Genomic DNA, 72,089 nt, shown 5'->3' with positions numbered 1-72,089 from the left:
AGTGACCAGTGCTGCAATTTATGTACATGCTCAGTAATGACAAGTGCTGCACTTTATGTACACGCTCAGTAGTGACCAGTGCTGCACTTTATGTACATGCTCAGTAGTGAACAGTGCTGCACTTTATGTACACGCTCAGTAGTGACCAGTGCTGCACTTTATGTACACGCTCAGTAGTGAATAGTGCTGCACTTTATGTACATGCTCAGTAGTGACCAGTGCTGCACTTTATGTACATGCTCAGTAGTGACCAGTGCTGCACTTTATGTACATGCTCAGTAGTGACCAGTGCTGCACTTTATGTACATGCTCAGTAGTGACAAGTGCTGCACATTATGTACACGCTCAGTAGTGACCAGTGCTGCACTTTATGTACATGCTCAGTAGTGACCAGTGCTGCACTTTATGTACGTGCTCAGTAGTGACCAGTGCTGCACTTTATGTACATGCTCAGTAGTGACCAGAGCTGCACTTTATGTACACGCTCAGTAGTGACCAGTGCTGCACTTTATGTACACGCTCAGTAGTGACCAGTGCTGCACTTTATGTACACGCTCAGTAGTGACCAGTGCTGCACTTTATGTACACGCTCAGTAGTGACCAGTGCTGCACTTTATGTACACGCTCAGTAGTGACCAGTGCTGCACTTTATGTACACGCTCAGCAGTGACCAGTGCTGCACTTTATGTACATGCTCAGTAAGTGACCAGTGCTGCACTTTATGTACATGCTCAGTAGTGACCAGTGCTGCACTTTATGTACATGCTCGGTAGTGACCAGTGCTGCACTTTATGTACATGCTCAGTAGTGACCAGTGCTGCACTTTATGTACGTGCTCAGTAGTGACCAGTGCTGCACTTTATGTACATGCTCAGTAGTGACCAGTGCTGCACTTTATGTACATGCTCAGTAGTGACCAGAGCTGCACTTTATGTACATGCTCAGTAGTGACCAGTGCTGCACTTTATGTACACGCTCAGTAGTGACCAGTGCTGCACTTTATGTACACACTCAGTAGTGACCAGTGCTGCACTTTATGTACATGCTCAGTAGTGACAAGTGCTGCACATTATGTACACGCTCAGTAGTGACCAGTGCTGCACTTTATGTACACGCTCAGTAGTGACCAGTGCTGCACTTTATGTACGTGCTCAGTAGTGACCAGTGCTGCACTTTATGTACACGCTCAGTAGTGACCAGAGCTGCACTTTATGTACACGCTCAGTAGTGACCAGTGCTGCACTTTATGTACACGCTCAGTAGTGACCAGTGCTGCACTTTATGTACACGCTCAGTAGTGACCAGTGCTGCACTTTATGTACACGCTCAGTAGTGACCAGTGCTGCACTTTATGTACACGCTCAGTAGTGACCAGTGCTGCACTTTATGTACACGCTCAGCAGTGACCAGTGCTGCACTTTATGTACATGCTCAGTAAGTGACCAGTGCTGCACTTTATGTACATGCTCAGTAGTGACCAGTGCTGCACTTTATGTACATGCTCGGTAGTGACCAGTGCTGCACTTTATGTACATGCTCAGTAGTGACCAGTGCTGCACTTTATGTACGTGCTCAGTAGTGACCAGTGCTGCACTTTATGTACATGCTCAGTAGTGACCAGTGCTGCACTTTATGTACATGCTCAGTAGTGACAAGTGCTGCACTTTATGTACATGCTCAGTAGTGACCAGTGCTGCACTTTATGTACGTGCTCAGTAGTGACCAGTGCTGCACTTTATGTACATGCTCAGTAGTGACCAGAGCTGCACTTTATGTACACGCTCAGTAGTGACCAGTGCTGCACTTTATGTACACGCTCAGTAGTGACCAGTGCTGCACTTTATGTACACGCTCAGTAGTGACCAGTGCTGCACTTTATGTACACGCTCAGTAGTGACCAGTGCTGCACTTTATGTACACGCTCAGTAGTGACCAGTGCTGCACTTTATGTACACGCTCAGCAGTGACCAGTGCTGCACTTTATGTACATGCTCAGTAAGTGACCAGTGCTGCACTTTATGTACATGCTCAGTAGTGACCAGTGCTGCACTTTATGTACATGCTCGGTAGTGACCAGTGCTGCACTTTATGTACATGCTCAGTAGTGACCAGTGCTGCACTTTATGTACGTGCTCAGTAGTGACCAGTGCTGCACTTTATGTACATGCTCAGTAGTGACCAGTGCTGCACTTTATGTACATGCTCAGTAGTGACCAGAGCTGCACTTTATGTACATGCTCAGTAGTGACCAGTGCTGCACTTTATGTACACGCTCAGTAGTGACCAGTGCTGCACTTTATGTACACACTCAGTAGTGACCAGTGCTGCACTTTATGTACATGCTCAGTAGTGACAAGTGCTGCACATTATGTACACGCTCAGTAGTGACCAGTGCTGCACTTTATGTACACGCTCAGTAGTGACCAGTGCTGCACTTTATGTACGTGCTCAGTAGTGACCAGTGCTGCACTTTATGTACATGCTCAGTAGTGACCAGAGCTGCACTTTATGTACACGCTCAGTAGTGACCAGTGCTGCACTTTATGTACACGCTCAGTAGTGACCAGTGCTGCACTTTATGTACACGCTCAGTAGTGACCAGTGCTGCACTTTATGTACACGCTCAGTAGTGACCAGTGCTGCACTTTATGTACACGCTCAGTAGTGACCAGTGCTGCACTTTATGTACACGCTCAGCAGTGACCAGTGCTGCACTTTATGTACATGCTCAGTAAGTGACCAGTGCTGCACTTTATGTACATGCTCAGTAGTGACCAGTGCTGCACTTTATGTACATGCTCGGTAGTGACCAGTGCTGCACTTTATGTACATGCTCAGTAGTGACCAGTGCTGCACTTTATGTACGTGCTCAGTAGTGACCAGTGCTGCACTTTATGTACATGCTCAGTAGTGACCAGTGCTGCACTTTATGTACATGCTCAGTAGTGACAAGTGCTGCACTTTATGTACATGCTCAGTAGTGACCAGTGCTGCACTTTATGTACATGCTCAGTAGTGACAAGTGCTGCACTTTATGTACATGCTCAGTAGTGACCAGTTCTGCAGTTTATATACTCACTCAGTAGTGACCAGAGCTGCACTTTATGTACGTGCTCAGTAGTGACCAGTGCTGCACTTTATGTACACACTCAGTAGTGACCGGTGCTGCAATTTATGTACACGCTCAGTAGTGACCAGTTCTGCAGTTTATGTACAAGCTCAGTTGTGACCAGTGTTGCACTTTATGTACATGCTCAGTAGTGATCAGTGCTGCACTTTATGTACATGCTCAGTAGTGACCAGTGCTGCACTTTATGTACACGCTCAGTAGTGTCCAGTGCTGCACTTTATGTACACGCTCAGTAGTGATCAGTGCTGCACTTTATGTACATGCTCAGTAGTGACCAGTGCTGCACTTTTTGTACACGCTCAGTAGTGACCAGAGCTGCACTTTATGTACACGCTCAGTAGTGACCAGTGCCGCGCTTTATGTACACGCTCGGTAGTGACCAGTGCTGCACTTTATGTACATGCTCAGTAGTGACCAGTGCTGCACTTTATGTACATGCTCAGTAGTGACCAGTGCTGCACTTTATGTACATGCTCAGTAGTGACCAGTGCTGCACTTTATGTACATGCTCAGTAGTGACAAGTGCTGCACTTTATGTACATGCTCAGTAGTGACCAGTGCTGCACTTTATGTACATGCTCAGTAGTGACCAGTGCTGCACTTTATGTACATGCTCAGTAGTGACAAGTGCTGCACTTTATGTACATGCTCAGTAGTGACCAGTTCTGCAGTTTATATACTCACTCAGTAGTGACCAGAGCTGCACTTTATGTACGTGCTCAGTAGTGACCAGTGCTGCACTTTATGTACACACTCAGTAGTGACCGGTGCTGCAATTTATGTACACGCTCAGTAGTGACCAGTTCTGCAGTTTATATACACACTCAGTAGTGACCAGAGCTGCACTTTATGTACAAGCTCAGTTGTGACCAGTGTTGCACTTTATGTACGTGCTCAGTAGTGACCAGTGCTGCACTTTATGTACACGCTCAGTAGTGACCAGCGCTGCACTTTATATACATGCTCAATAGTGACCAGTGCTGCACTTTATGTACGTGCTCAGTAGTGACCAGTGCTGCACTTTATGAACAAGCTCAGTAGTGACCAGTGCTGCACTTTATGTACACGCTCAGTAGTGACCAGTGCTACTCTTTATGTACACGCTCAGTAGTGACCAGAGCTGCACTTTATGTACACGCTCAGTAGTGACCAGTGCTGCACTTTATGTACACGCTCAGTAGTGACGAGTGCTGCACTTTATGTACGTGCTCAGTAGTGACCAGTGCTGCACTTTATGTACACGCTCAGTAGTGACCAGTGCTGCACTTTATGTACACGCTCAGTAGTGACCAGTGCTGCACTGTATGTACACGCTCAGTAGTGAGTGACCAGTGCTGCACTTTATGTACATGCTCAGTAGTGACCAGAGCTGCACTTTATGTACATGCTCAGTAGTGACCAGTGCTGCACTTTATGTACACGCTCAGTAGTGACCAGTGCTGCACTTTATGTACACGCTCAGTAGTGACCAGTGCTGCACTGTATGTACATGCTCAGTAGTGACCAATGCTGCACTTTATGTACATGCTCAGTAGTGACCAGTGCTGCACTTTATGTACACGCTCAGTAGTGACCAGTGCTGCACTGTATGTACATGCTCAGTAGTGAGTGACCCGTGCTGCACTTTATGTACACGCTCAGTAGTGACCAGTGCTGCACTTTATGTACACGCTCAGTAGTGACCAGTGCTGCACTTTATGTTCATTCTCAGTGGTGACCAGTGCTTCACTTTATGTACACGCTCAGTAGTGACGAGTGCTGCACTTTATGTACGTGCTCAGTAGTGACCAGTGCTGCACTTTATGTACACGCTCAGTAGTGACCAGTGCTGCACTTTATGTACACGCTCAGTAGTGACCAGTGCTGCACTGTATGTACACGCTCAGTAGTGAGTGACCAGTGCTGCACTTTATGTACATGCTCAGTAGTGACCAGAGCTGCACTTTATGTACATGCTCAGTAGTGACCAGTGCTGCACTTTATGTACACGCTCAGTAGTGACCAGTGCTGCACTTTATGTACACGCTCAGTAGTGACCAGTGCTGCACTTTATGTACACGCTCAGTAGTGACCAGAGCTGCACTTTATGTACACGCTCAGTAGTGACCAGTGCTGCACTTTATGTACACGCTCAGTAGTGACCAGTGCTGCACTTTATGTACACGCTCAGTAGTGACCAGTGCTGCTCTTTATGTACGTGCTCAGTAGTGACAAGTGCTGCAATTTATGTACACGCTCAGTAGTGACCAGTGCTGCTCTTTATGTACGTGCTCAGTAGTGACCAGTTCTGCAGTTTATATACACACTCAGTAGTGACCAGTGCTACTCTTTATGTACACGCTCAGTAGTGACCAGAGCTGCACTTTATGTACACGCTCAGTAGTGACCAGAGCTGCACTTTATGTACACTCTCAGCAGTGACCAGTGCTGCACTTTATGTACACGCTCAGTAGTGACCAGTGCTACTCTTTATGTACATGCTCAGTAGTGACCAGTGCTGCACTTTATGTACATACTCAGTAGTGACCAGTGCTGCACTTTATGTACACGCTCAGTAGTGACCAGTGCTGCACTTTATGTACACGCTCAGTAGTGACCAGTGCTGCACTTTATGTACATGCTCAGTAGTGACCAGTGCTGCACTTTATGTACATGCTCAGTAGTGACCAGTGCTGCACTTTATGTACATGCTCAGTAGTGACCAGTGCTGCACTTTATGTACATGCTCAGTAGTGACCAGTGCTGCACTTTATGTACATGCTCAGTAGTGACCAGTGCTGCACTTTATGTACATGCTCAGTAGTGACCAGTGCTGCACTTTATGTACATGCTCAGCAGTGTCCAGTGCTGCACTTTATGTACACGCTCAGTAGTGACAAGTGCTGCAATTTATGTACATGCTCAGTAGTGACCAGTTCTGCAGTTTATATACACACTCAGTAGTGACAAGTGCTGCACTTTATGTACACGCTCAGTAGTGACCAGTGCTGTAATTTATGTACAAGCTTAGTAGTGACCAGTTCTGCAGTTTATATACACGCTCAGCAGTGACCAGTGCTGCACTTTATGTACACGCTCAGTAGTGACCAGTGCTGCACTTTATGTACATACTCAGTAGTGACCAGTTCTGCACTTTATGTACACGCTCAGTAGTGACCAGTGCTGCACTTTATGTACACGCTCAGTAGTGACCAGTGCTGCACTTTATGTACACGCTCAGTAGTGACCAGTGCTGCACTTTATGTTCACTCTCAGTAGTGACCAGTTCTGCAGTTTATGTACATGCTCAGTAGTGACCAGTGCTGCACTTTATGTACATGCTCAGTAGTGACCAGTGCTGCACTTTATCTACATGCTCAGTAGTGACCAGTGCTGCACTTTATGTACATGCTCAGTAGTGAGTGACCAGTGCTGCACTTTATGTACATGCTCAGTAGTGACCAGTGCTGCACTTTATGTACACGCTCAGTAGTGACCAGTGCTGCACTTTATGTACACGCTCAGTAGTGACCAGTGCTGCACTTTATGTACACGCTCAGTAGTGACCAGTGCTGCACTTTATGTACACGCTCAGTAGTGACCAGTGCTGCACTTTATGTACGTGCTCAGTAGTGACCAGTCCTGCACTTTATGTACATGCTCAGTAGTGACCAGTGCTGCACTTTATGTACATGCTCAGTAGTGACCAGTTCTGCACTTTATGTACACGCTCAGTAGTGACCAGTGCTGCACTTTATGTACATGCTCAGTAGTGACCAGTGCTGCACTTTATGTACATGCTCAGTAGTGACCAGTTCTGCACTTTATGTACACGCTCAGTAGTGACCAGTGCTGCACTTTATGTACATGCTCAGTAGTGACCAGTTCTGCACTTTATGTACACGCTCAGTAGTGACAAGTGCTGCACTTTATGTACATGCTCAGTAGTGACCAGTGCTGCACTTTATGTACATACTCAGTAGTGACCAGTGCTGCACTTTATGTACGTGCTCAGTAGTGACCAGTGCTGCACTTTATGTACATGCTCAGTAGTGACCAGTGCTGCACTTTATGTACAAACTCAGTAGTGACCAGTGCTGCACTTTATGTACATGCTCAGTAGTGACCAGTGCTGCACTTTATGTACATACTCAGTAGTGACCAGTGCTGCACTTTATGTACGTGCTCAGTAGTGACCAGTGCTGCACTTTATGTACGTGCTCAGTAGTGACCAGTGCTGCACTTTATGTACGTGCTCAGTAGTGACCAGTGCTGCACTTTATGTACATGCTCAGTAGTGACCAGTGCTGCACTTTATGCACACGCTCAGTAGTGACCAGTGCTGCACTTTATGTACATACTCAGTAGTGACCAGTGCTGCACTTTATGTACATGCTCAGTAGTGACCGGGGCTGCACTTTATGTACATGCTCAGTAGTGACCAGTGCTGCACTTTATGTACACGCTCAGCAGTGACCAATGCTGCACTTTATGTACATGCTCAGTAGTGACCGGGGCTGCACTTTATGTACATGCTCAGTAGTGACTAGTGCTGCACTTTATGTACACGCTCAGTAGTGACCAGTGCTGCACTTTATGTACGTGCTCAGTAGTGACCAGTGCTGCACTTTATGTACATGCTCAGTAGTGACCAGTGCTGCACTTTATGTACACGCTCAGTAGTGACCAGTGCCGCACTTTATGTACACGCTCGGTAGTGACCAGTGCCGCGCTTTATGTACACGGTGAGTAGTGACCAGAGCTGCACTTTATGTACACGCTCAGTAGTGACCAGTGCCGCGCTTTAGGTACACGCTCGGTAGTGACCAGTGCCGCGCTTTATGTACACGCTCAGTAGTGACCAGAGCTGCACTTTATGTACACGCTCAGTAGTGACCAGTGCTGCACTTTATGTACATGCTCAGTAGTGACCAGTGCTGCACTTTATGTACACGCTCAGTAGTGACCAGTGCTGCACTTTATGTACATGCTCAGTAGAGACCAGTGCTGCACTTTATGTACACGCTCAGTAGTGACCAGTGCTGCACTGTATGTACACGCTCAGTAGTGACCAGTGCTGCACTTTATGTACACGCTCAGTAGTGACCAGTGCTGCACTTTATGTACACGCTCAGTAGTGACCAGTGCTGCACTTTATGTACACGCTCAGTAGTGACCAGTGCTGCACTTTATGTACATGCTCAGTAGTGACCAGTGCTGCACTTTATGTACACGCTCAGTAGTGACCAGTGCTGCACTTTATGTACATGCTCAGTAGTGAGCAGTGCTGCACTTTATGTACATGCTCAGTAGTGACCAGTGCTGCACTTTATGTACACGCTCAGTAGTGACCAGTGCTGCACTTTATGTACACGCTCAGTAGTGACCAGTGCTGCACTTTATGTACACGCTCAGTAGTGACCAGTGCTGCACTTTATGTACATGCTCAGTAGTGACCAGTGCTGCACTTTATGTACACGCTCAGTAGTGACCAGTTCTGCAGTTTATATACACACTCAGTAGTGACCAGTGCTGCACTTTATGTACATGCTCAGTATTGACCAGTGCTGCACTTTATGTACATGCTCAGTAGTGACCAGTGCTGCACTTTATGTACACGCTCAGTAGTGACCAGTGCTGCACTTTATGTACACGCTCAGTAGTGACCAGTGCTGCACTTTATGTACACGCTCAGTAGTGACCAGTGCTGCACTTTATGTACACGCTCAGTAGTGACCAGTGCTGCACTTTATGTACGTGCTCAGTAGTGACCAGTGCTGCACTTTATGTACATGCTCAGTATTGACCAGTGCTGCACTTTATGTACACGCTCAGTAGTGACCAGTTCTGCAGTTTATATACACACTCAGTAGTGACCAGAGCTGCACTTTATGTACGTGCTCAGTAGTGACCAGTGCTGCACTTTATGTACATGCTCAGTAGTGACCAGTGCTGCACTTTATGTACACGCTCAGTAGTGACCAGCGCTGCACTTTATGTACATGCTCAGTAGTGACCAGTGCTGCACTTTATGTACACGCTCAGTAGTGACCAGTGCTGTACTTTATGTACACGCTCAGTAGTGACCAGTGCTGCACTTTATGTACACGCTCAGTACTGACCAGTGCTGCACTTTATGTACATGCTCAGTAGTGAACAGTGCTGCACTTTATGTACACGCTCAGTAGTGACCAGTGCTGCACTTTATGTACATGCTCAGTAGTGAATAGTGCTGCACTTTATGTACATGCTCAGTAGTGATCAGTGCTGCACTTTATATACATACTCAGTAGTGACCAGTGCTGCACTTTATGTACACGCTCAGTAGTGAGCAGTGCTGCATTTATGTACGTGCTCAGTAGTGACCAGTGCTGCACTTTATGTACACGCTCAGTAGTGATCAGTGCTGCACTTTATGTACATGCTCAGTAGTGACCGGTGCTGCACTTTATGTACATGCTCAGTAGTGACCAGTGCTTCACTTTATGTACGTGCTCAGTAGTGACCAGTGCTGCACTTTATGTACATGCTCAGTAGTGACCAGTGCTGCACTTTATGTACGTGCTCAGTAGTGACCAGTGCTGCACTTTATGTACATGCTCAGCAGTGACCAGTGCTGCACTTTATGTACACTCTCAGTAGTGACCAGTGCTGCACTTTATGTACACGCTCAGTAGTGACCAGTGCTGCACTTTATGTACACGCTCAGTAGTGACCAGTGCTGCACTTTATGTACATGCCCAGTAGTGACCAGTGCTGCACTTTATGTACATGCTCAGTAGTGACCAGTGCTGCACTTTATGTACATGCCCAGTAGTGACCAGTGCTGCACTTTATGTACATGCTCAGTAGTGACCAGTACTGCACTTTATTTACACGCTCGGTAGTGACCAGTGCCGCGCTTTATGTACATGCTCAGTAGTGAGTGACCAGTGCTGCACTTTATGTACACGCTCAGTAGTGACCAGTGCTGCACTTTATGTACACGCTCAGTAGTGTCCAGAGCTGCACTTTATGTACACGCTCAGTAGTGACCAGAGCTGCACTTTATGTACACGCTCAGTAGTGACCAGTGCTGCACTTTATGTACACGCTCAGTAGTGACCAGTGCTGCACTTTATGTACACGCTCAGTAGTGACCAGTGCTGCTCTTTATGTACGTGCTCAGTAGTGACAAGTGCTGCAATTTATGTACACGCTCAGTAGTGACCAGTGCTGCTCTTTATGTACGTGCTCAGTAGTGACCAGTTCTGCAGTTTATATACACACTCAGTAGTGACCAGTGCTACTCTTTATGTACACGCTCAGTAGTGACCAGAGCTGCACTTTATGTACACGCTCAGTAGTGACCAGAGCTGCACTTTATGTACACTCTCAGCAGTGACCAGTGCTGCACTTTATGTACACGCTCAGTAGTGACCAGTGCTACTCTTTATGTACATGCTCAGTAGTGACCAGTGCTGCACTTTATGTACATACTCAGTAGTGACCAGTGCTGCACTTTATGTACACGCTCAGTAGTGACCAGTGCTGCACTTTATGTACACGCTCAGTAGTGACCAGTGCTGCACTTTATGTACATGCTCAGTAGTGACCAGTGCTGCACTTTATGTACATGCTCAGTAGTGACCAGTGCTGCACTTTATGTACATGCTCAGTAGTGACCAGTGCTGCACTTTATGTACATGCTCAGTAGTGACCAGTGCTGCACTTTATGTACATGCTCAGTAGTGACCAGTGCTGCACTTTATGTACATGCTCAGTAGTGACCAGTGCTGCACTTTATGTACATGCTCAGCAGTGTCCAGTGCTGCACTTTATGTACACGCTCAGTAGTGACAAGTGCTGCAATTTATGTACATGCTCAGTAGTGACCAGTTCTGCAGTTTATATACACACTCAGTAGTGACAAGTGCTGCACTTTATGTACACGCTCAGTAGTGACCAGTGCTGCAATTTATGTACAAGCTTAGTAGTGACCAGATCTGCAGTTTATATACACGCTCAGCAGTGACCAGTGCTGCACTTTATGTACACGCTCAGTAGTGACCAGTGCTGCACTTTATGTACATACTCAGTAGTGACCAGTTCTGCACTTTATGTACACGCTCAGTAGTGACCAGTGCTGCACTTTATGTACACGCTAAGTAGTGACCAGTGCTGCACTTTATGTACACGCTCAGTAGTGACCAGTGCTGCACTTTATGTTCACTCTCAGTAGTGACCAGTTCTGCAGTTTATGTACATGCTCAGTAGTGACCAGTGCTGCACTTTATGTACATGCTCAGTAGTGACCAGTGCTGCACTTTATCTACATGCTCAGTAGTGACCAGTGCTGCACTTTATGTACATGCTCAGTAGTGAGTGACCAGTGCTGCACTTTATGTATATGCTCAGTAGTGACCAGTGCTGCACTTTATGTACACGCTCAGTAGTGACCAGTGCTGCACTTTATGTACACGCTCAGTAGTGACCAGTGCTGCACTTTATGTACACGCTCAGTAGTGACCAGTGCTGCACTTTATGTACACGCTCAGTAGTGACCAGTGCTGCACTTTATGTACGTGCTCAGTAGTGACCAGTCCTGCACTTTATGTACATGCTCAGTAGTGACCAGTGCTGCACTTTATGTACACGCTCAGTAGTGACCAGTGCTGCACTTTATGTACATGCTCAGTAGTGACCAGTGCTGCACTTTATGTACATACTCAGTAGTGACCAGTGCTGCACTTTATGTACGTGCTCAGTAGTGACCAGTGCTGCACTTTATGTACGTGCTCAGTAGTGACCAGTGCTGCACTTTATGTACATGCTCAGTAGTGACCAGTGCTGCACTTTATGTACAAACTCAGTAGTGACCAGTGCTGCACTTTATGTACATGCTCAGTAGTGACCAGTGCTGCACTTTATGTACATACTCAGTAGTGACCAGTGCTGCACTTTATGTACGTGCTCAGTAGTGACCAGTGCTGCACTTTATGTACGTGCTCAGAAGTGACCAGTGCTGCACTTTATGTACGTGCTCAGTAGTGACCAGTGCTGCACTTTATGTACATGCTCAGTAGTGACCAGTGCTGCACTTTATGCACACGCTCAGTAGTGACCAGTGCTGCACTTTATGTACATACTCAGTAGTGACCAGTGCTGCACTTTATGTACATGCTCAGTAGTGACCGGGGCTGCACTTTATGTACATGCTCAGTAGTGACCAGTGCTGCACTTTATGTACACGCTCAGCAGTGACCAATGCTGCACTTTATGTACATGCTCAGTAGTGACCGGGGCTGCACTTTATGTACATGCTCAGTAGTGACTAGTGCTGCACTTTATGTACACGCTCAGTAGTGACCAGTGCTGCACTTTATGTACGTGCTCAGTAGTGACCAGTGCTGCACTTTATGTACATGCTCAGTAGTGACCAGTGCTGCACTTTATGTACGTGCTCAGTAGTGACCAGTGCTGCACTTTATGTACATGCTCAGTAGTGACCAGTGCTGCACTTTATGTACATGCTCAGTAGTGACCAGTGCTGCACTTTATGTACATGCTTAGTAGTGACCAGTGCTGCACTTTATGTACATGCTCAGTAGTAACCAGTGCTGCACTTTATGTACACGCTCAGTAGTGACCAGTGCTGCACTTTATGTACACGCTCAGTAGTGACCAGTGCTGCACTTTATGTACATGCTCAGTAGTGACCAGTGCTGCACTTTAAGTACATGCTCAGCAGTGACCAGTGCTGCACTTTATGTACACGCTCAGTAGTGACCAGAGCTGCACTTTATGTACATGCTCAGTAGTGACCACTGCTGCACTTTATGTACATGCTCAGTAGTGACCACTGCTGCACTTTATGTACACGCTCAGTAGTGACCAGTGCTGCACTTTATGTACATGCTCAGTAGTGACCAGTGCTGCACTTTATGTACATGCTCAGTGGTGACCAGTGCTGCACTTTATGTACATGCTCAGTAGTGACCAGTGCTGCACTTTATGTACACGCTCAGTAGTGACCAGTGCTGCACTTTATGTACACGCTCAGTAGTGACCTGTGCTGCACTTTATGTACATGCTCAGTAGTGACCAGTGCTGCACTTTATGTACATGCTCAGTAGTGACCAGTGCTGCACTTTATGTACACGCTCAGTAGTGACCAGTGCTGCACTTTATGTACACGCTCAGTTGTGACCAGTGCTGCACTTTATGTACACGCTCAGTAGTGACCAGTGCTGCACTTTATGTACACGCTCAGTAGTGACCAGTGCTGCACTTTATGTACACGCTCAGTAGTGACCAGTGCTGCACTTTATGTACACGCTCAGTAGTGACCAGTGCTGCACTTTATGTGCACGCTCAGTAGTGACCAGTGCTGCACTTTATGTACATGCTCAGTAGTGACCAGTGCTGCACTTTATGTACATGCTCAGTAGTGACCAGTGCTGCACTTTATGTACACGCTCAGTAGTGTCCAGTGCTGCACTTCATGTACACGCTAAGTAGTGACCAGTGCTGCACTTTATGTACGTGCTCAGTAGTGACCAGTGCTGCACTTTATGTACATGCTCAGTAGTGACCAGTGCTGCACTTTATGTACATGCTCAGTAGTGACCAGTGCTGCACTTTATGTACAAGCTCAGTAGTGACCAGTGCTGCACTTTATGTACATGCTCAGTAGTGACCAGTGCTGCACTTTATGTACATGCTCAGTAGTGACCAGTGCTGCACTTTATGTACGTGCTCAGTAGTGACCAGTGCTGCACTTTATGTACATGCTCAGTAGTGACCAGTGCTGCACTTTATGTACACGCTCAGTAGTGACGAGTGCTGCACTTTATGTACACGCTCAGTAGTGACCAGTGCTGCACTTTATGTACACGCTCGGTAGTGACCAGTGCCGCGCTTTATGTACATGCTCAGTAGTGACCAGTGCTGCACTTTATGTACGTGCTCAGTAGTGACCAGAGCTGCACTTTATGTACACGCTCAGTAGTGACCAGAGCTGCACTTTATGTACACGCTCAGCAGTGACCGGGGCTGCACTTTATGTACACGCTCAGTAGTGACCAGTGCTGCACTTTATGTACACGCTCAGCAGTGACCGGGGCTGCACTTTATGTACACGCTCAGTAGTGACCAGAGCTGCACTTTATGTACACGCTCAGCAGTGACCGGGGCTGCACTTTATGTACATGCTCAGTAGTGACCAGAGCTGCACTTTATGTACACGCTCAGTAGTGACCAGTGCTGCACTTTATGTACACGCTCAGTAGTGACCAGTGCTGCACTTTATGTACATGCTCAGTAGTGACCAGTGCTGCACTTTATGTACACTCTCAGTAGTGACCAGTGCTGCACTTTATGTACACGCTCAGTAGTGACCAGTGCTGCACTTTATGTACATGCTCAGTAGTGACCAGTGCTGCACTTTATGTACACGTTCAGTAGTGACCAGTGCTGCACTTTATGTACACGCTCAGTAGTGACCAGTGCTGCACTTTATGTACACGCTCAGTAGTGACCAGTGCTGCACTTTATGTACATGCTCAGTAGTGACCAGTGCTGCACTTTATGTACATGCTCAGTAGTGACCAGTGCTGCAGTTTATATACACACTCAGTAGTGACCAGAGCTGCACTTTATGTACAAGCTCAGTAGTGACCAGTGTTGCACTTTATGTACGTGCTCAGTAGTGACCAGCGCTGCACTTTATGTACATGCTCAGTAGTGACCAGTGCTGCACTTTATGTACGTGCTCAGTAGTGACCAGTGCTGCACTTTATGTACAAGCTCAGTAGTGACCAGTGCTGCACTTTATGTACACGCTCAGTAGTGACCAGTGCTGCACTTTATGTACACGCTCAGTAGTGACCAGTGCTGCACTTTATGTACACGCTCAGTAGTGACCAGTGCTGCACTTTATGTTCGTGCTCAGTAGTGACCAGTGCTGCACTTTATGTACACGCTCAGTAGTGACCAGTGCTGCACTGTATGTACACGCTCAGTAGTGAGTGACCAGTGCTGCACTTTATGTACACGCTCAGTAGTGACCAGTGCTGCACTTTATGTACACGCTCAGTAGTGACCAGTGCTGCACTGTATGTACATGCTCAGTAGTGACCAGTGCTGCACTTTATGTACATGCTCAGTAGTGACCCGTGCTGCACTTTATGTACACGCTCAGTAGTGACCAGTGCTGCACTTTATGTACACGCTCAGTAGTGACCAGTGCTGCACTGTATGTACATGCTCAGTAGTGACCAGTGCTGCACTTTATGTACATGCTCAGTAGTGGAGAGTGCTGCAATTTATGTACACGCTCAGTAGTGACCAGTTCTGCAGTTTATGTACATGCTCAGTAGTGACCAGTGCTGCACTTTATGTACATGCTCAGTAGTGACCAGTGCTGCACTTTATGTACACGCTCAGTAGTGAGTGACCAGTGCTGCACTTTATGTACACGCTCAGTAGTGACCAGTGCTGCACTTTATGTACATGCTTAGTAGTGACCAGTGCTTCACTTTATGTACACTCTCAGTAGTGACCAGTGCTGCACTTTATGTACACGCTCAGTAGTGACCAGTGCTTCACTTTATGTACGTGCTCAGTAGTGACCAGTGCTGCACTTTATGTACACGCTCAGTAGTGACCAGAGCTGCACTTTATGTACATGCTTAGTAGTGACCAGTGCTACACTTTATGTACATGCTCAGTAGTGACGAGTGCTGCACTTTATGTACATGCTCAGTAGTGACCAGTGCTGCATTTTATGTACATGCTTAGTAGTCACCAGTGCTGCACTTTATGTACATGCTCAGTAGTGACCAGTGCTGCACTTTATGTACATGCTCAGTAATGACAAGTGCTGCACTTTATGTACATGCTCAGTAGTGACCAGTGCTTCACTTTATGTACACGCTCAGTAGTGACCAGTGCTTCACTTTATGTACACGCTTAGTAGTGACCAGTGCTTCACTTTATGTACACTCTCAGTAGTGACCAGTGCTGCACTTTATGTACATGCTCAGTAGTGACCAGTGCTGCACTTTATGTACACGCTCAGTAGTGACCAGTGCTTCACTTTATGTACATGCTCAGTAGTGACCAGTGCTGCACTTTATGTACACTCTCAGTAGTGACCAGTGCTGCACTTTATGTACATGCTCAGTAGTGACCAGTGCTGCACTTTATGTACACGCTCAGTAGTGACCAGTGCTTCACTTTATGTACACGCTCAGTAGTGACCAGTGCTTCACTTTATGTTCATTCTCAGTAGTGACCAGTGCTGCACTTTATGTACGTGCTCAGTAGTGACCAGTGTTGCACTTTATGTACACGCTCAGTAGTGACCAGTGCTTCACTTTATGTACGTGCTCAGTAGTGACCAGTGTTGCACTTTATGTACACGCTTAGTAGTGACCAGTGCTTCACTTTATGTACGTGCTCAGTAGTGACCAGTGTTGCACTTTATGTACACGCTTAGTAGTGACCAGTGCTTCACTTTATGTTCATTCTCAGTAGTGACCAGTGCTGCACTTTATGTACAAGCTCAGTAGTGACCAGTGCTGCATTTTATGTACATGCTCAGTAGTGACCAGTGCTACACTTTATGTTCATTCTCAGCAGTGACCAGTGCTGCACTTTATGTACACGCTCAGTAGTGACCAGTGCTGCACTTTATGTACACGCTCAGTAGTGACCAGTGCTGCACTTTATGTACATGCTCAGTAGTGACCAGTGCTGCTCTTTATGTACACGCTCAGTAGTGACCAGTGCTGCACTTTATGTACACGCTCAGTAGCGACCAGTGCTGCACTTTATGTACATGCTCAGTAGTGACCAGTGCTGCTCTTTATGTACACGCTCAGTAGTGACCAGTGCTGCACTTTATGTACACGCTCAGAAGTGACCAGTGCTGCACTTTATGTACACACTCAGTGGTGACCAGTGCTGCACTTTATGTACATGCTCAGTAGTGACCAGTGCTGCACTTTATGTACATGCTCAGTAGTGACCAGTGCTGCACTTTATGTACATGCTCAGTAGTGACCAGTGCTGCACTTTATGTACACGCTCAGTAGTGACCAGTGCTGCTCTTTATGTACACGCTCAGTAGTGACCAGTGCTGCACTTTATGTACACGCTCAGAAGTGACCAGTGCTGCACTTTATGTACACACTCAGTAGTGACCAGTGCTGCACTTTATGTACATGCTCAGTAGTGACCAGTGCTGCACTTTATGTACATGCTCAGTAGTGACCAGTGCTGCACTTTATGTACATGCTCAGTAGTGACCAGTGCTGCACTTTATGTACACGCTCAGTAGTGACCAGTGCTGCACTTTATGTACATGCTCAGTAGTGACCAGTGCTGCAATTTATGTACATGCTCAGTAATGACAAGTGCTGCACTTTATGTACACGCTCAGTAGTGACCAGTGCTGCACTTTATGTACATGCTCAGTAGTAACCAGTGCTGCACTTTATGTACGTGCTCAGTAGTGACCAGTGCTGCACTTTATGTACATGCTCAGTAGTGACCAGTGCTGCACTTTATGTACATGCTCAGTAGTGACCAGTGCTGCACTTTATGCACGTGCTCAGTAGTGACCAGTGCTGCACTTTATGTACATGCTCAGTAGTGACCAGTGCTGCACTTTATGTACATGCTCAGTAGTGACCAGAGCTGCACTTTATGTACACGCTCAGTAGTGACCAGTGCTGCACTTTATGTACACGCTCAGTAGTGACCAGTGCTGCACTTTATGTACACGCTCAGTAGTGACCAGTGCTGCACTTTATGTACACGCTCAGTAGTGACCAGTGCTGCACTTTATGTACACGCTCAGTAGTGACCAGTGCTGCACTTTATGTACACGCTCAGCAGTGACCAGTGCTGCACTTTATGTACATGCTCAGTAAGTGACCAGTGCTGCACTTTATGTACATGCTCAGTAGTGACCAGTGCTGCACTTTATGTACATGCTCGGTAGTGACCAGTGCTGCACTTTATGTACATGCTCAGTAGTGACCAGTGCTGCACTTTATGTACATGCTCAGTAGTGACCAGAGCTGCACTTTATGTACATGCTCAGTAGTGACCAGTGCTGCACTTTATGTACACGCTCGGTAGTGACCAGTGCCGCGCTTTATGTACACGCTCAGTAGTGACCAGTGCTGCACTTTATGTACACGCTCAGTAGTGACCAGTGCTGCACTTTATGTGCACGCTCAGTAGTGACCAGTGCTGCACTTTATGTACATGCTCAGTAGTGACCAGTGCTGCACTTTATGTACATGCTCAGTAGTGACCAGTGCTGCACTTTATGTACACGCTCAGTAGTGTCCAGTGCTGCACTTCATGTACGTGCTCAGTAGTGACCAGTGCTGCACTTTATGTACATGCTCAGTAGTGACCAGTGCTGCACTTTATGTACGTGCTCAGTAGTGACCAGTGCTGCACTTTATGTACATGCTCAGTAGTGACCAGTGCTGCACTTTATGTACACGCTCAGTAGTGACCAGTGCTGCACTTTATGTACACGCTCAGTAGTGACCAGTGCTGCACTTTATGTACACGCTCGGTAGTGACCAGTGCCGCGCTTTATGTACATGCTCAGTAGTGACCAGTGCTGCACTTTATGTACACGCTCAGTAGTGACCAGTGCTGCACTTTATGTACATGCTCAGTAGTGACCAGTGCTGCACTTTATGTACGTGCTCAGTAGTGACCAGAGCTGCACTTTATGTACACGCTCAGTAGTGACCAGTGCTGCACTTTATGTACACGCTCAGCAGTGACCGGGGCTGCACTTTATGTACACGCTCAGTAGTGACCAGAGCTGCACTTTATGTACACGCTCAGCAGTGACCGGGGCTGCACTTTATGTACATGCTCAGTAGTGACCAGAGCTGCACTTTATGTACACGCTCAGTAGTGACCAGTGCTGCACTTTATGTACACGCTCGGTAGTGACCAGTGCCGCGCTTTATGTACATACTCAGTAGTGACCAGTGCTGCACTTTATGTACGTGCTCAGTAGTGACCAGAGCTGCACTTCATGTACACGCTCAGTAGTGACCAGAGCTGCACTTTATGTACACTCTCAGCAGTGACCAGTGCTGCACTTTATGTACATGCTCAGTAGTGGAAAGTGCTGCAATTTATGTACACGCTCAGTAGTGACCAGTTCTGCAGTTTATGTACATGCTCAGTAGTGACCAGTGCTGCACTTTATGTACATGCTCAGTAGTGACCAGTGCTGCACTTTATGTACATGCTCAGTAGTGACCAGTGCTGCACTTTATGTACATGCTCAGTAGTGACCAGTGCTGCACTTTATGTACACGCTCAGTAGTGACCAGTGCTGCACTTTATGTACACGCTCAGTAGTGACCAGTGCTGCACTTTATGTACACGTTCAGTAGTGACCAGTGCTGCACTTTATGTACACGCTCAGTAGTGACCAGTGCTGCACTTTATGTACATGCTCAGTAGTGACCAGTGCTGCACTTTATGTACATGCTCAGTAGTGACCAGTGCTGCAGTTTATATACACGCTCAGTAGTGACCAGAGCTGCACTTTATGTACAAGCTCAGTAGTGACCAGTGTTGCACTTTATGTACGTGCTCAGTAGTGACCAGTGCTGCACTTTATGTACACGCTCAGTAGTGACCAGCGCTGCACTTTATGTACATGCTCAGTAGTGACCAGTGCTGCACTTTATGTACGTGCTCAGTAGTGACCAGTGCTGCACTTTATGTACAAGCTCAGTAGTGACCAGTGCTGCACTTTATGTACACGCTCAGTAGTGACCAGTGCTGCACTTTATGTACACGCTCAGTAGTGACCAGAGCTGCACTTTATGTACACGCTCAGTAGTGACCAGTGCTGCACTTTATGTACACGCTCAGTAGTGACCAGTGCTGCACTTTATGTACATGCTCAGTAGTGACAAGTGCTGCACATTATGTACACGCTCAGTAGTGACCAGTGCTGCACTTTATGTACATGCTCAGTCGTGACCAGTGCTGCACTTTATGTACGTGCTCAGTAGTGACCAGTGCTGCACTTTATGTACATGCTCAGTAGTGACCAGAGCTGCACTTTATGTACACGCTCAGTAGTGACCAGTGCTGCACTTTATGTACACGCTCAGTAGTGACCAGTGCTGCACTTTATGTACACGCTCAGTAGTGACCAGTGCTGCACTTTATGTACACGCTCAGTAGTGACCAGTGCTGCACTTTATGTACACGCTCAGTAGTGACCAGTGCTGCACTTTATGTACACGCTCAGCAGTGACCAGTGCTGCACTTTATGTACATGCTCAGTAAGTGACCAGTGCTGCACTTTATGTACATGCTCAGTAGTGACCAGTGCTGCACTTTATGTACATGCTCAGTAGTGACCAGTGCTGCACTTTATGTACGTGCTCAGTAGTGACCAGTGCTGCACTTTATGTACACACTCAGTAGTGACCAGAGCTGCACTTTATGTACACGCTCAGTAGTGACCAGTGCTGCACTTTATGTACACGCTCAGTAGTGACCAGTGCTGCACTTTATGTACACGCTCAGTAGTGACCAGTGCTGCACTTTATGTACACGCTCAGTAGTGACCAGTGCTGCACTTTATGTACACGCTCAGTAGTGACCAGTGCTGCACTTTATGTACACGCTCAGCAGTGACCAGTGCTGCACTTTATGTACATGCTCAGTAAGTGACCAGTGCTGCACTTTATGTACATGCTCAGTAGTGACCAGTGCTGCACTTTATGTACATGCTCGGTAGTGACCAGTGCTGCACTTTATGTACATGCTCAGTAGTGACCAGTGCTGCACTTTATGTACATGCTCAGTAGTGACCAGAGCTGCACTTTATGTACATGCTCAGTAGTGACCAGTGCTGCACTTTATGTACACGCTCGGTAGTGACCAGTGCCGCGCTTTATGTACACGCTCAGTAGTGACCAGTGCTGCCCTTTATGTACATGCTCAGTAGTGACCAGTGCTGCACTTTATGTACACGCTCAGTAGTGACCAGTGCTGCACTTTATGTACACGCTCAGTAGTGACCAGTGCTGCACTTTATGTGCACGCTCAGTAGTGACCAGTGCTGCACTTTATGTACATGCTCAGTAGTGACCAGTGCTGCACTTTATGTACACGCTCAGTAGTGTCCAGTGCTGCACTTCATGTACACGCTAAGTAGTGACCAGTGCTGCACTTTATGTACGTGCTCAGTAGTGACCAGTGCTGCACTTTATGTACATGCTCAGTAGTGACCAGTGCTGCACTTTATGTACATGCTCAGTAGTGACCAGTGCTGCACTTTATGTACAAGCTCAGTAGTGACCAGTGCTGCACTTTATGTACATGCTCAGTAGTGACCAGTGCTGCACTTTATGTACATGCTCAGTAGTGACCAGTGCTGCACTTTATGTACGTGCTCAGTAGTGACCAGTGCTGCACTTTATGTACATGCTCAGTAGTGACCAGTGCTGCACTTTATGTACACGCTCAGTAGTGACCAGTGCTGCACTTTATGTACACGCTCAGTAGTGACCAGTGCTGCACTTTATGTACACGCTCGGTAGTGACCAGTGCCGCGCTTTATGTACATGCTCAGTAGTGACCAGTGCTGCACTTTATGTACACGCTCAGTAGTGACCAGTGCTGCACTTTATGTACATGCTCAGTAGTGACCAGTGCTGCACTTTATGTACACGCTCAGTAGTGTCCAGTGCTGCACTTCATGTACACGCTAAGTAGTGACCAGTGCTGCACTTTATGTACGTGCTCAGTAGTGACCAGTGCTGCACTTTATGTACATGCTCAGTAGTGACCAGTGCTGCACTTTATGTACACGCTCGGTAGTGACCAGTGCCGCGCTTTATGTACACGCTCAGTAGTGACCAGTGCTGCACTTTATGTACACGCTCAGTAGTGACCAGTGCTGCACTTTATGTGCACGCTCAGTAGTGACCAGTGCTGCACTTTATGTACATGCTCAGTAGTGACCAGTGCTGCACTTTATGTACATGCTCAGTAGTGACCAGTGCTGCACTTTATGTACACGCTCAGTAGTGTCCAGTGCTGCACTTCATGTACGTGCTCAGTAGTGACCAGTGCTGCACTTTATGTACATGCTCAGTAGTGACCAGTGCTGCACTTTATGTACGTGCTCAGTAGTGACCAGTGCTGCACTTTATGTACATGCTCAGTAGTGACCAGTGCTGCACTTTATGTACACGCTCAGTAGTGACCAGTGCTGCACTTTATGTACACGCTCAGTAGTGACCAGTGCTGCACTTTATGTACACGCTCGGTAGTGACCAGTGCCGCGCTTTATGTACATGCTCAGTAGTGACCAGTGCTGCACTTTATGTACACGCTCAGTAGTGACCAGTGCTGCACTTTATGTACATGCTCAGTAGTGACCAGTGCTGCACTTTATGTACGTGCTCAGTAGTGACCAGAGCTGCACTTTATGTACACGCTCAGTAGTGACCAGTGCTGCACTTTATGTACACGCTCAGCAGTGACCGGGGCTGCACTTTATGTACACGCTCAGTAGTGACCAGAGCTGCACTTTATGTACACGCTCAGCAGTGACCGGGGCTGCACTTTATGTACATGCTCAGTAGTGACCAGAGCTGCACTTTATGTACACGCTCAGTAGTGACCAGTGCTGCACTTTATGTACACGCTCGGTAGTGACCAGTGCCGCGCTTTATGTACATACTCAGTAGTGACCAGTGCTGCACTTTATGTACGTGCTCAGTAGTGACCAGAGCTGCACTTCATGTACACGCTCAGTAGTGACCAGAGCTGCACTTTATGTACACTCTCAGCAGTGACCAGTGCTGCACTTTATGTACATGCTCAGTAGTGGAAAGTGCTGCAATTTATGTACACGCTCAGTAGTGACCAGTTCTGCAGTTTATGTACATGCTCAGTAGTGACCAGTGCTGCACTTTATGTACATGCTCAGTAGTGACCAGTGCTGCACTTTATGTACATGCTCAGTAGTGACCAGTGCTGCACTTTATGTACATGCTCAGTAGTGACCAGTGCTGCACTTTATGTACACGCTCAGTAGTGACCAGTGCTGCACTTTATGTACACGCTCAGTAGTGACCAGTGCTGCACTTTATGTACACGTTCAGTAGTGACCAGTGCTGCACTTTATGTACACGCTCAGTAGTGACCAGTGCTGCACTTTATGTACATGCTCAGTAGTGACCAGTGCTGCACTTTATGTACATGCTCAGTAGTGACCAGTGCTGCAGTTTATATACACGCTCAGTAGTGACCAGAGCTGCACTTTATGTACAAGCTCAGTAGTGACCAGTGTTGCACTTTATGTACGTGCTCAGTAGTGACCAGTGCTGCACTTTATGTACACGCTCAGTAGTGACCAGCGCTGCACTTTATGTACATGCTCAGTAGTGACCAGTGCTGCACTTTATGTACGTGCTCAGTAGTGACCAGTGCTGCACTTTATGTACAAGCTCAGTAGTGACCAGTGCTGCACTTTATGTACACGCTCAGTAGTGACCAGTGCTGCACTTTATGTACACGCTCAGTAGTGACCAGAGCTGCACTTTATGTACACGCTCAGTAGTGACCAGTGCTGCACTTTATGTACACGCTCAGTAGTGACCAGTGCTGCACTTTATGTACATGCTCAGTAGTGACAAGTGCTGCACATTATGTACACGCTCAGTAGTGACCAGTGCTGCACTTTATGTACATGCTCAGTCGTGACCAGTGCTGCACTTTATGTACGTGCTCAGTAGTGACCAGTGCTGCACTTTATGTACATGCTCAGTAGTGACCAGAGCTGCACTTTATGTACACGCTCAGTAGTGACCAGTGCTGCACTTTATGTACACGCTCAGTAGTGACCAGTGCTGCACTTTATGTACACGCTCAGTAGTGACCAGTGCTGCACTTTATGTACACGCTCAGTAGTGACCAGTGCTGCACTTTATGTACACGCTCAGTAGTGACCAGTGCTGCACTTTATGTACACGCTCAGCAGTGACCAGTGCTGCACTTTATGTACATGCTCAGTAAGTGACCAGTGCTGCACTTTATGTACATGCTCAGTAGTGACCAGTGCTGCACTTTATGTACATGCTCAGTAGTGACCAGTGCTGCACTTTATGTACGTGCTCAGTAGTGACCAGTGCTGCACTTTATGTACACACTCAGTAGTGACCAGAGCTGCACTTTATGTACACGCTCAGTAGTGACCAGTGCTGCACTTTATGTACACGCTCAGTAGTGACCAGTGCTGCACTTTATGTACACGCTCAGTAGTGACCAGTGCTGCACTTTATGTACACGCTCAGTAGTGACCAGTGCTGCACTTTATGTACACGCTCAGTAGTGACCAGTGCTGCACTTTATGTACACGCTCAGCAGTGACCAGTGCTGCACTTTATGTACATGCTCAGTAAGTGACCAGTGCTGCACTTTATGTACATGCTCAGTAGTGACCAGTGCTGCACTTTATGTACATGCTCGGTAGTGACCAGTGCTGCACTTTATGTACATGCTCAGTAGTGACCAGTGCTGCACTTTATGTACATGCTCAGTAGTGACCAGAGCTGCACTTTATGTACATGCTCAGTAGTGACCAGTGCTGCACTTTATGTACACGCTCGGTAGTGACCAGTGCCGCGCTTTATGTACACGCTCAGTAGTGACCAGTGCTGCCCTTTATGTACATGCTCAGTAGTGACCAGTGCTGCACTTTATGTACACGCTCAGTAGTGACCAGTGCTGCACTTTATGTACACGCTCAGTAGTGACCAGTGCTGCACTTTATGTGCACGCTCAGTAGTGACCAGTGCTGCACTTTATGTACATGCTCAGTAGTGACCAGTGCTGCACTTTATGTACACGCTCAGTAGTGTCCAGTGCTGCACTTCATGTACACGCTAAGTAGTGACCAGTGCTGCACTTTATGTACGTGCTCAGTAGTGACCAGTGCTGCACTTTATGTACATGCTCAGTAGTGACCAGTGCTGCACTTTATGTACATGCTCAGTAGTGACCAGTGCTGCACTTTATGTACAAGCTCAGTAGTGACCAGTGCTGCACTTTATGTACATGCTCAGTAGTGACCAGTGCTGCACTTTATGTACATGCTCAGTAGTGACCAGTGCTGCACTTTATGTACGTGCTCAGTAGTGACCAGTGCTGCACTTTATGTACATGCTCAGTAGTGACCAGTGCTGCACTTTATGTACACGCTCAGTAGTGACCAGTGCTGCACTTTATGTACACGCTCAGTAGTGACCAGTGCTGCACTTTATGTACACGCTCGGTAGTGACCAGTGCCGCGCTTTATGTACATGCTCAGTAGTGACCAGTGCTGCACTTTATGTACACGCTCAGTAGTGACCAGTGCTGCACTTTATGTACATGCTCAGTAGTGACCAGTGCTGCACTTTATGTACACGCTCAGTAGTGTCCAGTGCTGCACTTCATGTACACGCTAAGTAGTGACCAGTGCTGCACTTTATGTACGTGCTCAGTAGTGACCAGTGCTGCACTTTATGTACATGCTCAGTAGTGACCAGTGCTGCACTTTATGTACATGCTCAGTAGTGACCAGTGCTGCACTTTATGTACAAGCTCAGTAGTGACCAGTGCTGCACTTTATGTACATGCTCAGTAGTGACCAGTGCTGCACTTTATGTACATGCTCAGTAGTGACCAGTGCTGCACTTTATGTACGTGCTCAGTAGTGACCAGTGCTGCACTTTATGTACATGCTCAGTAGTGACCAGTGCTGCACTTTATGTACACGCTCAGTAGTGACCAGTGCTGCACTTTATGTACACGCTCAGTAGTGACCAGTGCTGCACTTTATGTACACGCTCGGTAGTGACCAGTGCCGCGCTTTATGTACATGCTCAGTAGTGACCAGTGCTGCACTTTATGTACACGCTCAGTAGTGACCAGTGCTGCACTTTATGTACATGCTCAGTAGTGACCAGTGCTGCACTTTATGTACGTGCTCAGTAGTGACCAGTGCTGCACTTTATGTACATGCTCAGTAGTGACCAGTGCTGCACTTTATGTACACGCTCAGTAGTGACCAGTGCTGCACTTTATGTACACGCTCAGTAGTGACCAGTGCTGCACTTTATGTACACGCTCGGTAGTGACCAGTGCCGCGCTTTATGTACATGCTCAGTAGTGACCAGTGCTGCACTTTATGTACACGCTCAGTAGTGACCAGTGCTGCACTTTATGTACGTGCTCAGTAGTGACCAGTGCTGCACTTTATGTACACGCTCAGTAGTGACCAGTGCTGCACTTTATGTACATGCTCAGTAGTGACCAGTGCTGCACTTTATGTACACGCTCAGCAGTGACCGGGGCTGCACTTTATGTACACGCTCAGTAGTGACCAGAGCTGCACTTTATGTACACGCTCAGCAGTGACCGGGGCTGCACTTTATGTACATGCTCAGTAGTGACCAGAGCTGCACTTTATGTACACGCTCAGTAGTGACCAGTGCTGCACTTTATGTACACGCTCGGTAGTGACCAGTGCCGCGCTTTATGTACATGCTCAGTAGTGACCAGTGCTGCACTTTATGTACATACTCAGTAGTGACCAGTGCTGCACTTTATGTACGTGCTCAGTAGTGACCAGAGCTGCACTTCATGTACACGCTCAGTAGTGACCAGAGCTGCACTTTATGTACACTCTCAGCAGTGACCAGTGCTGCACTTTATGTACATGCTCAGTAGTGGAAAGTGCTGCAATTTATGTACACGCTCAGTAGTGACCAGTTCTGCAGTTTATGTACATGCTCAGTAGTGACCAGTGCTGCACTTTATGTACATGCTCAGTAGTGACCAGTGCTGCACTTTATGTACATGCTCAGTAGTGACCAGTGCTGCACTTTATGTACATGCTCAGTAGTGACCAGTGCTGCACTTTATGTACACGCTCAGTAGTGACCAGTGCTGCACTTTATGTACACGCTCAGTAGTGACCAGTGCTGCACTTTATGTACACGTTCAGTAGTGACCAGTGCTGCACTTTATGTACACGCTCAGTAGTGACCAGTGCTGCACTTTATGTACATGCTCAGTAGTGACCAGTGCTGCACTTTATGTACATGCTCAGTAGTGACCAGTGCTGCAGTTTATATACACGCTCAGTAGTGACCAGAGCTGCACTTTATGTACAAGCTCAGTAGTGACCAGTGTTGCACTTTATGTACGTGCTCAGTAGTGACCAGTGCTGCACTTTATGTATACGCTCAGTAGTGACCAGCGCTGCACTTTATGTACATGCTCAGTAGTGACCAGTGCTGCACTTTATGTACGTGCTCAGTAGTGACCAGTGCTGCACTTTATGTACAAGCTCAGTAGTGACCAGTGCTGCACTTTATGTACACGCTCGGTAGTGACCAGTGCCGCGCTTTATGTACATGCTCAGTAGTGACCAGTGCTGCACTTTATGTACACGCTCAGTAGTGACCAGTGCTGCACTTTATGTACATGCTCAGTAGTGACCAGTGCTGCACTTTATGTACGTGCTCAGTAGTGACCAGTGCTGCACTTTATGTACACGCTCAGTAGTGACCAGTGCTGCACTTTATGTACATGCTCAGTAGTGACCAGTGCTGCACTTTATGTACACGCTCAGCAGTGACCGGGGCTGCACTTTATGTACACGCTCAGTAGTGACCAGAGCTGCACTTTATGTACACGCTCAGCAGTGACCGGGGCTGCACTTTATGTACATGCTCAGTAGTGACCAGAGCTGCACTTTATGTACACGCTCAGTAGTGACCAGTGCTGCACTTTATGTACACGCTCGGTAGTGACCAGTGCCGCGCTTTATGTACATGCTCAGTAGTGACCAGTGCTGCACTTTATGTACATACTCAGTAGTGACCAGTGCTGCACTTTATGTACGTGCTCAGTAGTGACCAGAGCTGCACTTCATGTACACGCTCAGTAGTGACCAGAGCTGCACTTTATGTACACTCTCAGCAGTGACCAGTGCTGCACTTTATGTACATGCTCAGTAGTGGAAAGTGCTGCAATTTATGTACACTCTCAGTAGTGACCAGTTCTGCAGTTTATGTACATGCTCAGTAGTGACCAGTGCTGCACTTTATGTACATGCTCAGTAGTGACCAGTGCTGCACTTTATGTACATGCTCAGTAGTGACCAGTGCTGCACTTTATGTACATGCTCAGTAGTGACCAGTGCTGCACTTTATGTACACGCTCAGTAGTGACCAGTGCTGCACTTTATGTACACGCTCAGTAGTGACCAGTGCTGCACTTTATGTACACGTTCAGTAGTGACCAGTGCTGCACTTTATGTACACGCTCAGTAGTGACCAGTGCTGCACTTTATGTACATGCTCAGTAGTGACCAGTGCTGCACTTTATGTACATGCTCAGTAGTGACCAGTGCTGCAGTTTATATACACGCTCAGTAGTGACCAGAGCTGCACTTTATGTACAAGCTCAGTAGTGACCAGTGTTGCACTTTATGTACGTGCTCAGTAGTGATCAGTGCTGCACTTTATGTACACGCTCAGTAGTGACCAGCGCTGCACTTTATGTACATGCTCAGTAGTGACCAGTGCTGCACTTTATGTACGTGCTCAGTAGTGACCAGTGCTGCACTTTATGTACAAGCTCAGTAGTGACCAGTGCTGCACTTTATGTACACGCTCAGTAGTGACCAGTGCTGCACTTTATGTACACGCTCAGTAGTGACCAGAGCTGCACTTTATGTACACGCTCAGTAGTGACCAGTGCTGCACTTTATGTACACGCTCAGTAGTGACCAGTGCTGCACTTTATGTACGTGCTCAGTAGTGACCAGTGCTGCACTTTATGTACACGCTCAGTAGTGACCAGTGCTGCACTGTATGTACATGCTCAGTAGTGACCAGTGCTGCACTTTATGTACATGCTCAGTAGTGACCCGTGCTGCACTTTATGTACACGCTCAGTAGTGAGTGACCAGTGCTGCACTTTATGTACACGCTCAGTAGTGACCAGTGCTGCACTTTATGTACACGCTCAGTAGTGACCAGTGCTGCACTGTATGTACATGCTCAGTAGTGACCAGTGCTGCACTTTATGTACATGCTCAGTAGTGACCCGTGCTGCACTTTATGTACACGCTCAGTAGTGACCAGTGCTGCACTTTATGTACACGCTCAGTAGTGACCAGTGCTGCACTGTATGTACATGCTCAGTAGTGACCAGTGCTGCACTTTATGTACATGCTCAGTAGTGACCAGTGCTGCAATTTATGTACACGCTCAGTAGTGACCAGTTCTGCAGTTTATGTACATGCTCAGTAGTGACCAGTGCTGCACTTTATGTACATGCTCAGTAGTGACCAGTGCTGCACTTTATGTACACGCTCAGTAGTGAGTGACCAGTGCTGCACTTTATGTACACGCTCAGTAGTGACCAGTGCTGCACTTTATGTACATGCTTAGTAGTGACCAGTGCTTCACTTTATGTACACTCTCAGTAGTGACCAGTGCTGCACTTTATGTACACGCTCAGTAGTGACCAGTGCTTCACTTTATGTACGTGCTCAGTAGTGACCAGTGCTGCACTTTATGTACACGCTCAGTAGTGACCAGAGCTGCCCTTTATGTACATGCTTAGTAGTGACCAGTGCTACACTTTATGTACACTCTCAGTAGTGACCAGTGCTGCACTTTATGTACACGCTCAGTAGTGACCAGTGCTTCACTTTATGTACGTGCTCAGTAGTGACCAGTGCTGCACTTTATGTACACGCTCAGTAGTGACCAGAGCTGCCCTTTATGTACATGCTTAGTAGTGACCAGTGCTTCACTTTATGTACACTCTCAGTAGTGACCAGTGCTGCACTTTATGTACACGCTCAGTAGTGACCAGTGCTTCACTTTATGTACGTGCTCAGTAGTGACCAGTGCTGCACTTTATGTACACGCTCAGTAGTGACCAGAGCTGCCCTTTATGTACATGCTCAGTAGTGACCAGTGCTGCACTTTATGTACATGCTCATTAGTGACCAGTGCTGCACTTTATGTACATGCTTAGTAGTCACCAGTGCTGCACTTTATGTACATGCTCAGTAGTGACCAGTGCTGCACTTTATGTACATGCTCAGTAATGACAAGTGCTGCACTTTATGTACACGCTCAGTAGTGACCAGAGCTTCACTTTATGTACGTGCTCAGTAGTGACCAGTGCTGCACTTTATGTACACGCTCAGTAGTGACCAGAGCTGCACTTTATGTACATGCTTAGTAGTGACCAGTGCTACACTTTATGTACATGCTCAGTAGTGACCAGTGCTGCACTTTATGTACATGCTCAGTAGTGACCAGTGCTGCACTTTATGTACATGCTTAGTAGTCACCAGTGCTGCACTTTATGTACATGCTCAGTAGTGACCAGTGCTGCACTTTATGTACATGCTCAGTAATGACAAGTGCTGCACTTTATGTACATGCTCAGTAGTGACCAGTGCTTCACTTTATGTACACGCTCAGTAGTGACCAGTGCTTCACTTTATGTACACGCTTAGTAGTGACCAGTGCTTCACTTTATGTACACTCTCAGTAGTGACCAGTGCTGCACTTTATGTACATGCTCAGTAGTGACCAGTGCTGCACTTTATGTACACGCTCAGTAGTGACCAGTGCTTCACTTTATGTACATGCTCAGTAGTGACCAGTGCTGCACTTTATGTACATGCTCAGTAGTGACCAGTGCTGCACTTTATGTACATGCTCAGTAGTGACCAGTGCTTCACTTTATGTACACGCTCAGTAGTGACCAGTGCTTCACTTTATGTTCATTCTCAGTAGTGACCAGTGCTGCACTTTATGTACATGCTCAGTAGTGACCAGTGCTTCACTTTATGTACGTGCTCAGTAGTGACCAGTGTTGCACTTTATGTACACGCTTAGTAGTGACCAGTGCTTCACTTTATGTTCATTCTCAGTAGTGACCAGTGCTGCACTTTATGTACAAGCTCAGTAGTGACCAGTGCTGCATTTTATGTACATGCTCAGTAGTGACCAGTGCTACACTTTATGTTCATTCTCAGCAGTGACCAGTGCTGCACTTTATGTACACGCTCAGTAGTGACCAGTGCTGCACTTTATGTACACGCTCAGTAGTGACCAGTGCTGCACTTTATGTACATGCTCAGTAGTGACCAGTGCTGCTCTTTATGTACACGCTCAGTAGTGACCAGTGCTGCACTTTATGTACATGCTCAGTAGTGACCAGTGCTGCACTTTATGTACACACTCAGTAGCGACCAGTGCTGCACTTTATGTACATGCTCAGTAGTGACCAGTGCTGCTCTTTATGTACACGCTCAGTAGTGACCAGTGCTGCACTTTATGTACACGCTCAGAAGTGACCAGTGCTGCACTTTATGTACACACTCAGTAGTGACCAGTGCTGCACTTTATGTACATGCTCAGTAGTGACCAGTGCTGCACTTTATGTACATGCTCAGTAGTGACCAGTGCTGCACTCTATGTACATGCTCAGTAGTGACCAGTGCTGCACTTTATGTACATGCTCAGTAGTGACCAGTGCTGCACTTTATGTACACGCTCAGTAGTGACCAGTGCTGCACTTTATGTACATGCTCAGTAGTGACCAGTGCTGCAATTTATGTACATGCTCAGTAATGACAAGTGCTGCACTTTATGTACACGCTCAGTAGTGACCAGTGCTGCACTTTATGTACATGCTCAGTAGTGAACAGTGCTGCACTTTATGTACACGCTCAGTAGTGACCAGTGCTGCACTGTATGTACATGCTCAGTAGTGAATAGTGCTGCACTTTATGTACATGCTCAGTAGTGACCAGTGCTGCACTTTATGTACACGCTCAGTAGTGACCAGTGCTGCACTTTATGTACATGCTCAGTAGTGACCAGTGCTGCAATTTATGTACATGCTCAGTAATGACAAGTGCTGCACTTTTTGTACACGCTCAGTAGTGACCAGTGCTGCACTTTATGTACATGCTCAGTAGTGAACAGTGCTGCACTTTATGTACACGCTCAGTAGTGACCAGTGCTGCACTGTATGTACATGCTCAGTAGTGAATAGTGCTGCACTTTATGTACATGCTCAGTAGTGACTAGTGCTGCACTTTATGTACATGCTCAGTAGTGACCAGTGCTGCACTTTATGTACATGCTCAGTAGTGACAAGTGCTGCACATTATGTACACGCTCAGTAGTGACCAGTGCTGCACTTTATGTACATGCTCAGTAGTGACCAGTGCTGCACTTTATGTACGTGCTCAGTAGTGACCAGTGCTGCACTTTATGTACATGCTCAGTAGTGACCAGAGCTGCACTTTATGTACACGCTCAGTAGTGACCAGTGCTGCACTTTATGTACACGCTCAGTACTGACCAGTGCTGCACTTTATGTACACGCTCAGTAGTGACCAGTGCTGCACTTTATGTACACGCTCAGTAGTGACCAGTGCTGCACTTTATGTACACGCTCGGTAGTGACCAGTGCTGCACTTTATGTACACGCTCAGCAGTGACCAGTGCTGCACTTTATGTACATGCTCAGTAAGTGACCAGTGCTGCACTTTATGTACATGCTCAGTAGTGACCAGTGCTGCACTTTATGTACATGCTCGGTAGTGACCAGTGCTGCACTTTATGTACATGCTCAGTAGTGACCAGTGCTGCACTTTATGTACGTGCTCAGTAGTGACCAGTGCTGCACTTTATGTACATGCTCAGTAGTGACCAGTGCTGCACTTTATGTACATGCTCAGTAGTGACCAGAGCTGCACTTTATGTACATGCTCAGTAGTGACCAGTGCTGCACTTTATGTACACGCTCAGTAGTGACCAGTGCTGCACTTTATGTACACACTCAGTAGTGACCAGTGCTGCACTTTATGTACATGCTCAGTAGTGACAAGTGCTGCACATTATGTACACGCTCAGTAGTGACCAGTGCTGCACTTTATGTACATGCTCAGTAGTGACCAGTGCTGCACTTTATGCACGTGCTCAGTAGTGACCAGTGCTGCACTTTATGTACATGCTCAGTAGTGACCAGAGCTGCACTTTATGTACACGCTCAGTAGTGACCAGTGCTGCACTTTATGTACACGCTCAGTAGTGACCAGTGCTGCACTTTATGTACACGCTCAGTAGTGACCAGTGCTGCACTTTATGTACACGCTCAGTAGTGACCAGTGCTTCACTTTATGTACACGCTCAGTAGTGACCAGTGCTGCACTTTATGTACACGCTCAGCAGTGACCAGTGCTGCACTTTATGTACATGCTCAGTAAGTGACCAGTGCTGCACTTTATGTACATGCTCAGTAGTGACCAGTGCTGCACTTTATGTACATGCTCGGTAGTGTCCAGTGCTGCACTTTATGTACATGCTCAGTAGTGACCAGTGCTGCACTTTATGTACATGCTCAGTAGTGACCAGAGCTGCACTTTATGTACATGCTCAGTAGTGACCAGTGCTGCACTTTATGTACACGCTCAGTAGTGACCAGTGCTGCACTTTATGTACACGCTCAGTAGTGACCAGTGCTGCACTTTATGTACATGCTCAGTAGTGACCAGTGCTGCACTTTATGTACACGCTCAGTAGTGACCAGTGCTGCACTTTATGTACACGCTCAGTAGTGACCAGTGCTGCACTTTATGTGCACGCTCAGTAGTGACCAGTGCTGCACTTTATGTACATGCTCAGTAGTGACCAGTGCTGCACTTTATGTACATGCTCAGTAGTGACCAGTGCTGCACTTTATGTACACGCTCAGTAGTGTCCAGTGCTGCACTTCATGTACACGCTAAGTAGTGACCAGTGCTGCACTTTATGTACGTGCTCAGTAGTGACCAGTGCTGCACTTTATGTACATGCTCAGTAGTGACCAGTGCTGCACTTTATGTACATGCTCAGTAGTGACCAGTGCTGCACTTTATGTACACGCTCAGTAGTGACCAGTGCTGCACTTTATGTACACGCTCAGTAGTGACCAGTGCTGCACTTTATGTACACGCTCGGTAGTGACCAGTGCCGCGCTTTATGTACATGCTCAGTAGTGACCAGTGCTGCACTTTATGTACACGCTCAGTAGTGACCAGTGCTGCACTTTATGTACATGCTCAGTAGTGACCAGTGCTGCACTTTATGTACGTTCTCAGTAGTGACCAGAGCTGCACTTTATGTACACGCTCAGTAGTGACCAGAGCTGCACTTTATGTACACGCTCAGCAGTGACCGGGGCTGCACTTTATGTACACGCTCAGTAGTGACCAGTGCTGCACTTTATGTACACGCTCAGCAGTGACCGGGGCTGCACTTTATGTACACGCTCAGTAGTGACCAGAGCTGCACTTTATGTACACGCTCAGCAGTGACCGGGGCTGCACTTTATGTACATGCTCAGTAGTGACCAGAGCTGCACTTTATGTACACGCTCAGTAGTGACCAGTGCTGCACTTTATGTACACGCTCGGTAGTGACCAGTGCCGCGCTTTATGTACATGCTCAGTAGTGACCAGTGCTGCACTTTATGTACATACTCAGTAGTGACCAGTGCTGCACTTTATGTACATGCTCAGTAGTGACCAGTGCTGCACTTTATGTACACGTTCAGTAGTGACCAGTGCTGCACTTTATGTACACGCTCAGTAGTGACCAGTGCTGCACTTTATGTACACGCTCAGTAGTGACCAGTGCTGCACTTTATGTACATGCTCAGTAGTGACCAGTGCTGCACTTTATGTACATGCTCAGTAGTGACCAGTGCTGCAGTTTATATACACGCTCAGTAGTGACCAGAGCTGCACTTTATGTACAAGCTCAGTAGTGACCAGTGTTGCACTTTATGTACGTGCTCAGTAGTGACCAGTGCTGCACTTTATGTACACGCTCAGTAGTGACCAGCGCTGCACTTTATGTACATGCTCAGTAGTGACCAGTGCTGCACTTTATGTACGTGCTCAGTAGTGACCAGTGCTGCACTTTATGTACAAGCTCAGTAGTGACCAGTGCTGCACTTTATGTACACGCTCAGTAGTGACCAGTGCTGCACTTTATGTACACGCTCAGTAGTGACCAGAGCTGCACTTTATGTACACGCTCAGTAGTGACCAGTGCTGCACTTTATGTACACGCTCAGTAGTGACCAGTGCTGCACTTTATGTACGTGCTCAGTAGTGACCAGTGCTGCACTTTATGTACACGCTCAGTAGTGACCAGTGCTGCACTGTATGTACACGCTCAGTAGTGAGTGACCAGTGCTGCACTTTATGTACACGCTCAGTAGTGACCAGTGCTGCACTTTATGTACACGCTCAGTAGTGACCAGTGCTGCACTTTATGTACACGCTCAGTAGTGACCAGTGCTGCACTGTATGTACATGCTCAGTAGTGACCAGTGCTGCACTTTATGTACATGCTCAGTAGTGACCCGTGCTGCACTTTATGTACATGCTCAGTAGTGACCCGTGCTGCACTTTATGTACATGCTCAGTAGTGACCAGTGCTGCACTTTATGTACATGCTCAGTAGTGACCAGTGCTGCACTTTATGTACATGCTCAGTAGTGACCAGTGCTGCACTTTATGTACATGCTCAGTAGTGACCAGTGCTGCACTTTATGTACATGCTCAGTAGTGAACAGTGCTGCACTTTATGTACATGCTCAGTAGTGACCAGTGCTGCACTTTATGTACATGCTCAGTAGTGACCAGTGCTGCACTTTATGTACATGCTCAGTAGTGAACAGTGCTGCACTTTATGTACATGCTCAGTAGTGACCAGTGCTGCACTTTATGTACATGCTCAGTAGTGACCAGTGCTGCACTTTATGTACACACTCAGTAGTGACCAGTGCTGCACTGTATGTACATGCTCAGTAGTGACCAGTGCTGCACTTTATGTACATGCTCAGTAGTGACCCGTGCTGCACTTTATGTACACGCTCAGTAGTGACCAGTGCTGCACTTTATGTACACGCTCAGTAGTGACCAGTGCTGCACTGTATGTACATGCTCAGTAGTGACCAGTGCTGCACTTTATGTACATGCTCAGTAGTGGAGAGTGCTGCAATTTATGTACACGCTCAGTAGTGACCAGTTCTGCAGTTTATGTACATGCTCAGTAGTGACCAGTGCTGCACTTTATGTACATGCTCAGTAGTGACCAGTGCTGCACCTTATGTACACGCTCAGTAGTGAGTGACCAGTGCTGCACTTTATGTACACGCTCAGTAGTGACCAGTGCTGCACTTTATGTACATGCTTAGTAGTGACCAGTGCTTCACTTTATGTACACTCTCAGTAGTGACCAGTGCTGCACTTTATGTACACGCTCAGTAGTGACCAGTGCTTCACTTTATGTACGTGCTCAGTAGTGACCAGTGCTGCACTTTATGTACACGCTCAGTAGTGACCAGAGCTGCACTTTATGTACATGCTTAGTAGTGACCAGTGCTACACTTTATGTACATGCTCAGTAGTGACCAGTGCTGCACTTTATGTACATGCTCATTAGTGACCAGTGCTGCACTTTATGTACATGCTTAGTAGTCACCAGTGCTGCACTTTATGTACATGCTCAGTAGTGACCAGTGCTGCACTTTATGTACATGCTCAGTAATGACAAGTGCTGCACTTTATGTACACGCTCAGTAGTGACCAGTGCTTCACTTTATGTACATGCTCAGTAGTGACCAGTGCTGCACTTTATGTACATGCTCAGTAGTGACCCGTGCTGCAATTTATGTACACGCTCAGTAGTGACCAGTGCTGCACTTTATGTACACGCTCAGTAGTGACCAGTGCTGCACTGTATGTACATGCTCAGTAGTGACCAGTGCTGCACTTTATGTACATGCTCAGTAGTGGAGAGTGCTGCAATTTATGTACACGCTCAGTAGTGACCAGTTCTGCAGTTTATGTACATGCTCAGTAGTGACCAGTGCTGCACTTTATGTACATGCTCAGTAGTGACCAGTGCTGCACCTTATGTACACGCTCAGTAGTGAGTGACCAGTGCTGCACTTTATGTACACGCTCAGTAGTGACCAGTGCTGCACTTTATGTACATGCTTAGTAGTGACCAGTGCTTCACTTTATGTACACTCTCAGTAGTGACCAGTGCTGCACTTTATGTACGTGCTCAGTAGTGACCAGTGCTTCACTTTATGTACACGCTCAGTAGTGACCAGTGCTGCACTTTATGTACATGCTTAGTAGTCACCAGTGCTGCACTTTATGTACATGCTCAGTAGTGACCAGTGCTGCACTTTATGTACATGCTCAGTAGTGACCAGAGCTGCACTTTATGTACATGCTTAGTAGTGACCAGTGCTACACTTTATGTACATGCTCAGTAGTGACCAGTGCTGCACTTTATGTACATGCTCATTAGTGACCAGTGCTGCACTTTATGTACACGCTTAGTAGTGACCAGTGCTGCACTTTATGTACATGCTTAGTAGTCACCAGTGCTGCACTTTATGTACATGCTCAGTAGTGACCAGTGCTGCACTTTATGTACATGCTCAGTAATGACAAGTGCTGCACTTTATGTACACGCTCAGTAGTGACCAGTGCTTCACTTTATGTACACGCTCAGTAGTGACCAGTGCTTCACTTTATGTACACGCTTAGTAGTGACCAGTGCTTCACTTTATGTACACTCTCAGTAGTGACCAGTGCTGCACTTTATGTACGTGCTCAGTAGTGACCAGTGCTGCACTTTATGTACACTCTCAGTAGTGACCAGTGCTGCACTTTATGTACATGCTCAGTAGTGACCAGTGCTGCACTTTATGTACACGCTCAGTAGTGACCAGTGCTGCACTTTATGTACATGCTCAGTAGTGACCAGTGCTGCACTTTATGTACACTCTCAGTAGTGACCAGTGCTGCACTTTATGTACATGCTCAGTAGTGACCAGTGCTGCACTTTATGTACACGCTCAGTAGTGACCAGTGCTTCACTTTATGTACACGCTCAGTAGTGACCAGTGCTTCACTTTATGTTCATTCTCAGTAGTGACCAGTGCTGCACTTTATGTACATGCTCAGTAGTGACCAGTGCTTCACTTTATGTACGTGCTCAGTAGTGACCAGTGTTGCACTTTATGTACACGCTTAGTAGTGACCAGTGCTGCACTTTATATGCATGCTGAGTAGTCACCAGTGCTGCACTTTATGTACAAGCTCAGTAGTGACCAGTGCTGCATTTTATGTACATGCTCAGTAGTGACCAGTGCTACACTTTATGTTCATTCTCAGCAGTGACCAGTGCTGCACTTTATGTACACGCTCAGTAGTGACCAGTGCTGCACTTTATGTACACGCTCAGTAGTGACCAGTGCTGCACTTTATGTACATGCTCAGTAGTGACCAGTGCTGCTCTTTATGTACACGCTCAGTAGTGACCAGTGCTGCACTTTATGTACACGCTCAGTAGTGACCAGTGCTGCACTTTATGTACATGCTCAGTAGTGACCAGTGCTGCACTTTATGTACGTTCTCAGTAGTGACCAGAGCTGCACTTTATGTACACGCTCAGTAGTGACCAGAGCTGCACTTTATGTACACGCTCAGCAGTGACCGGGGCTGCACTTTATGTACACGCTCAGTAGTGACCAGTGCTGCACTTTATGTACACGCTCAGCAGTGACCGGGGCTGCACTTTATGTACACGCTCAGTAGTGACCAGAGCTGCACTTTATGTACACGCTCAGCAGTGACCGGGGCTGCACTTTATGTACATGCTCAGTAGTGACCAGAGCTGCACTTTATGTACACGCTCAGTAGTGACCAGTGCTGCACTTTATGTACACGCTCGGTAGTGACCAGTGCCGCGCTTTATGTACATGCTCAGTAGTGACCAGTGCTGCACTTTATGTACATACTCAGTAGTGACCAGTGCTGCACTTTATGTACATGCTCAGTAGTGACCAGTGCTGCACTTTATGTACACGTTCAGTAGTGACCAGTGCTGCACTTTATGTACACGCTCAGTAGTGACCAGTGCTGCACTTTATGTACACGCTCAGTAGTGACCAGTGCTGCACTTTATGTACATGCTCAGTAGTGACCAGTGCTGCACTTTATGTACATGCTCAGTAGTGACCAGTGCTGCAGTTTATATACACGCTCAGTAGTGACCAGAGCTGCACTTTATGTACAAGCTCAGTAGTGACCAGTGTTGCACTTTATGTACGTGCTCAGTAGTGACCAGTGCTGCACTTTATGTTCACGCTCAGTAGTGACCAGCGCTGCACTTTATGTACATGCTCAGTAGTGACCAGTGCTGCACTTTATGTACGTGCTCAGTAGTGACCAGTGCTGCACTTTATGTACAAGCTCAGTAGTGACCAGTGCTGCACTTTATGTACACGCTCAGTAGTGACCAGTGCTGCACTTTATGTACACGCTCAGTAGTGACCAGAGCTGCACTTTATGTACACGCTCAGTAGTGACCAGTGCTGCACTTTATGTACACGCTCAGTAGTGACCAGTGCTGCACTTTATGTACGTGCTCAGTAGTGACCAGTGCTGCACTTTATGTACACGCTCAGTAGTGACCAGTGCTGCACTGTATGTACACGCTCAGTAGTGAGTGACCAGTGCTGCACTTTATGTACACGCTCAGTAGTGACCAGTGCTGCACTTTATGTACACGCTCAGTAGTGACCAGTGCTGCACTGTATGTACATGCTCAGTAGTGACCAGTGCTGCACTTTATGTACATGCTCAGTAGTGACCCGTGCTGCACTTTATGTACACGCTCAGTAGTGACCAGTGCTGCACTTTATGTACACGCTCAGTAGTGACCAGTGCTGCACTGTATGTACACGCTCAGTAGTGACCAGTGCTGCACTGTATGTACACGCTCAGTAGTGACCAGTGCTGCACTTTATGTACATGCTCAGTAGTGGAGAGTGCTGCAATTTATGTACACGCTCAGTAGTGACCAGTTCTGCAGTTTATGTACATGCTCAGTAGTGACCAGTGCTGCACTTTATGTACATGCTCAGTAGTGACCAGTGCTGCACCTTATGTACACGCTCAGTAGTGAGTGACCAGTGCTGCACTTTATGTACACGCTCAGTAGTGACCAGTGCTGCACTTTATGTACATGCTTAGTAGTGACCAGTGCTTCACTTTATGTACATGCTCAGTAGTGACCAGTGCTGCACTTTATGTACACGCTCAGTAGTGACCAGTGCTTCACTTTATGTACGTGCTCAGTAGTGACCAGTGCTGCACTTTATGTACACGCTCAGTAGTGACCAGAGCTGCACTTTATGTACATGCTTAGTAGTGACCAGTGTTGCACTTTATGTACGTGCTCAGTAGTGACCAGTGCTGCACTTTATGTACACGCTCAGTAGTGACCAGCGCTGCACTTTATGTACATGCTCAGTAGTGACCAGTGCTGCACTTTATGTACGTGCTCAGTAGTGACCAGTGCTGCACTTTATGTACAAGCTCAGTAGTGACCAGTGTTGCACTTTATGTACGTGCTCAGTAGTGACCAGTGCTGCACTTTATGTACACGCTCAGTAGTGACCAGCGCTGCACTTTATGTACATGCTCAGTAGTGACCAGTGCTGCACTTTATGTACGTGCTCAGTAGTGACCAGTGCTGCACTTTATGTACAAGCTCAGTAGTGACCAGTGCTGCACTTTATGTACACGCTCAGTAGTGACCAGTGCTGCACTTTATGTACACGCTCAGTAGTGACCAGAGCTGCACTTTATGTACACGCTCAGTAGTGACCAGTGCTGCACTTTATGTACACGCTCAGTAGTGACCAGTGCTGCACTTTATGTACGTGCTCAGTAGTGACCAGTGCTGCACTTTATGTACACGCTCAGTAGTGACCAGTGCTGCACTGTATGTACACGCTCAGTAGTGACCAGTGCTGCACTTTATGTACACGCTCAGTAGTGACCAGTGCTGCACTTTATGTACACTCTCAGTAGTGACCAGTGCTGCACTTTATGTACACGCTCAGTAGTGACCAGTGCTTCACTTTATGTACGTGCTCAGTAGTGACCAGTGCTGCACTTTATGTACACGCTCAGTAGTGACCAGAGCTGCACTTTATGTACATGCTTAGTAGTGACCAGTGCTGCACTTTATGTACATGCTCAGTAGTGACCAGTGCTGCACTTTATGTACATGCTCATTAGTGACCAGTGCTGCACTTTATGTACATGCTTAGTAGTCACCAGTGCTGCACTTTATGTACATGCTCAGTAGTGACCAGTGCTGCACTTTATGTACATGCTCAGTAATGACAAGTGCTGCACTTTATGTACACGCTCAGTAGTGACCAGTGCTTCACTTTATGTACATGCTCAGTATTGACCAGTGCTGCACTTTATGTACATGCTCAGTAGTGACCCGTGCTGCAATTTATGTACACGCTCAGTAGTGACCAGTGCTGCACTTTATGTACACGCTCAGTAGTGACCAGTGCTGCACTGTATGTACATGCTCAGTAGTGACCAGTGCTGCACTTTATGTACATGCTCAGTAGTGGAGAGTGCTGCAATTTATGTACACGCTCAGTAGTGACCAGTTCTGCAGTTTATGTACATGCTCAGTAGTGACCAGTGCTGCACTGTATGTACATGCTCAGTAGTGACCAGTGCTGCACCTTATGTACACGCTCAGTAGTGAGTGACCAGTGCTGCACTTTATGTACACGCTCAGTAGTGACCAGTGCTGCACTTTATGTACATGCTTAGTAGTGACCAGTGCTTCACTTTATGTACACTCTCAGTAGTGACCAGTGCTGCACTTTATGTACACGCTCAGTAGTGACCAGTGCTTCACTTTATGTACGTGCTCAGTAGTGACCACTGCTGCACTTTATGTACACGCTCAGTAGTGACCAGAGCTGCACTTTATGTACATGCTTAGTAGTGACCAGTGCTACACTTTATGTACATGCTCAGTAGTGACCAGTGCTGCACTTTATGTACATGCTCATTAGTGACCAGTGCTGCACTTTATGTACATGCTTAGTAGTCACCAGTGCTGCACTTTATGTACATGCTCAGTAGTGACCAGTGCTGCACTTTATGTACATGCTCAGTAATGACAAGTGCTGCACTTTATGTACACGCTCAGTAGTGACCAGTGCTTCACTTTATGTACACGCTCAGTAGTGACCAGTGCTTCACTTTATGTACACGCTTAGTAGTGACCAGTGCTTCACTTTATGTACACTCTCAGTAGTGACCAGTGCTGCACTTTATGTACGTGCTCAGTAGTGACCAGTGCTGCACTTTATGTACACTCTCAGTAGTGACCAGTGCTGCACTTTATGTACATGCTCAGTAGTGACCAGTGCTGCACTTTATGTACACGCTCAGTAGTGACCAGTGCTGCACTTTATGTACATGCTCAGTAGTGACCAGTGCTGCACTTTATGTACGTGCTCAGTAGTGACCAGTGCTGCACTTTATGTACATACTCAGTAGTGACCAGTGCTGCACTTTATGTACACTCTCAGTAGTGACCAGTGCTGCACTTTATGTACATGCTCAGTAGTGACCAGTGCTGCACTTTATGTACACGCTCAGTAGTGACCAGTGCTTCACTTTATGTACACGCTCAGTAGTGACCAGTGCTTCACTTTATGTTCATTCTCAGTAGTGACCAGTGCTGCACTTTATGTACATGCTCAGTAGTGACCAGTGCTTCACTTTATGTACGTGCTCAGTAGTGACCAGTGTTGCACTTTATGTACACGCTTAGTAGTGACCAGTGCTGCACTTTATATGCATGCTGAGTAGTCACCAGTGCTGCACTTTATGTACAAGCTCAGTAGTGACCAGTGCTGCATTTTATGTACATGCTCAGTAGTGACCAGTGCTACACTTTATGTTCATTCTCAGCAGTGACCAGTGCTGCACTTTATGTACACGCTCAGTAGTGACCAGTGCTGCACTTTATGTACACGCTCAGTAGTGACCAGTGCTGCACTTTATGTACATGCTCAGTAGTGACCAGTGCTGCTCTTTATGTACACGCTCAGTAGTGACCAGTGCTGCACTTTATGTACACACTCAGTAGTGACCAGTGCTGCACTTTATGTACATGCTCAGTAGTGACCAGTGCTGCTCTTTATGTACACGCTCAGTAGTGACCAGTGCTGCACTTTATGTACACGCTCAGTAGTGACCAGTGCTGCACTTTATGTACACGCTCAGTAGTGACCAGTGCTGCATTTTATGTACATGCTCAGTAGTGACCAGTGCTGCACTTTATGTACATGCTCAGTAGTGACCAGTGCTGCACTCTATGTACATGCTCAGTAGTGACCAGTGCTGCACTTTATGTACATGCTCAGTAGTGACCAGTGCTGCACTTTATGTACATGCTCAGTAGTGACCAGTGCTGCAATTTATGTACATGCTCAGTAGTGACCAGTGCTGCACTTTATGTACACGCTCAGTAGTGAATAGTGCTGCACTTTATGTACATGCTCAGTAGTGAACATAGCTGCACTTTATGTACACGCTCAGTAGTGACCAGTGCTGCACTTTATGTACATGCTCAGTAGTGAACAGTGCTGCACTTTATGTACACGCTCAGTAGTGACCAGTGCTGCACTTTATGTACACGCTCAGTAGTGAATAGTGCTGCACTTTATGTACATGCTCAGTAGTGACCAGTGCTGCACTTTATGTACATGCTCAGTAGTGACCAGTGCTGCACTTTATGTACATGCTCAGTAGTGACAAGTGCTGCACATTATGTACACGCTCAGTAGTGACCAGTGCTGCACTTTATGTACATGCTCAGTAGTGACCAGTGCTGCACTTTATGTACGTGCTCAGTAGTGACCAGTGCTGCACTTTATGTACATGCTCAGTAGTGACCAGAGCTGCACTTTATGTACACGCTCAGTAGTGACCAGTGCTGCACTTTATGTACACGCTCAGTAGTGACCAGTGCTGCACTTTATGTACACGCTCAGTAGTGACCAGTGCTGCACTTTATGTACACGCTCAGTAGTGACCAGTGCTGCACTTTATGTACACGCTCAGTAGTGACCAGTGCTGCACTTTATGTACACGCTCAGCAGTGACCAGTGCTGCACTTTATGTACATGCTCAGTAAGTGACCAGTGCTGCACTTTATGTACATGCTCAGTAGTGACCAGTGCTGCACTTTATGTACATGCTCGGTAGTGACCAGTGCTGCACTTTATGTACATGCTCAGTAGTGACCAGTGCTGCACTTTATGTACGTGCTCAGTAGTGACCAGTGCTGCACTTTATGTACATGCTCAGTAGTGACCAGTGCTGCACTTTATGTACATGCTCAGTAGTGACCAGAGCTGCACTTTATGTACATGCTCAGTAGTGACCAGTGCTGCACTTTATGTACACGCTCAGTAGTGACCAGTGCTGCACTTTATGTACACACTCAGTAGTGACCAGTGCTGCACTTTATGTACATGCTCAGTAGTGACAAGTGCTGCACATTATGTACACGCTCAGTAGTGACCAGTGCTGCACTTTATGTACACGCTCAGTAGTGACCAGTGCTGCACTTTATGTACGTGCTCAGTAGTGACCAGTGCTGCACTTTATGTACACGCTCAGTAGTGACCAGAGCTGCACTTTATGTACACGCTCAGTAGTGACCAGTGCTGCACTTTATGTACACGCTCAGTAGTGACCAGTGCTGCCCTATATGTACATGCTCAGTAGTGACCAGTGCTGCACTTTATGTACACGCTCAGTAGTGACCAGTGCTGCACTTTATGTACATGCTCAGTAGTGACCAGTGCTGCACTTTATGTACACGCTCAGTAGTGACCAGTGCTGCACTTTATGTACACGCTCAGCAGTGACCAGTGCTGCACTTTATGTACATGCTCAGTAAGTGACCAGTGCTGCACTTTATGTACATGCTCAGTAGTGACCAGTGCTGCACTTTATGTACATGCTCGGTAGTGACCAGTGCTGCACTTTATGTACATGCTCAGTAGTGACCAGTGCTGCACTTTATGTACATGCTCAGTAGTGACAAGTGCTGCACTTTATGTACATGCTCAGTAGTGACCAGTGCTGCACTTTATGTACGTGCTCAGTAGTGACCAGTGCTGCACTTTATGTACATGCTCAGTAGTGACCAGAGCTGCACTTTATGTACACGCTCAGTAGTGACCAGTGCTGCACTTTATGTACACGCTCAGTAGTGACCAGTGCTGCACTTTATGTACACGCTCAGTAGTGACCAGTGCTGCACTTTATGTACACGCTCAGTAGTGACCAGTGCTGCACTTTATGTACACGCTCAGTAGTGACCAGTGCTGCACTTTATGTACACGCTCAGCAGTGACCAGTGCTGCACTTTATGTACATGCTCAGTAAGTGACCAGTGCTGCACTTTATGTACATGCTCAGTAGTGACCAGTGCTGCACTTTATGTACATGCTCGGTAGTGACCAGTGCTGCACTTTATGTACATGCTCAGTAGTGACCAGTGCTGCACTTTATGTACGTGCTCAGTAGTGACCAGTGCTGCACTTTATGTACATGCTCAGTAGTGACCAGTGCTGCACTTTATGTACATGCTCAGTAGTGACCAGAGCTGCACTTTATGTACATGCTCAGTAGTGACCAGTGCTGCACTTTATGTACACGCTCATTAGTGACCAGTGCTGCACTTTATGTACACACTCAGTAGTGACCAGTGCTGCACTTTATGTACATGCTCAGTAGTGACAAGTGCTGCACATTATGTACACGCTCAGTAGTGACCAGTGCTGCTCTTTATGTACACGCTCAGTAGTGACCAGTGCTGCACTTTATGTACGTGCTCAGTAGTGACCAGTGCTGCACTTTATGTACATGCTCAGTAGTGACCAGAGCTGCACTTTATGTACACGCTCAGTAGTGACCAGTGCTGCACTTTATGTACACGCTCAGTAGTGACCAGTGCTGCACTTTATGTACACGCTCAGTAGTGACCAGTGCTGCACTTTATGTACACGCTCAGTAGTGACCAGTGCTGCACTTTATGTACACGCTCAGTAGTGACCAGTGCTGCACTTTATGTACACGCTCAGCAGTGACCAGTGCTGCACTTTATGTACATGCTCAGTAAGTGACCAGTGCTGCACTTTATGTACATGCTCAGTAGTGACCAGTGCTGCACTTTATGTACATGCTCGGTAGTGACCAGTGCTGCACTTTATGTACATGCTCAGTAGTGACCAGTGCTGCACTTTATGTACGTGCTCAGTAGTGACCAGTGCTGCACTTTATGTACATGCTCAGTAGTGACCAGTGCTGCACTTTATGTACATGCTCAGTAGTGACAAGTGCTGCACTTTATGTACATGCTCAGTAGTGACCAGTGCTGCACTTTATGTACATGCTCAGTAGTGACAAGTGCTGCACTTTATGTACATGCTCAGTAGTGACCAGTTCTGCAGTTTATATACTCACTCAGTAGTGACCAGAGCTGCACTTTATGTACGTGCTCAGTAGTGACCAGTGCTGCACTTTATGTACACACTCAGTAGTGAACGGTGCTGCAATTTATGTACACGCTCAGTAGTGACCAGTTCTGCAGTTTATATACACACTCAGTAGTGACCAGAGCTGCACTTTATGTACAAGCTCAGTTGTGACCAGTGTTGCACTTTATGTACATGCTCAGTAGTGATCAGTGCTGCACTTTATGTACATGCTCAGTAGTGACCAGTGCTGCACTTTATGTACACGCTCAGTAGTGTCCAGTGCTGCACTTTATGTACACGCTCAGTAGTGATCAGTGCTGCACTTTATGTACATGCTCAGTAGTGACCAGTGCTGCACTTTTTGTACACGCTCAGTAGTGACCAGAGCTGCACTTTATGTACACGCTCAGTAGTGACCAGTGCCGCGCTTTATGTACACGCTCGGTAGTGACCAGTGCTGCACTTTATGTACATGCTCAGTAGTGACCAGTGCTGCACTTTATGTACATGCTCAGTAGTGACCAGTGCTGCACTTTATGTACATGCTCAGTAGTGACAAGTGCTGCACTTTATGTACATGCTCAGTAGTGACCAGTGCTGCACTTTATGTACATGCTCAGTAGTGACCAGTGCTGCACTTTATGTACATGCTCAGTAGTGACAAGTGCTGCACTTTATGTACATGCTCAGTAGTGACCAGTTCTGCAGTTTATATACTCACTCAGTAGTGACCAGAGCTGCACTTTATGTACGTGCTCAGTAGTGACCAGTGCTGCACTTTATGTACACACTCAGTAGTGACCGGTGCTGCAATTTATGTACACGCTCAGTAGTGACCAGTTCTGCAGTTTATATACACACTCAGTAGTGACCAGAGCTGCACTTTATGTACAAGCTCAGTTGTGACCAGTGTTGCACTTTATGTACGTGCTCAGTAGTGACCAGTGCTGCACTTTATGTACACGCTCAGTAGTGACCAGCGCTGCACTTTATATACATGCTCAATAGTGACCAGTGCTGCACTTTATGTACGTGCTCAGTAGTGACCAGTGCTGCACTTTATGAACAAGCTCAGTAGTGACCAGTGCTGCACTTTATGTACACGCTCAGTAGTGACCAGTGCTACTCTTTATGTACACGCTCAGTAGTGACCAGAGCTGCACTTTATGTACACGCTCAGTAGTGACCAGTGCTGCACTTTATGTACACGCTCAGTAGTGACGAGTGCTGCACTTTATGTACGTGCTCAGTAGTGACCAGTGCTGCACTTTATGTACACGCTCAGTAGTGACCAGTGCTGCACTTTATGTACACGCTCAGTAGTGACCAGTGCTGCACTGTATGTACACGCTCAGTAGTGAGTGACCAGTGCTGCACTTTATGTACATGCTCAGTAGTGACCAGAGCTGCACTTTATGTACATGCTCAGTAGTGACCAGTGCTGCACTTTATGTACACGCTCAGTAGTGACCAGTGCTGCACTTTATGTACACGCTCAGTAGTGACCAGTGCTGCACTGTATGTACATGCTCAGTAGTGACCAATGCTGCACTTTATGTACATGCTCAGTAGTGACCAGTGCTGCACTTTATGTACACGCTCAGTAGTGACCAGTGCTGCACTGTATGTACATGCTCAGTAGTGAGTGACCCGTGCTGCACTTTATGTACACGCTCAGTAGTGACCAGTGCTGCACTTTATGTACACGCTCAGTAGTGACCAGTGCTGCACTTTATGTTCATTCTCAGTGGTGACCAGTGCTTCACTTTATGTACACGCTCAGTAGTGACGAGTGCTGCACTTTATGTACGTGCTCAGTAGTGACCAGTGCTGCACTTTATGTACAAGCTCAGTAGTGACAAGTGCTGCACTTTATGTACACGCTCAGTAGTGACCAGTGCTGCACTTTATGTACACGCTCAGTAGTGACCAGTGCTGCACTTTATGTACACGCTCAGTAGTGACCAGTGCTGCACTTTATGTACACGCTCAGTAGTGACCAGTGCTGCACTGTATGTACACGCTCAGTAGTGAGTGACCAGTGCTGCACTTTATGTACATGCTCAGTAGTGACCAGAGCTGCACTTTATGTACATGCTCAGTAGTGACCAGTGCTGCACTTTATGTACACGCTCAGTAGTGACCAGTGCTGCACTTTATGTACACGCTCAGTAGTGACCAGTGCTGCACTGTATGTACATGCTCAGTAGTGACCAATGCTGCACTTTATGTACATGCTCAGTAGTGACCAGTGCTGCACTTTATGTATACGCTCAGTAGTGACCAGTGCTGCACTGTATGTACATGCTCAGTAGTGAGTGACCCGTGCTGCACTTTATGTACACGCTCAGTAGTGACCAGTGCTGCACTTTATGTACACGCTCAGTAGTGACCAGTGCTGCACTTTATGTTCATTCTCAGTGGTGACCAGTGCTTCACTTTATTTACATGCTCAGTAGTGACCGGGGCTGCACTTTATGTACATGCTCAGTAGTGACCAGTGCTGCACTTTATGTACACGCTCAGTAGTGACCAGTGCTTCACTTTATGTACACTCTCAGTAGTGACCAGTGCTGCACTTTATGTACACGCTCAGTAGTGACCAGTGCTTCACTTTATGTACGTGCTCAGTAGTGACCAGTGCTGCACTTTATGTACACGCTCAGTAGTGACCAGAGCTGCACTTTATGTACACGCTCAGTAGTGACCAGTGCCGCGCTTTATGTACACGCTCGGTAGTGACCAGTGCTGCACTTTATGTACATGCTCAGTAGTGACCAGTGCTGCACTTTATGTACATGCTCAGTAGTGACCAGTGCTGCACTTTATGTACATGCTCAGTAGTGACCAGTGCTGCACTTTATGTACATGCTCAGTAGTGACAAGTGCTGCACTTTATGTACATGCTCAGTAGTGACCAGTGCTGCACTTTATGTACATGCTCAGTAGTGACCAGTGCTGCACTTTATGTACATGCTCAGTAGTGACAAGTGCTGCACTTTATGTACATGCTCAGTAGTGACCAGTTCTGCAGTTTATATACTCACTCAGTAGTGACCAGAGCTGCACTTTATGTACGTGCTCAGTAGTGACCAGTGCTGCACTTTATGTACACACTCAGTAGTGACCGGTGCTGCAATTTATGTACACACTCAGTAGTGACCAGAGCTGCACTTTATGTACAAGCTCAGTTGTGACCAGTGTTCCACTTTATGTACGTGCTCAGTAGTGACCAGTGCTGCACTTTATGTACACGCTCAGTAGTGACCAGCGCTGCACTTTATATACATGCTCAATAGTGACCAGTGCTGCACTTTATGTACGTGCTCAGTAGTGACCAGTGCTGCACTTTATGAACAAGCTCAGTAGTGACCAGTGCTGCACTTTATGTACACGCTCAGTAGTGACCAGTGCTACTCTTTATGTACACGCTCAGTAGTGACCAGAGCTGCACTTTATGTACACGCTCAGTAGTGACCAGTGCTGCACTTTATGTACACGCTCAGTAGTGACGAGTGCTGCACTTTATGTACGTGCTCAGTAGTGACCAGTGCTGCACTTTATGTACACGCTCAGTAGTGACCAGTGCTGCACTTTATGTACACGCTCAGTAGTGACCAGTGCTGCACTGTATGTACACGCTCAGTAGTGAGTGACCAGTGCTGCACTTTATGTACATGCTCAGTAGTGACCAGAGCTGCACTTTATGTACATGCTCAGTAGTGACCAGTGCTGCACTTTATGTACACGCTCAGTAGTGACCAGTGCTGCACTTTATGTACACGCTCAGTAGTGACCAGTGCTGCACTGTATGTACATGCTCAGTAGTGACCAATGCTGCACTTTATGTACATGCTCAGTAGTGACCAGTGCTGCACTTTATGTACACGCTCAGTAGTGACCAGTGCTGCACTGTATGTACACGCTCAGTAGTGACCAGTGCTGCACTTTATGTTCATTCTCAGTGGTGACCAGTGCTTCACTTTATGTACACGCTCAGTAGTGACGAGTGCTGCACTTTATGTACGTGCTCAGTAGTGACCAGTGCTGCACTTTATGTACACGCTCAGTAGTGACCAGTGCTGCACTTTATGTACACGCTCAGTAGTGACCAGTGCTGCACTGTATGTACACGCTCAGTAGTGAGTGACCAGTGCTGCACTGTATGTACATGCTCAGTAGTGAGTGACCCGTGCTGCACTTTATGTACACGCTCAGTAGTGACCAGTGCTGCACTTTATGTACACGCTCAGTAGTGACCAGTGCTGCACTTTATGTTCATTCTCAGTGGTGACCAGTGCTTCACTTTATGTACACGCTCAGTAGTGACGAGTGCTGCACTTTATGTACGTGCTCAGTAGTGACCAGTGCTGCACTTTATGTACACGCTCAGTAGTGACCAGTGCTGCACTTTATGTACACGCTCAGTAGTGACCAGTGCTGCACTGTATGTACACGCTCAGTAGTGAGTGACCAGTGCTGCACTTTATGTACGTGCTCAGTAGTGACCAGTGCTGCACTTTATGTACATACTCAGTAGTGACCAGTGCTGCACTTTATGTACACGCTCAGTAGTGACCAGTGCTGCACTTTATGTACATGCTCAGTAGTGACCAGTGCTGAACTTTATGTACACGCTCAGTAGTGATCAGTGCTGCACTTTATGTACATGCTCAGTAGTGACCAGTGCTGCACTTTATGTACATGCTCAGTAGTGACCAGTGCTGCACTTTATGTACGTGCTCAGTAGTGACCATTGCTGCACTTTATGTACATGCTCAGTAGTGACCAGTGCTGCATTTTATGTACATGCTCAGTAGTGACCAGTGCTGCACTTTATGTACATGCTCAGTAGTGACCAGTGCTGCACTTTATGTACGTGCTCAGTAGTGACCATTGCTGCACTTTATGTACATACTCAGTAGTGACCAGTGCTGCACTTTATGTACATGCTCAGTAGTGTCCAGAGCTGCATTTTATGTACGTGCTCAGTAGTGACCAGTGCTGCACTTTATGTACACGCTCAGTAGTGACCAGTGCTGCACTTTATGTACACGCTCAGTAGTGACCAGTGCTGCACTTTATGTACATGCTCAGTAGTGACCAGTGCTGCTCTTTATGTACACGCTCAGTAGTGACCAGTGCTGCACTTTATGTACACACTCAGTAGCGACCAGTGCTGCACTTTATGTACATGCTCAGTAGTGACCAGTGCTGCTCTTTATGTACACGCTCAGTAGTGACCAGGGCTGCACTTTATGTACACGCTCAGAAGTGACCAGTGCTGCACTTTATGTACACACTCAGTAGTGACCAGTGCTGCACTTTATGTACATGCTCAGTAGTGACCAGTGCTGCACTTTATGTACATGCTCAGTAGTGACCAGTGCTGCACTCTATGTACATGCTCAGTAGTGACCAGTGCTGCACTTTATGTACATGCTCAGTAGTGACCAGTGCTGCACTTTATGTACACGCTCAGTAGTGACCAGTGCTGCACTTTATGTACATGCTCAGTAGTGACCAGTGCTGCAATTTATGTACATGCTCAGTAATGACAAGTGCTGCACTTTATGTACACGCTCAGTAGTGACCAGTGCTGCACTTTATGTACATGCTCAGTAGTGAACAGTGCTGCACTTTATGTACACGCTCAGTAGTGACCAGTGCTGCACTGTATGTACATGCTCAGTAGTGAATAGTGCTGCACTTTATGTACATGCTCAGTAGTGACCAGTGCTGCACTTTATGTACACGCTCAGTAGTGACCAGTGCTGCACTTTATGTACATGCTCAGTAGTGACCAGTGCTGCAATTTATGTACATGCTCAGTAATGACAAGTGCTGCACTTTTTGTACACGCTCAGTAGTGACCAGTGCTGCACTTTATGTACATGCTCAGTAGTGAACAGTGCTGCACTTTATGTACACGCTCAGTAGTGACCAGTGCTGCACTGTATGTACATGCTCAGTAGTGAATAGTGCTGCACTTTATGTACATGCTCAGTAGTGACTAGTGCTGCACTTTATGTACATGCTCAGTAGTGACCAGTGCTGCACTTTATGTACATGCTCAGTAGTGACAAGTGCTGCACATTATGTACACGCTCAGTAGTGACCAGTGCTGCACTTTATGTACATGCTCAGTAGTGACCAGTGCTGCACTTTATGTACGTGCTCAGTAGTGACCAGTGCTGCACTTTATGTACATGCTCAGTAGTGACCAGAGCTGCACTTTATGTACACGCTCAGTAGTGACCAGTGCTGCACTTTATGTACACGCTCAGTAGTGACCAGTGCTGCACTTTATGTACACGCTCAGTAGTGACCAGTGCTGCACTTTATGTACACGCTCAGTAGTGACCAGTGCTGCACTTTATGTACACGCTCGGTAGTGACCAGTGCTGCACTTTATGTACACGCTCAGCAGTGACCAGTGCTGCACTTTATGTACATGCTCAGTAAGTGACCAGTGCTGCACTTTATGTACATGCTCAGTAGTGACCAGTGCTGCACTTTATGTACATGCTCGGTAGTGACCAGTGCTGCACTTTATGTACATGCTCAGTAGTGACCAGTGCTGCACTTTATGTACGTGCTCAGTAGTGACCAGTGCTGCACTTTATGTACATGCTCAGTAGTGACCAGTGCTGCACTTTATGTACATGCTCAGTAGTGACCAGAGCTGCACTTTATGTACATGCTCAGTAGTGACCAGTGCTGCACTTTATGTACACGCTCAGTAGTGACCAGTGCTGCACTTTATGTACACACTCAGTAGTGACCAGTGCTGCACTTTATGTACATGCTCAGTAGTGACAAGTGCTGCACATTATGTACACGCTCAGTAGTGACCAGTGCTGCACTTTATGTACATGCTCAGTAGTGACCAGTGCTGCACTTTATGCACGTGCTCAGTAGTGACCAGTGCTGCACTTTATGTACATGCTCAGTAGTGACCAGAGCTGCACTTTATGTACACGCTCAGTAGTGACCAGTGCTGCACTTTATGTACACGCTCAGTAGTGACCAGTGCTGCACTTTATGTACACGCTCAGTAGTGACCAGTGCTGCACTTTATGTACACGCTCAGTAGTGACCAGTGCTTCACTTTATGTACACGCTCAGTAGTGACCAGTGCTGCACTTTATGTACACGCTCAGCAGTGACCAGTGCTGCACTTTATGTACATGCTCAGTAAGTGACCAGTGCTGCACTTTATGTACATGCTCAGTAGTGACCAGTGCTGCACTTTATGCACACGCTCAGTAGTGACCAGTGCTTCACTTTATGTACACGCTCAGTAGTGACCAGTGCTGCACTTTATGTACACGCTCAGCAGTGACCAGTGCTGCACTTTATGTACATGCTCAGTAAGTGACCAGTGCTGCACTTTATGTACATGCTCAGTAGTGACCAGTGCTGCACTTTATGTACATGCTCAGTAGTGACCAGTGCTGCACTTTATGTACATGCTCAGTAGTGACCAGTGCTGCACTTTATGTGCATGCTCGGTAGTGACCAGTGCTGCACTTTATGTACATGCTCAGTAGTGACCAGTGCTGCACTTTATGTACATGCTCAGTAGTGACCAGAGCTGCACTTTATGTACATGCTCAGTAGTGACCAGTGCTGCACTTTATGTACACGCTCGGTAGTGACCAGTGCCGCGCTTTATGTACACGCTCAGTAGTGACCAGTGCTGCACTTTTTGTACATGCTCAGTAGTGACCAGTGCTGCACTTTATGTACACGCTCAGTAGTGACCAGTGCGGCACTTTATGTACACGCTCAGTAGTGACCAGTGCTGCACTTTATGTGCACGCTCAGTAGTGACCAGTGCTGCACTTTATGTACATGCTCAGTAGTGACCAGTGCTGCACTTTATGTACATGCTCAGTAGTGACCAGTGCTGCACTTTATGTACACGCTCAGTAGTGTCCAGTGCTGCACTTCATGTACACGCTAAGTAGTGACCAGTGCTGCACTTTATGTACGTGCTCAGTAGTGACCAGTGCTGCACTTTATGTACATGCTCAGTAGTGACCAGTGCTGCACTTTATGTACATGCTCAGTAGTGACCAGTGCTGCACTTTATGTACAAGCTCAGTAGTGACCAGTGCTGCACTTTATGTACATGCTCAGTAGTGACCAGTGCTGCACTTTATGTACATGCTCAGTAGTGACCAGTGCTGCACTTTATGTACGTGCTCAGTAGTGACCAGTGCTGCACTTTATGTACATGCTCAGTAGTGACCAGTGCTGCACTTTATGTACACGCTCAGTAGTGACCAGTGCTGCACTTTATGTACACGCTCAGTAGTGACCAGTGCTGCACTTTATGTACACGCTCGGTAGTGACCAGTGCCGCGCTTTATGTACATGCTCAGTAGTGACCAGTGCTGCACTTTATGTACACGCTCAGTAGTGACCAGTGCTGCACTTTATGTACATGCTCAGTAGTGACCAGTGCTGCACTTTATGTACGTTCTCAGTAGTGACCAGAGCTGCACTTTATGTACACGCTCAGTAGTGACCAGAGCTGCACTTTATGTACACGCTCAGCAGTGACCGGGGCTGCACTTTATGTACACGCTCAGTAGTGACCAGTGCTGCACTTTATGTACACGCTCAGCAGTGACCGGGGCTGCACTTTATGTACACGCTCAGTAGTGACCAGAGCTGCACTTTATGTACACGCTCAGCAGTGACCGGGGCTGCACTTTATGTACATGCTCAGTAGTGACCAGAGCTGCACTTTATGTACACGCTCAGTAGTGACCAGTGCTGCACTTTATGTACACGCTCGGTAGTGACCAGTGCCGCGCTTTATGTACATGCTCAGTAGTGACCAGTGCTGCACTTTATGTACATACTCAGTAGTGACCAGTGCTGCACTTTATGTACATGCTCAGTAGTGACCAGTGCTGCACTTTATGTACACGTTCAGTAGTGACCAGTGCTGCACTTTATGTACACGCTCAGTAGTGACCAGTGCTGCACTTTATGTACACGCTCAGTAGTGACCAGTGCTGCACTTTATGTACATGCTCAGTAGTGACCAGTGCTGCACTTTATGTACATGCTCAGTAGTGACCAGTGCTGCAGTTTATATACACGCTCAGTAGTGACCAGAGCTGCACTTTATGTACAAGCTCAGTAGTGACCAGTGTTGCACTTTATGTACGTGCTCAGTAGTGACCAGTGCTGCACTTTATGTACACGCTCAGTAGTGACCAGCGCTGCACTTTATGTACATGCTCAGTAGTGACCAGTGCTGCACTTTATGTACGTGCTCAGTAGTGACCAGTGCTGCACTTTATGTACAAGCTCAGTAGTGACCAGTGCTGCACTTTATGTACACGCTCAGTAGTGACCAGTGCTGCACTTTATGTACACGCTCAGTAGTGACCAGAGCTGCACTTTATGTACACGCTCAGTAGTGACCAGTGCTGCACTTTATGTACACGCTCAGTAGTGACCAGTGCTGCACTTTATGTACGTGCTCAGTAGTGACCAGTGCTGCACTTTATGTACACGCTCAGTAGTGACCAGTGCTGCACTGTATGTACACGCTCAGTAGTGAGTGACCAGTGCTGCACTTTATGTACACGCTCAGTAGTGACCAGTGCTGCACTTTATGTACACGCTCAGTAGTGACCAGTGCTGCACTGTATGTACATGCTCAGTAGTGACCAGTGCTGCACTTTATGTACATGCTCAGTAGTGACCCGTGCTGCACTTTATGTACACGCTCAGTAGTGACCAGTGCTGCACTTTATGTACACGCTCAGTAGTGACCAGTGCTGCACTGTATGTACATGCTCAGTAGTGACCAGTGCTGCACTTTATGTACATGCTCAGTAGTGGAGAGTGCTGCAATTTATGTACACGCTCAGTAGTGACCAGTTCTGCAGTTTATGTACATGCTCAGTAGTGACCAGTGCTGCACTTTATGTACATGCTCAGTAGTGACCAGTGCTGCACCTTATGTACACGCTCAGTAGTGAGTGACCAGTGCTGCACTTTATGTACACGCTCAGTAGTGACCAGTGCTGCACTTTATGTACATGCTTAGTAGTGACCAGTGCTTCACTTTATGTACACTCTCAGTAGTGACCAGTGCTGCACTTTATGTACACGCTCAGTAGTGACCAGTGCTTCACTTTATGTACGTGCTCAGTAGTGACCAGTGCTGCACTTTATGTACACGCTCAGTAGTGACCAGTGCTGCACTTTATGTTCACTCTCAGTAGTGACCAGTTCTGCAGTTTATGTACATGCTCAGTAGTGACCAGTGCTGCACTTTATGTACATGCTCAGTAGTGACCAGTGCTGCACTTTATCTACATGCTCAGTAGTGACCAGTGCTGCACTTTATGTACATGCTCAGTAGTGAGTGACCAGTGCTGCACTTTATGTATATGCTCAGTAGTGACCAGTGCTGCACTTTATGTACACGCTCAGTAGTGACCAGTGCTGCACTTTATGTACACGCTCAGTAGTGACCAGTGCTGCACTTTATGTACACGCTCAGTAGTGACCAGTGCTGCACTTTATGTACACGCTCAGTAGTGACCAGTGCTGCACTTTATGTACGTGCTCAGTAGTGACCAGTCCTGCACTTTATGTACATGCTCAGTAGTGACCAGTGCTGCACTTTATGTACACGCTCAGTAGTGACCAGTGCTGCACTTTATGTACATGCTCAGTAGTGACCAGTGCTGCACTTTATGTACATACTCAGTAGTGACCAGTGCTGCACTTTATGTACGTGCTCAGTAGTGACCAGTGCTGCACTTTATGTACGTGCTCAGTAGTGACCAGTGCTGCACTTTATGTACATGCTCAGTAGTGACCAGTGCTGCACTTTATGTACAAACTCAGTAGTGACCAGTGCTGCACTTTATGTACATGCTCAGTAGTGACCAGTGCTGCACTTTATGTACATACTCAGTAGTGACCAGTGCTGCACTTTATGTACGTGCTCAGTAGTGACCAGTGCTGCACTTTATGTACGTGCTCAGAAGTGACCAGTGCTGCACTTTATGTACGTGCTCAGTAGTGACCAGTGCTGCACTTTATGTACATGCTCAGTAGTGACCAGTGCTGCACTTTATGCACACGCTCAGTAGTGACCAGTGCTGCACTTTATGTACATACTCAGTAGTGACCAGTGCTGCACTTTATGTACATGCTCAGTAGTGACCGGGGCTGCACTTTATGTACATGCTCAGTAGTGACCAGTGCTGCACTTTATGTACACGCTCAGCAGTGACCAATGCTGCACTTTATGTACATGCTCAGTAGTGACCGGGGCTGCACTTTATGTACATGCTCAGTAGTGACTAGTGCTGCACTTTATGTACACGCTCAGTAGTGACCAGTGCTACACTTTATGTACGTGCTCAGTAGTGACCAGTGCTGCACTTTATGTACATGCTCAGTAGTGACCAGTGCTGCACTTTATGTACGTGCTCAGTAGTGACCAGTGCTGCACTTTATGTACATGCTCAGTAGTGACCAGTGCTGCACTTTATGTACATGCTCAGTAGTGACCAGTGCTGCACTTTATGTACATGCTTAGTAGTGACCAGTGCTGCACTTTATGTACATGCTCAGTAGTAACCAGTGCTGCACTTTATGTACACGCTCAGTAGTGACCAGTGCTGCACTTTATGTACACGCTCAGTAGTGACCAGTGCTGCACTTTATGTACATGCTCAGTAGTGACCAGTGCTGCACTTTATGTACATGCTCAGCAGTGACCAGTGCTGCACTTTATGTACACGCTCAGTAGTGACCAGAGCTGCACTTTATGTACATGCTCAGTAGTGACCAGTGCTGCACTTTATGTACATGCTCAGTAGTGACCACTGCTGCACTTTATGTACACGCTCAGTAGTGACCAGTGCTGCACTTTATGTACATGCTCAGTAGTGACCAGTGCTGCACTTTATGTACATGCTCAGTGGTGACCAGTGCTGCACTTTATGTACATGCTCAGTAGTGACCAGTGCTGCACTTTATGTACACGCTCAGTAGTGACCAGTGCTGCACTTTATGTACACGCTCAGTAGTGACCTGTGCTGCACTTTATGTACATGCTCAGTAGTGACCAGTGCTGCACTTTATGTACATGCTCAGTAGTGACCAGTGCTGCACTTTATGTACACGCTCAGTAGTGACCAGTGCTGCACTTTATGTACACGCTCAGTTGTGACCAGTGCTGCACTTTATGTACACGCTCAGTAGTGACCAGTGCTGCACTTTATGTACACGCTCAGTAGTGACCAGTGCTGCACTTTATGTACACGCTCAGTAGTGACCAGTGCTGCACTTTATGTACACGCTCAGTAGTGACCAGTGCTGCACTTTATGTGCACGCTCAGTAGTGACCAGTGCTGCACTTTATGTACATGCTCAGTAGTGACCAGTGCTGCACTTTATGTACATGCTCAGTAGTGACCAGTGCTGCACTTTATGTACACGCTCAGTAGTGTCCAGTGCTGCACTTCATGTACACGCTAAGTAGTGACCAGTGCTGCACTTTATGTACGTGCTCAGTAGTGACCAGTGCTGCACTTTATGTACATGCTCAGTAGTGACCAGTGCTGCACTTTATGTACATGCTCAGTAGTGACCAGTGCTGCACTTTATGTACAAGCTCAGTAGTGACCAGTGCTGCACTTTATGTACATGCTCAGTAGTGACCAGTGCTGCACTTTATGTACATGCTCAGTAGTGACCAGTGCTGCACTTTATGTACGTGCTCAGTAGTGACCAGTGCTGCACTTTATGTACATGCTCAGTAGTGACCAGTGCTGCACTTTATGTACACGCTCAGTAGTGACCAGTGCTGCACTTTATGTACACGCTCAGTAGTGACCAGTGCTGCACTTTATGTACACGCTCGGTAGTGACCAGTGCCGCGCTTTATGTACATGCTCAGTAGTGACCAGTGCTGCACTTTATGTACGTGCTCAGTAGTGACCAGAGCTGCACTTTATGTACACGCTCAGTAGTGACCAGAGCTGCACTTTATGTACACGCTCAGCAGTGACCGGGGCTGCACTTTATGTACACGCTCAGTAGTGACCAGTGCTGCACTTTATGTACACGCTCAGCAGTGACCGGGGCTGCACTTTATGTACACGCTCAGTAGTGACCAGAGCTGCACTTTATGTACACGCTCAGCAGTGACCGGGGCTGCACTTTATGTACATGCTCAGTAGTGACCAGAGCTGCACTTTATGTACACGCTCAGTAGTGACCAGTGCTGCACTTTATGTACACGCTCAGTAGTGACCAGTGCTGCACTTTATGTACATGCTCAGTAGTGACCAGTGCTGCACTTTATGTACACTCTCAGTAGTGACCAGTGCTGCACTTTATGTACACGCTCAGTAGTGACCAGTGCTGCACTTTATGTACATGCTCAGTAGTGACCAGTGCTGCACTTTATGTACACGTTCAGTAGTGACCAGTGCTGCACTTTATGTACACGCTCAGTAGTGACCAGTGCTGCACTTTATGTACACGCTCAGTAGTGACCAGTGCTGCACTTTATGTACATGCTCAGTAGTGACCAGTGCTGCACTTTATGTACATGCTCAGTAGTGACCAGTGCTGCAGTTTATATACACACTCAGTAGTGACCAGAGCTGCACTTTATGTACAAGCTCAGTAGTGACCAGTGTTGCACTTTATGTACGTGCTCAGTAGTGACCAGCGCTGCACTTTATGTACATGCTCAGTAGTGACCAGTGCTGCACTTTATGTACGTGCTCAGTAGTGACCAGTGCTGCACTTTATGTACAAGCTCAGTAGTGACCAGTGCTGCACTTTATGTACACGCTCAGTAGTGACCAGTGCTGCACTTTATGTACACGCTCAGTAGTGACCAGTGCTGCACTTTATGTACACGCTCAGTAGTGACCAGTGCTGCACTTTATGTTCGTGCTCAGTAGTGACCAGTGCTGCACTTTATGTACACGCTCAGTAGTGACCAGTGCTGCACTGTATGTACACGCTCAGTAGTGAGTGACCAGTGCTGCACTTTATGTACACGCTCAGTAGTGACCAGTGCTGCACTTTATGTACACGCTCAGTAGTGACCAGTGCTGCACTGTATGTACATGCTCAGTAGTGACCAGTGCTGCACTTTATGTACATGCTCAGTAGTGACCCGTGCTGCACTTTATGTACACGCTCAGTAGTGACCAGTGCTGCACTTTATGTACACGCTCAGTAGTGACCAGTGCTGCACTGTATGTACATGCTCAGTAGTGACCAGTGCTGCACTTTATGTACATGCTCAGTAGTGGAGAGTGCTGCAATTTATGTACACGCTCAGTAGTGACCAGTTCTGCAGTTTATGTACATGCTCAGTAGTGACCAGTGCTGCACTTTATGTACATGCTCAGTAGTGACCAGTGCTGCACTTTATGTACACGCTCAGTAGTGAGTGACCAGTGCTGCACTTTATGTACACGCTCAGTAGTGACCAGTGCTGCACTTTATGTACATGCTTAGTAGTGACCAGTGCTTCACTTTATGTACACTCTCAGTAGTGACCAGTGCTGCACTTTATGTACACGCTCAGTAGTGACCAGTGCTTCACTTTATGTACGTGCTCAGTAGTGACCAGTGCTGCACTTTATGTACACGCTCAGTAGTGACCAGAGCTGCACTTTATGTACATGCTTAGTAGTGACCAGTGCTACACTTTATGTACATGCTCAGTAGTGACGAGTGCTGCACTTTATGTACATGCTCAGTAGTGACCAGTGCTGCATTTTATGTACATGCTTAGTAGTCACCAGTGCTGCACTTTATGTACATGCTCAGTAGTGACCAGTGCTGCACTTTATGTACATGCTCAGTAATGACAAGTGCTGCACTTTATGTACATGCTCAGTAGTGACCAGTGCTTCACTTTATGTACACGCTCAGTAGTGACCAGTGCTTCACTTTATGTACACGCTTAGTAGTGACCAGTGCTTCACTTTATGTACACTCTCAGTAGTGACCAGTGCTGCACTTTATGTACATGCTCAGTAGTGACCAGTGCTGCACTTTATGTACACACTCAGTAGTGACCAGTGCTTCACTTTATGTACATGCTCAGTAGTGACCAGTGCTGCACTTTATGTACACTCTCAGTAGTGACCAGTGCTGCACTTTATGTACATGCTCAGTAGTGACCAGTGCTGCACTTTATGTACACGCTCAGTAGTGACCAGTGCTTCACTTTATGTACACGCTCAGTAGTGACCAGTGCTTCACTTTATGTTCATTCTCAGTAGTGACCAGTGCTGCACTTTATGTACGTGCTCAGTAGTGACCAGTGTTGCACTTTATGTACATGCTCAGTAGTGACCAGTGCTTCACTTTATGTACGTGCTCAGTAGTGACCAGTGTTGCACTTTATGTACACGCTTAGTAGTGACCAGTGCTTCACTTTATGTTCATTCTCAGTAGTGACCAGTGCTGCACTTTATGTACAAGCTCAGTAGTGACCAGTGCTGCATTTTATGTACATGCTCAGTAGTGACCAGTGCTACACTTTATGTTCATTCTCAGCAGTGACCAGTGCTGCACTTTATGTACACGCTCAGTAGTGACCAGTGCTGCACTTTATGTACACGCTCAGTAGTGACCAGTGCTGCACTTTATGTACATGCTCAGTAGTGACCAGTGCTGCTCTTTATGTACACGCTCAGTAGTGACCAGTGCTGCACTTTATGTACACGCTCAGTAGCGACCAGTGCTGCACTTTATGTACATGCTCAGTAGTGACCAGTGCTGCTCTTTATGTACACGCTCAGTAGTGACCAGTGCTGCACTTTATGTACACGCTCAGAAGTGACCAGTGCTGCACTTTATGTACACACTCAGTGGTGACCAGTGCTGCACTTTATGTACATGCTCAGTAGTGACCAGTGCTGCACTTTATGTACATGCTCAGTAGTGACCAGTGCTGCACTTTATGTACATGCTCAGTAGTGACCAGTGCTGCACTTTATGTACACGCTCAGTAGTGACCAGTGCTGCTCTTTATGTACACGCTCAGTAGTGACCAGTGCTGCACTTTATGTACACGCTCAGAAGTGACCAGTGCTGCACTTTATGTACACACTCAGTAGTGACCAGTGCTGCACTTTATGTACATGCTCAGTAGTGACCAGTGCTGCACTTTATGTACATGCTCAGTAGTGACCAGTGCTGCACTTTATGTACATGCTCAGTAGTGACCAGTGCTGCACTTTATGTACACGCTCAGTAGTGACCAGTGCTGCACTTTATGTACATGCTCAGTAGTGACCAGTGCTGCAATTTATGTACATGCTCAGTAATGACAAGTGCTGCACTTTATGTACACGCTCAGTAGTGACCAGTGCTGCACTTTATGTACATGCTCAGTAGTAACCAGTGCTGCACTTTATGTACGTGCTCAGTAGTGACCAGTGCTGCACTTTATGTACATGCTCAGTAGTGACCAGTGCTGCACTTTATGTACATGCTCAGTAGTGACCAGTGCTGCACTTTATGCACGTGCTCAGTAGTGACCAGTGCTGCACTTTATGTACATGCTCAGTAGTGACCAGTGCTGCACTTTATGTACATGCTCAGTAGTGACCAGAGCTGCACTTTATGTACACGCTCAGTAGTGACCAGTGCTGCACTTTATGTACACGCTCAGTAGTGACCAGTGCTGCACTTTATGTACACGCTCAGTAGTGACCAGTGCTGCACTTTATGTACACGCTCAGTAGTGACCAGTGCTGCACTTTATGTACACGCTCAGTAGTGACCAGTGCTGCACTTTATGTACACGCTCAGCAGTGACCAGTGCTGCACTTTATGTACATGCTCAGTAAGTGACCAGTGCTGCACTTTATGTACATGCTCAGTAGTGACCAGTGCTGCACTTTATGTACATGCTCGGTAGTGACCAGTGCTGCACTTTATGTACATGCTCAGTAGTGACCAGTGCTGCACTTTATGTACATGCTCAGTAGTGACCAGAGCTGCACTTTATGTACATGCTCAGTAGTGACCAGTGCTGCACTTTATGTACACGCTCGGTAGTGACCAGTGCCGCGCTTTATGTACACGCTCAGTAGTGACCAGTGCTGCACTTTATGTACACGCTCAGTAGTGACCAGTGCTGCACTTTATGTGCACGCTCAGTAGTGACCAGTGCTGCACTTTATGTACATGCTCAGTAGTGACCAGTGCTGCACTTTATGTACATGCTCAGTAGTGACCAGTGCTGCACTTTATGTACACGCTCAGTAGTGTCCAGTGCTGCACTTCATGTACGTGCTCAGTAGTGACCAGTGCTGCACTTTATGTACATGCTCAGTAGTGACCAGTGCTGCACTTTATGTACGTGCTCAGTAGTGACCAGTGCTGCACTTTATGTACATGCTCAGTAGTGACCAGTGCTGCACTTTATGTACACGCTCAGTAGTGACCAGTGCTGCACTTTATGTACACGCTCAGTAGTGACCAGTGCTGCACTTTATGTACACGCTCGGTAGTGACCAGTGCCGCGCTTTATGTACATGCTCAGTAGTGACCAGTGCTGCACATTATGTACATGCTCAGTAGTGACCAGTGCTGCACTTTATGTACATGCTCAGTAGTGACCAGTGCTGCACTTTATGTACGTGCTCAGTAGTGACCAGAGCTGCACTTTATGTACACGCTCAGTAGTGACCAGTGCTGCACTTTATGTACACGCTCAGCAGTGACCGGGGCTGCACTTTATGTACACGCTCAGTAGTGACCAGAGCTGCACTTTATGTACACGCTCAGCAGTGACCGGGGCTGCACTTTATGTACATGCTCAGTAGTGACCAGAGCTGCACTTTATGTACACGCTCAGTAGTGACCAGTGCTGCACTTTATGTACACGCTCGGTAGTGACCAGTGCCGCGCTTTATGTACATACTCAGTAGTGACCAGTGCTGCACTTTATGTACGTGCTCAGTAGTGACCAGAGCTGCACTTCATGTACACGCTCAGTAGTGACCAGAGCTGCACTTTATGTACACTCTCAGCAGTGACCAGTGCTGCACTTTATGTACATGCTCAGTAGTGGAAAGTGCTGCAATTTATGTACACGCTCAGTAGTGACCAGTTCTGCAGTTTATGTACATGCTCAGTAGTGACCAGTGCTGCACTTTATGTACATGCTCAGTAGTGACCAGTGCTGCACTTTATGTACATGCTCAGTAGTGACCAGTGCTGCACTTTATGTACATGCTCAGTAGTGACCAGTGCTGCACTTTATGTACACGCTCAGTAGTGACCAGTGCTGCACTTTATGTACACGCTCAGTAGTGACCAGTGCTGCACTTTATGTACACGTTCAGTAGTGACCAGTGCTGCACTTTATGTACACGCTCAGTAGTGACCAGTGCTGCACTTTATGTACATGCTCAGTAGTGACCAGTGCTGCACTTTATGTACATGCTCAGTAGTGACCAGTGCTGCAGTTTATATACACGCTCAGTAGTGACCAGAGCTGCACTTTATGTACAAGCTCAGTAGTGACCAGTGTTGCACTTTATGTACGTGCTCAGTAGTGACCAGTGCTGCACTTTATGTACACGCTCAGTAGTGACCAGCGCTGCACTTTATGTACATGCTCAGTAGTGACCAGTGCTGCACTTTATGTACGTGCTCAGTAGTGACCAGTGCTGCACTTTATGTACAAGCTCAGTAGTGACCAGTGCTGCACTTTATGTACACGCTCAGTAGTGACCAGTGCTGCACTTTATGTACACGCTCAGTAGTGACCAGAGCTGCACTTTATGTACACGCTCAGTAGTGACCAGTGCTGCACTTTATGTACACGCTCAGTAGTGACCAGTGCTGCACTTTATGTACATGCTCAGTAGTGACAAGTGCTGCACATTATGTACACGCTCAGTAGTGACCAGTGCTGCACTTTATGTACATGCTCAGTCGTGACCAGTGCTGCACTTTATGTACGTGCTCAGTAGTGACCAGTGCTGCACTTTATGTACATGCTCAGTAGTGACCAGAGCTGCACTTTATGTACACGCTCAGTAGTGACCAGTGCTGCACTTTATGTACACGCTCAGTAGTGACCAGTGCTGCACTTTATGTACACGCTCAGTAGTGACCAGTGCTGCACTTTATGTACACGCTCAGTAGTGACCAGTGCTGCACTTTATGTACACGCTCAGCAGTGACCAGTGCTGCACTTTATGTACATGCTCAGTAAGTGACCAGTGCTGCACTTTATGTACATGCTCAGTAGTGACCAGTGCTGCACTTTATGTACATGCTCAGTAGTGACCAGTGCTGCACTTTATGTACATGCTCAGTAGTGACCAGTGCTGCACTTTATGTACACGCTCAGTAGTGACCAGTGCTGCACTTTATGTACACGCTCAGCAGTGACCAGTGCTGCACTTTATGTACATGCTCAGTAAGTGACCAGTGCTGCACTTTATGTACATGCTCAGTAGTGACCAGTGCTGCACTTTATGTACATGCTCAGTAGTGACCAGTGCTGCACTTTATGTACGTGCTCAGTAGTGACCAGTGCTGCACTTTATGTACACACTCAGTAGTGACCAGAGCTGCACTTTATGTACACGCTCAGTAGTGACCAGTGCTGCACTTTATGTACACGCTCAGTAGTGACCAGTGCTGCACTTTATGTACACGCTCAGTAGTGACCAGTGCTGCACTTTATGTACACGCTCAGTAGTGACCAGTGCTGCACTTTATGTACACGCTCAGTAGTGACCAGTGCTGCACTTTATGTACACGCTCAGCAGTGACCAGTGCTGCACTTTATGTACATGCTCAGTAAGTGACCAGTGCTGCACTTTATGTACATGCTCAGTAGTGACCAGTGCTGCACTTTATGTACATGCTCGGTAGTGACCAGTGCTGCACTTTATGTACATGCTCAGTAGTGACCAGTGCTGCACTTTATGTACATGCTCAGTAGTGACCAGAGCTGCACTTTATGTACATGCTCAGTAGTGACCAGTGCTGCACTTTATGTACACGCTCGGTAGTGACCAGTGCCGCGCTTTATGTACACGCTCAGTAGTGACCAGTGCTGCCCTTTATGTACATGCTCAGTAGTGACCAGTGCTGCACTTTATGTACACGCTCAGTAGTGACCAGTGCTGCACTTTATGTACACGCTCAGTAGTGACCAGTGCTGCACTTTATGTGCACGCTCAGTAGTGACCAGTGCTGCACTTTATGTACATGCTCAGTAGTGACCAGTGCTGCACTTTATGTACACGCTCAGTAGTGTCCAGTGCTGCACTTCATGTACACGCTAAGTAGTGACCAGTGCTGCACTTTATGTACGTGCTCAGTAGTGACCAGTGCTGCACTTTATGTACATGCTCAGTAGTGACCAGTGCTGCACTTTATGTACATGCTCAGTAGTGACCAGTGCTGCACTTTATGTACAAGCTCAGTAGTGACCAGTGCTGCACTTTATGTACATGCTCAGTAGTGACCAGTGCTGCACTTTATGTACATGCTCAGTAGTGACCAGTGCTGCACTTTATGTACGTGCTCAGTAGTGACCAGTGCTGCACTTTATGTACATGCTCAGTAGTGACCAGTGCTGCACTTTATGTACACGCTCAGTAGTGACCAGTGCTGCACTTTATGTACACGCTCAGTAGTGACCAGTGCTGCACTTTATGTACACGCTCGGTAGTGACCAGTGCCGCGCTTTATGTACATGCTCAGTAGTGACCAGTGCTGCACTTTATGTACACGCTCAGTAGTGACCAGTGCTGCACTTTATGTACATGCTCAGTAGTGACCAGTGCTGCACTTTATGTACACGCTCAGTAGTGTCCAGTGCTGCACTTCATGTACACGCTAAGTAGTGACCAGTGCTGCACTTTATGTACGTGCTCAGTAGTGACCAGTGCTGCACTTTATGTACATGCTCAGTAGTGACCAGTGCTGCACTTTATGTACATGCTCAGTAGTGACCAGTGCTGCACTTTATGTACAAGCTCAGTAGTGACCAGTGCTGCACTTTATGTACATGCTCAGTAGTGACCAGTGCTGCACTTTATGTACATGCTCAGTAGTGACCAGTGCTGCACTTTATGTACGTGCTCAGTAGTGACCAGTGCTGCACTTTATGTACATGCTCAGTAGTGACCAGTGCTGCACTTTATGTACACGCTCAGTAGTGACCAGTGCTGCACTTTATGTACACGCTCAGTAGTGACCAGTGCTGCACTTTATGTACACGCTCGGTAGTGACCAGTGCCGCGCTTTATGTACATGCTCAGTAGTGACCAGTGCTGCACTTTATGTACACGCTCAGTAGTGACCAGTGCTGCACTTTATGTACATGCTCAGTAGTGACCAGTGCTGCACTTTATGTACGTGCTCAGTAGTGACCAGTGCTGCACTTTATGTACATGCTCAGTAGTGACCAGTGCTGCACTTTATGTACACGCTCAGTAGTGACCAGTGCTGCACTTTATGTACACGCTCAGTAGTGACCAGTGCTGCACTTTATGTACACGCTCGGTAGTGACCAGTGCCGCGCTTTATGTACATGCTCAGTAGTGACCAGTGCTGCACTTTATGTACACGCTCAGTAGTGACCAGTGCTGCACTTTATGTACGTGCTCAGTAGTGACCAGTGCTGCACTTTATGTACACGCTCAGTAGTGACCAGTGCTGCACTTTATGTACATGCTCAGTAGTGACCAGTGCTGCACTTTATGTACACGCTCAGCAGTGACCGGGGCTGCACTTTATGTACACGCTCAGTAGTGACCAGAGCTGCACTTTATGTACACGCTCAGCAGTGACCGGGGCTGCACTTTATGTACATGCTCAGTAGTGACCAGAGCTGCACTTTATGTACACGCTCAGTAGTGACCAGTGCTGCACTTTATGTACACGCTCGGTAGTGACCAGTGCCGCGCTTTATGTACATGCTCAGTAGTGACCAGTGCTGCACTTTATGTACATACTCAGTAGTGACCAGTGCTGCACTTTATGTACGTGCTCAGTAGTGACCAGAGCTGCACTTCATGTACACGCTCAGTAGTGACCAGAGCTGCACTTTATGTACACTCTCAGCAGTGACCAGTGCTGCACTTTATGTACATGCTCAGTAGTGGAAAGTGCTGCAATTTATGTACACGCTCAGTAGTGACCAGTTCTGCAGTTTATGTACATGCTCAGTAGTGACCAGTGCTGCACTTTATGTACATGCTCAGTAGTGACCAGTGCTGCACTTTATGTACATGCTCAGTAGTGACCAGTGCTGCACTTTATGTACATGCTCAGTAGTGACCAGTGCTGCACTTTATGTACACGCTCAGTAGTGACCAGTGCTGCACTTTATGTACACGCTCAGTAGTGACCAGTGCTGCACTTTATGTACACGTTCAGTAGTGACCAGTGCTGCACTTTATGTACACGCTCAGTAGTGACCAGTGCTGCACTTTATGTACATGCTCAGTAGTGACCAGTGCTGCACTTTATGTACATGCTCAGTAGTGACCAGTGCTGCAGTTTATATACACGCTCAGTAGTGACCAGAGCTGCACTTTATGTACAAGCTCAGTAGTGACCAGTGTTGCACTTTATGTACGTGCTCAGTAGTGACCAGTGCTGCACTTTATGTATACGCTCAGTAGTGACCAGCGCTGCACTTTATGTACATGCTCAGTAGTGACCAGTGCTGCACTTTATGTACGTGCTCAGTAGTGACCAGTGCTGCACTTTATGTACAAGCTCAGTAGTGACCAGTGCTGCACTTTATGTACACGCTCGGTAGTGACCAGTGCCGCGCTTTATGTACATGCTCAGTAGTGACCAGTGCTGCACTTTATGTACACGCTCAGTAGTGACCAGTGCTGCACTTTATGTACATGCTCAGTAGTGACCAGTGCTGCACTTTATGTACGTGCTCAGTAGTGACCAGTGCTGCACTTTATGTACACGCTCAGTAGTGACCAGTGCTGCACTTTATGTACATGCTCAGTAGTGACCAGTGCTGCACTTTATGTACACGCTCAGCAGTGACCGGGGCTGCACTTTATGTACACGCTCAGTAGTGACCAGAGCTGCACTTTATGTACACGCTCAGCAGTGACCGGGGCTGCACTTTATGTACATGCTCAGTAGTGACCAGAGCTGCACTTTATGTACACGCTCAGTAGTGACCAGTGCTGCACTTTATGTACACGCTCGGTAGTGACCAGTGCCGCGCTTTATGTACATGCTCAGTAGTGACCAGTGCTGCACTTTATGTACATACTCAGTAGTGACCAGTGCTGCACTTTATGTACGTGCTCAGTAGTGACCAGAGCTGCACTTCATGTACACGCTCAGTAGTGACCAGAGCTGCACTTTATGTACACTCTCAGCAGTGACCAGTGCTGCACTTTATGTACATGCTCAGTAGTGGAAAGTGCTGCAATTTATGTACACTCTCAGTAGTGACCAGTTCTGCAGTTTATGTACATGCTCAGTAGTGACCAGTGCTGCACTTTATGTACATGCTCAGTAGTGACCAGTGCTGCACTTTATGTACATGCTCAGTAGTGACCAGTGCTGCACTTTATGTACATGCTCAGTAGTGACCAGTGCTGCACTTTATGTACACGCTCAGTAGTGACCAGTGCTGCACTTTATGTACACGCTCAGTAGTGACCAGTGCTGCACTTTATGTACACGTTCAGTAGTGACCAGTGCTGCACTTTATGTACACGCTCAGTAGTGACCAGTGCTGCACTTTATGTACATGCTCAGTAGTGACCAGTGCTGCACTTTATGTACATGCTCAGTAGTGACCAGTGCTGCAGTTTATATACACGCTCAGTAGTGACCAGAGCTGCACTTTATGTACAAGCTCAGTAGTGACCAGTGTTGCACTTTATGTACGTGCTCAGTAGTGACCAGTGCTGCACTTTATGTACACGCTCAGTAGTGACCAGCGCTGCACTTTATGTACATGCTCAGTAGTGACCAGTGCTGCACTTTATGTACGTGCTCAGTAGTGACCAGTGCTGCACTTTATGTACAAGCTCAGTAGTGACCAGTGCTGCACTTTATGTACACGCTCAGTAGTGACCAGTGCTGCACTTTATGTACACGCTCAGTAGTGACCAGAGCTGCACTTTATGTACACGCTCAGTAGTGACCAGTGCTGCACTTTATGTACACGCTCAGTAGTGACCAGTGCTGCACTTTATGTACGTGCTCAGTAGTGACCAGTGCTGCACTTTATGTACACGCTCAGTAGTGACCAGTGCTGCACTGTATGTACATGCTCAGTAGTGACCAGTGCTGCACTTTATGTACATGCTCAGTAGTGACCCGTGCTGCACTTTATGTACACGCTCAGTAGTGAGTGACCAGTGCTGCACTTTATGTACACGCTCAGTAGTGACCAGTGCTGCACTTTATGTACACGCTCAGTAGTGACCAGTGCTGCACTGTATGTACATGCTCAGTAGTGACCAGTGCTGCACTTTATGTACATGCTCAGTAGTGACCCGTGCTGCACTTTATGTACACGCTCAGTAGTGACCAGTGCTGCACTTTATGTACACGCTCAGTAGTGACCAGTGCTGCACTGTATGTACATGCTCAGTAGTGACCAGTGCTGCACTTTATGTACATGCTCAGTAGTGACCAGTGCTGCAATTTATGTACACGCTCAGTAGTGACCAGTTCTGCAGTTTATGTACATGCTCAGTAGTGACCAGTGCTGCACTTTATGTACATGCTCAGTAGTGACCATTGCTGCACTTTATGTACACGCTCAGTAGTGAGTGACCAGTGCTGCACTTTATGTACACGCTCAGTAGTGACCAGTGCTGCACTTTATGTACATGCTTAGTAGTGACCAGTGCTTCACTTTATGTACACTCTCAGTAGTGACCAGTGCTGCACTTTATGTACACGCTCAGTAGTGACCAGTGCTTCACTTTATGTACGTGCTCAGTAGTGACCAGTGCTGCACTTTATGTACACGCTCAGTAGTGACCAGAGCTGCCCTTTATGTACATGCTTAGTAGTGACCAGTGCTACACTTTATGTACACTCTCAGTAGTGACCAGTGCTGCACTTTATGTACACGCTCAGTAGTGACCAGTGCTTCACTTTATGTACGTGCTCAGTAGTGACCAGTGCTGCACTTTATGTACACGCTCAGTAGTGACCAGAGCTGCCCTTTATGTACATGCTTAGTAGTGACCAGTGCTTCACTTTATGTACACTCTCAGTAGTGACCAGTGCTGCACTTTATGTACACGCTCAGTAGTGACCAGTGCTTCACTTTATGTACGTGCTCAGTAGTGACCAGTGCTGCACTTTATGTACACGCTCAGTAGTGACCAGAGCTGCCCTT

This window comes from Phyllobates terribilis, unplaced genomic scaffold (genome assembly GCF_046119375.1).
Source record: "Phyllobates terribilis strain yellow unplaced genomic scaffold, ASM4611937v1 Scaffold_761__1_contigs__length_706479, whole genome shotgun sequence".
Classification (NCBI taxonomy): domain Eukaryota; kingdom Metazoa; phylum Chordata; class Amphibia; order Anura; family Dendrobatidae; genus Phyllobates; species Phyllobates terribilis.
Note: the sequence above shows the minus strand (reverse complement) of the source record.